The sequence below is a fragment of the Lolium perenne genome, chromosome 4 (assembly GCF_019359855.2).
Source record: "Lolium perenne isolate Kyuss_39 chromosome 4, Kyuss_2.0, whole genome shotgun sequence".
Lineage (NCBI taxonomy): Eukaryota > Viridiplantae > Streptophyta > Magnoliopsida > Poales > Poaceae > Lolium > Lolium perenne.
This window is the reverse complement of record NC_067247.2, coordinates 168,360,064-168,422,422: the sequence shown is the minus strand read 5'-3', so window position 1 is coordinate 168,422,422 and position 62,359 is coordinate 168,360,064. Positions and strand designations below refer to the sequence as shown.

Genomic DNA, 62,359 nt, shown 5'->3' with positions numbered 1-62,359 from the left:
CCTGGATAGGTAGGTTTCCTCTTCCCTCTCTCTCGTTCTTGTTTGTACATAAGACTTTTTTCTTTGGAATAAAATTTTGTTGTGGGGTTGTTGCCTCATAGTGGTTGGTAAAAAAAAAGCAGTACACGATGGTGCACTGCAGACACTGTGCAGTGCAAAAGCGACCCAAGGCAGTGCAACCGAGGCATGAAAGGCAATTTAAAAAAAAATTGTCTAAACCTATCAAGATGGGATCTAGTTTTGTAGATCTCGACACGACTAGCATAGCCATGAAAACGAAACTGTATTTGGATACTCGGTTTGCAAGATATTTTAGTTTTCGTATTTGAATCTACAGAAAAAAGAGAAATGCCAACTAGCAGCATACTCCACGCCCGCCACGTGTCGAGCTAGGATGATCCGCGGGAGACTTAAAACGCACCAGGCTGCGCCACTTGTCAGCGCGCGAAGCGAAGCTAAGCGCCCTCCCACGAAGCGTGCCCTTTTTCTAGTAAATTCGATAAAATAATGATGATTAGGAACATCTCTTGTGTCTAAAGATACATATACTAGCAAAAATCGGCGCGGCGGCACACCGCGCTAGTAAAGTGGTTGACTAATGAAAATTTTGGTAGAAAACATGGATACATTACATAAACTATAATACATGTTTAGACTAATCTTAAACTAAAAATGGGATAATTTTTTAGTTATTTTTACCTTAATGTTTTGAACTGGCAATAGAGGAAAACAGCCATGAAGGCAGAACAGATAATATAGGGAGCTGAAAACATAAACCATGTGAATAGGTAGAGGCATTACCTTCTTTACTTTCAAAACATTGCGAACACAAAAATAATAATATGTGATTTCTAAATAAGATGTTTTCAGGTGATCTTATTTAGAAATCATTAAACTTTGATTTGTATGTCAGTTTCTGAACCTGATACATGTGACGTTGTAACCATGTAAATCTAAAAGCGGAAAAAAATCACTAGCTTAGATATACACACAATTTTAGCTTTTTTTTGTTTTTGAAATGGCAATCTTAAATAGACATACGGAAGAACATAATATGCTTGAATCCAAAATGCATGTACATTATTGGAACACACACACTGTATTATGAAGTACTCCCTTCTTAGAGATCGCACCTTTTAAGTAGCTTGTGCTCATATTCCGTAACTGTGCTACCATATCGGCTACGGATCATTGCAGGTCATCAGAGGGAAGTGCATGGGAGCAACGGCTTCCAGTGGGCGAAAACCATTGTAGCCGACACACTGTATGGGTTATGGGAAAAGTCACTGGGTGGATTTTAAGTTGAAGCATTTTCTCTGAAGCAGTCAACACAGTATCAATTTGGTGAAACAATAACCACTAATTTCAGAGGACAAATGATGGTAGAGAGAGGGATGAATAGTAGCTTAAATAGGGTCGCTAGACTCTTAGAAAAAAGGTTTGTCTCGGTTCCTGAGGTCAAATTCATCTTTTTGCTGTTATTTTTATCTTTTTTTCCCACTCTCATAGTACTCTTTACCGGTCTCCTTTACTCTTGAAAATGTCCACGGCGTGAGGGGCCGGCAGGGAGAACACGGTGGAGGCACGAATCAGCCATCGGGTAACGGTAGAAGAGATAATGAGAATGGATAGCGCGAGTGTTAAAAGGAAATCGAGGGGATTCCAAGCCAGTAGAAAGGCACTAAAGCAAAGCAGCAGCAAGACAATTCCGGACTTCCGGAGTAGCCGGTGCTGATATCTAGACAACCACAATCGTGAATGGAAGGGTGCCCTGTCGGTGGTCAACTGGTGCTTCTTCGCCAACAATTTCCATCGTTATGTAGAGGGTAAACTTACCTTGCAATGACAGGTAGTACACACCATAACATTTATGCACACAAAATACAAAGTTACACATATCTGCAATATAGACTACCAATTATACGGACGTGTCATATTTATCTACCAAGATGAATCATAGGTCGGCTATCACCATAGCCTTGGTATCAGAAGATAAAACTTCAGTATGTGGACACTGTGTAAGGATGAGTTGGGCCCGTATGATCCCGACTGCACAGGATAAGACCCCTGAAGATGGAAGAAGGGCAAACATCACTTAACAACTGGGTGCGCAGTTTACACATAGTGGAAATGCAGAGAATATGAATAATCATAGTACATAGAATCGTAGGTTGCAGCCATCATAATTTTTAAGCAGTGAATGACCAAACACGACTGATTACACAGCACATCATTTATACAGACAAAATGTATACATACCACTGACTTATATGCATTTCAGAGCTAGCTATCAAGATGAAGGACTGATCATCCTAGAAAGAACTTCAGACACTGGGGAAGCTATGTTGCATTACATACTCTCCAAACATACTAAATGGAAACTATGCTGCATACAGTTAGATATTCGTGTACTAACTTATTTTGTATATCAAACTGAAACTACAATACATAATTTATACACCACCAGCGTCTATTGATGAGAAAACTTCTTTGATTTTACTCTTTTCGTGCCTTTGGCTGAACAACAGTGTCAACAATGTTGCTTAATGCAAAAGGTAGTATGTCGGTCCTATGTAGGCAGCATCTTGCTTGTACTATACAAAGTAGTATGCTTCTGCTCTCAGTATGTCTCTGGAGACAAAGAATTATGTTCATGCACATCCTCTCAGATCATCAGTTGAACCCCAAAATATCCGCCTAAGACCTTGATATGTGAAATGATGCAAATCAGTCAAGAAAGTAAATATACTATATTCTGATAAAACGTAGGCACTCCATTGATCTAGAAACAATGTGAAACCCCTTTCATGGTATACCTTCTCATGCCTGCATCAATTGAAGAGACAGCAACCTCTTGACAAAACTCAATTCATGCCCGTAAAAGCGGAAGTTAATCACAATACCAATAAAAAGGAAACCTCACATTCTTAATAAATTATATTTTGCCCCAATCCCCTCTGATCAGCAACTATCTCTTCAGAACTAAAAGCGGATGATTGAATCAGCATAAGCTTGATTAGCCCTAAACCACCACTATTAATTGTTTTCAAATGCTAGGTATTAACCTTGAGATAGAAAGTTTACACAAAGATATATCGAACACATAATACCGCCAATTTCTTGCGAGCAAGAAAACTGAATTATAATATGTAGACCTGAACAGAAATCTGAAGCATGAAGTTGCTTGCAACATTTAAACAATCTCTAAATAACAGTAAGAGCTTGTAAATTCATCCAGGTCCAGGTATAACACCGACACTTTCCCCTTTCACCTGTAACTTCAATAATACCTCTGATTTCCTCAGGAGTAACATTGGTAATCCTGTTGGTACCCCTAGAATGGAGTACATATGGAAATGCTCAGAATCAATAAAACCTGTTTCACCTATAACTTCAACAATGCCTCTCATTTCCTCAGGAGTAACATTGGTAATCCCGTTCGTACCCTTAGAATGGAGTAGATATGCAAATGTTCAGAATCAATAAAACAGAGCCTGAAATTAATGAACTATCTTACAAATAAAAGACTTCCTATATTGTGCAAGTCTAAGATATGTTGCAACTCTATTTCATTGGAAATTTTAAGTTAAAGTGTTCATAAGAGTATGCAAGCGTCGCATGAAAGTATTTCCATCTTACAGCATAGCAAGAATGTTAAAGGCTAAATATAAAAGAGTAAAAGTACAAATCTTTGGATAACCATAGACAACTGGATAGAGCAAAGGAAAAGAAAATAGTGGAGTCCACACATAAAGATTGTGTGCATCGCTCCCCTCTTCGAAAAAAAAACAACGACCGATGAAAAATCATGCAGAACACACAAGCCGGTTGTACTAAAGACTTAAATTTTCATTGGGGAGCACATGTGCTAGTATGGAAACTCAAGCAGTGGTTCTCCTTTACCAAAGTAACATGACTCGATTTATATTGAATCACTGGCACTGAATCTTGATTGCACATACTATGCTTTTCCAATTTGCTTGAAGCTATAACTAACTAACCAAGTAACAATGAAGACAAAGAACAATCAGTCATCAGGCAGGTGCAAACATGAAAGATCAGTGAAATCAATTAAAAGGAGGAGCACACATTAATTAATTACTTTTCGATACTACAAATATGTAGATATGTTGGTCATAACTCAAAAGCATGAATTGGCAGGACTTCCAAAATTGCAAACTGAATCTGACATCAAGCGGAATATTGGTAGCAGATTCTAGTTTCTTCCCTACTTGATTACATCGTGCTTCTCTAATGTTGTTAATATTTAATTTAAAAGGGTGCGGTATTTAATTCAACAATCATGAGTAATGCACCAGTAGCTAGGAAAACAAAATTTATAAAATATTTAGACCTCTCCTCGGCTGCTTTTCAACGACCGAATTGCATCCTAGATACATATCATTTAGTCATAAGACATGCAGTGTTACTTTTATGCCCCATGTCTGAATCAAAAAACAACCAGTAGAAACTTCCTAAACCCTTACTAAAGCACAATACTCTAGATGGACATGATAATACAATTTCTCTATGAACATGAATGTAGGGACAAATCAAAACTTAACTGAAGCTACAAAATAGTTCAGTTGAGGAAAAATAACGCCCAGGCATTCCTTCAAAACGAATGCCATGCATAAAAACAATACTCCACCCACAGGAAAGAGAACCAATGTAGTCCTCAATTCACATATTTTTACTGAATGAAATAAGTTCAGTAAAGGTCGAATGTTTTCATTATCCAAGCTCACCGAAACCATGCAGGAGGGGCCCCTGTTCTTATTTACTAGAATGAAAACTATACACAACTGTAAAAATGAAGAGAATAACAGAATCAAAAGTTCAAGATGAATTCAGATTGGCCATGGACCTATAAAATTTTCCAAACATGTCTTTTTATGCAACTCATATCAGGATCAAAAGTTATACATTATGTTTTTGGATCTGTTCTCGTAATTATCGTTGGATCTGGAAGCAAATCATCATACAAATTTAACGTGCGGTGAACAAATTAGGAAAAAGCAAGAATGCAATGGAGAACGCAGTGAAAAACTGAACCACACAAATTCACCAGGAAAGCTTCGTCGTCAGAGAGATATAAAGTTCAGGTTTCAGATTAGTCATGCAACGCCTGAGAGCAAGAAGCTATTTTATTTTTCTTTTGTGCTTCAATGAGATGGTGAAAAGGCAAAGGCAGAAGTGCAGAACTGATCGTTTCATTCTAGTCTGGACAAATAGTTGGGCTTTTTCATTGCTAATGCTTTGACCATTCACGTCTAATCTACCAATTCTTAGCATTACTACTCCATGTATGCTGCTTAAGAAAATCGTTCGGTTCAGAATCTGTACACGCTATTGCCTGTATGACTGAACTGAAAAGGTCAAATAAAAGACAGAAGATATGAGCAGATCAAGGGAGGGAAGGAAGGAAGGCGGGGAAAGGATGGTTCACCTGCACGCCGGAGTTCCCGCGCCGGTAGTCGCCAGATTAACCGTTGCGCTCGCGCACACCGTGCTCGTCGTCATGGAGTCACCAGGAAGATGTTGTGCCTGGCGTCGACCGTGTTAGAGCACAACAACTTGGCTCCTCCAGGTGCGACTTTGTGACGCATCGACAGTACACCCGACCCAGGCGACGACGATTGCGGTTCACGGAGGAGCAACGCGGTGCTGCTACATGTGCCACCCCCACCGGAGGACGGCCGGCGTGGCTCCTCACGCCCCCATGGCTGCCAGCTCCGCGCCGCGCCCGCCCCTCCTCCATGGCGGCCACGTCTTCCAGCGACCACGACCCTACTGAGGCGTCGCGCCTGAGGTCGGCCCGGCCCGGCCCCTCCTCCACGGCGGCGGCATCGTCTTCCAGCAGCCACGACCCCAGCCGCGGCGTGGCGTTCGTGGCCGACGGGAAATCTTTTCGCCGTGGAGGTCGCCCAAGGCACAGGGGCGACGTCCGGCGACGCGCACTTGAGGTTTCCCCGCGGACGCTGCTCGACCCCGGCGGCGGGCGCATACCAGCATGTCCAAGGAGAGCGGAAGCGCGATCGCAGGCGGTGCGGCCGTGCGGGCGATGCAGTGGCCGGTAAGGTGTCTTCTGACGCTGGAAATCTCCTCTTGGCAATATTAGCGTGTCGATGTGCCACCGCCGAGGCCGACCTGCCGGCGGCGGCACTACTGGTTTCGGCGCCCGATGTCTTGTCGAGGGACTAGAACGCGGAGGGATGGAGGAACCCCGCCGTCGCGGCAGAGATGTAGGAGGAGGAGCGGACCCGGGCCGCGACCGCCGGCTCCTCGGACAGTCAGCCGCCGCTGAGCGAGAGGCGGCCACATCGGGGGGATCAGGGCGGGGAACAGGCCAAGGCAGGGGGCTAGGGTAGGGAGAGCGGTGGAGGTGGAGATCGGCCAGGGTTAGAAGGTAAGAGAGAAAATTCCATGGCGGGCACGGACGAAAGAAGCAGCACTAATCCGCCCACGGGCGCGAGCCGAAGCAGCGACACGCGGAGGAACAGCGGCCGGCGGTCTTGGCGGCGGACAGCAGAACGGCGAGAGTACGGCGAGCATGCCGATCTCCTCTCCACTGGAGGCAGATCGAACCAGAGAAAGGACGGGGGCACCCGGCGGCAGAACTGAGAAACAAAGAAAAGAGGAGCGAAAGGGGAAAAAAAAGAGAAGGGAAGAGAAGCACCGGCCAGAGAAAGCACGGGCCCACCCGACGTCAGCAGCACAGTAACAAAGAAACGCTACACCCACCCAGAACATACATGGAAGGAAGAATCGAGAGGACATAAAATACTGAGAAATAGCATCCTGTCCCCCGAAATACACACAGACGCGAATAACACGTGGCAGCATGCGAAGTAGGGTAAAAACAATCCCAAAAACTGTGAAAAAACGTTGATGCTAAGGTTTAATATAGTACTAATAATTCCCAAGTAAATGTAACCACTAAATTATTCTATAACAAATAGACCTTTACAGTATAGTTGTGTTAACTAATAATGAAATTACCCTGGTAATTTTTTTTGTCACAATCTCCTCCCAATTGCAACATACTTCAACGGGAATCGTTCAGAATGTCCCATTGCAGCTCTAATGGAACCCCAGGTTGATTCTGAATTTCCTCTAGCGAACTCAATGCCGTTCAAAGCATCCTAGCAAGGCAAGAACAAACAAACTTAAAATCATGAGAAATGCATATAACTAATTTATAGATATGATAGAAACTACTATGAGGTAAATAACAGAAGGGCTAACAATATTTAAGCATATTGACCGCAACTTAGGTGACACACTAGGCACTACCTAATTCCCGTGTGGATGTCCTTTTGGCATCAAAGGACCATGTTCAATTAGCATACACAAAATATGTGGTTGTCATTCAGATCCCATACCCATAAACTAGTTTGTAAAGGTTTTATTTTCACAAGACCACCTAACTTACCTGAATCTGATATGCCCCTAAACGTACTCTGGAAAATAGGCAATATGTTTTTTTCTTTCAGGCATGAAAAAAACATTGAACTTACTGTACTAAGGACGACCCATACAGTGAAATATATCAGGCATTGAACACATACCTTTACAAAAGGTGCAAGTGCAGTGGTATCAACTTCATCATGGTGGCTGATCTCTAAATTTTGAAAGAAATTTTTCAAGAAATTAATGGGTACATAAGTGATGATTAAGATATGCTAAAATACAATTAATGGAAAAACAGCAAGAGTATCGTACCCGCATTGAAAATCCATATTGGCTCAGCACCTAGGTCTTCGGCAAGCTGTCAATAGAAATTTGAAAATAAATGTATGAGATATATAACTACACAGTTTTAGGAGATTAACCAATACATACCTGGAGAAACTCAAAATACCCCAGGCCAGCATCTGTCTAGTAGTTCCAAACGTCTCCATAATGCCCAGGCCTCTCTTCTCATGGACCAATAGTTTCCTTCCATCTGACATCATTTTTTAAGACTAGTCACAATGCATAGTATCATATAGAAGTATCATGCGTATGATACTACTACATATTACTATCTCCACAATGCATGATATCATATACTAGTATCATAGTCTCCATATATTAATTGTTTTGTAGAATCTCAATGCAAATATGTGTACAAGATTTACTTGACATTATTTTTTCTAGTAGTATGTGCTATGATACGGTATCTACCTATGATACTAGTACACTCTCTCTCATCCTTAATTGCACTGCCACATCAGCATTTTGCATGCATGGAATGCATGATACTACCTATGATACTTCCATTGTGAGTAGTCTAACCAATCTCCTTCAACAAAGCAACCACCTAAATGGTGTAACACATCAGCAATTTGTCTTTGTGACACTCCATGACGCGTCCGTGAACTTTGCTGCCGCGATGGTGTGTGCTATATATGCGCTCGTGGGAATGAAGATTGTGAGAAAAAGAATTATCAGGGTAATTTAATTATTATTTATTGGCCCATTCCCAAGGAGTCCATAGATTTTGGCGACCCTAGGGCGAAAGACACCTTGGGCCCCTTGTTCATAGTGGCTAAGTTTCCTAGGGCATGGGCCGGGGGCGATGGCCCCCCTACTCTAGAAAATTATTTAAAGATATTTATTTATGCTAAATTTATATATTTCACTTAAAGTTAAGCATGATTGGTGTTCTGGGCCCCTTAACAATCTCGGTCAAGCTTCACCACTTGATCACACATAAAAAAACTTAAAAAATATTATTATTCAGCAAGATAAATATCAGAGTAATGCAATAACAAACTAAATAATATTTACATTTGAAAGATCTATGCTCTTCAAAATCTTGGTGAAGTCGTTTGAAACTATTTATTTCCATTGATCGCACGAACTATATACCATGATTTTTATTTATACCAATAGCTACTTGTGTACATGTGTGCATGTGAATTGACTACGAGAAGTAGAAATAATCGGAGAAAAAATTATGAGGGTTGGCGTTGTTCTGCACATTTGAGAAGGAGTCGGAGTATAGGCATGTCAAGCTGCAACTTCAACCTTCTATATTTTCTAGAATTATTTCAAACTCTACCACCTAAAGAGTATGAATATAAGTGTACTCTACTAAATGTGCGAACAAATCTTGTTCTGGGGCCCTAAATGTTGAGGGCCCAGAGCGAGCGCCCTTCTGCCTCACCCTAGGGGCCAGCCCTGCACTCGTGAACCACGGTGTGTGCGTAGCGAGCTCGGGGAGGTTGTATATATCCCATGTGTCAGCCTGTGCCGCTGGCCGGCTCGTCATTACATGCATGGAGGGCAACGCGGGCTTAGCCCAGTGGTTGGGATCGCAGTGGCGCACCTCAACGACCGGAGTTCGATTCCTGTCAGGGATGAATTTCAGAATTATCACGCCAAATCCGGCTTCTACTATATCAAAAAAGTGCCTAGTTCCTCCTAGACACGATTTCATTACATGCATGAATCGGGTATAGATCGAGACACGCTAGACATCCAAATGCTCACGTATCCATATGAAGCATATACACTGAACGTAGAGAATTTCATTAATAGAAAGTTAACGGGCTGTCATGTGCACCCTGCATACATATTCCATAGTGTAGGCAAGAGGTGTATTTCCATAGAGCCCGATTTGTATCGAAAGATCTACAAAGGATAATTACCATAGGTTGTTTTTAAAAGTGTATAGAACAGTGTTGTTTGTAGGTATGGAACCATGTACAATACCGCTGTCCTAGCCGGAAATTCATTTCGGCTCTCGGTGCATATGCTCCCTCTACTAAAAAATTATATTTCAAAGTGCTAAAAAGATTTGACAAAATATTTTACATGTACATCTCTTCAATATATGCGAATTCGTCAAGTTTCACAGAAAAAATAATAAATTTTGTGATCTATGTAAAAGAGAGAAAATTTATCTTGTAAAAAGCATTATTTTTAGCACTAAATTTGTGTTTTCTACACATGCCACATGACAAGTTAATTTTGCATGAAACGACTTTGTGAGAGATAGCACGTGAAGATATACATGCATATATTTATTTCTATTTCTTTAAAAAAAAATAATGTGTGTAAGATGTATTTAAAATAGAGGGGGCATACACAAGCATATTTTCTCTTTCTTAATAGATGGCTCCATTTTACTGATCTCACACTGAGCCACGTCATCGTTTATTCTCTCGCGTTGTGTTCTCGCCCGTCGCTAGGTGGCTGGTCGCTGGTCGCTCCCTCCGGCATATTCTCCGCATGGGCTGGGCGTAGCCTGGGCGCCCCTGCATGGGCTGGAGTAGAAGCCCGATTTATTCGCTCAACCATCATCCCGTGAAAAGAAATGTTGCCGCAGTTTAGCTGGAGGCCCGCTTTACTTGCTCGCACTTTACTCCGGTGGAAAAAAAACATGGAGGATGTTCCTCCCGTAATGACGCTTTCCACCGCTGCTGTGCCGATGGCCCTCCCACTGCCACCGACCTCTGCACCACAAATGAAACCGTCCCATGATGCTCCACGTTCATCAATACACAATAAACTGCATGGTTTAACAATCTATTTGGTTCCACCTCCAGCTATAAAAGACCCCGTGTTGCTATGGATTTCCAACGCGTTCGCCTGTTCGCGTCTATTTCTCTTGCCGTTCTCCACTCTGGTACCTGTCCGCTTCAGATTCTCCTCCTTCTTTTCTTTTTTATCCCCTCATGGTCTCACTCATGTTTGTCAATCTATTAGGTTGCTCTGACGCTCGATAGCTGCTGATGTTTTGCCTACCCCGATTCAATTGGGTTTTCCTTTGCGAGCTGCTAAAAGTCCCCACTGATTTTGATTGAATCCAGTTGTGATAGGAGTCAACCTGATTTGATTCTGTTTTCCTTGGCGTGCTGCTCAAATTCCACACTGATTTTGATTGGATCCAATTATGATAGGAGTTTTTAGGATTGAATGAACCTAACAGTCTACTTCCATATTTCCCCTCAGATTTCGTTTCATGGGAGACAAGAAAGCCGGGGAATCGTTGCTGGGAGTCAAGGCGAGGACCAGCTGGTGGGATGGGGGAAAGACGACGAAGACGAGCAAAATTTGCAATTATCATGGCCGGCGGCCACTTGCGGCAATGCCTCACAAACGATTAATTATGTCCGATAAATGTACGACTCCACGTGGCTTCATACCATTCTCTTAATCTCTATTCTGTTGGGGCAACCGTGTGCATCGATGCATGTGTGATACATGTCCTTATCCGATGTGATTACCAAAACACCAATCATTTTTCCCTTTGTTTGTTCAAGGTTGTAAGTGTAGAAAGTAGAATTCCCAGTTTCACATTGACAACACGGTAAATTGTGCATGTCCCACAACAACGCGCGGGGTTTCATCTAGTTCCAAAACAACACTCCCCGTCGTAGTGATCATTGGTACTTGGCCTTTCCTTCTTTTTTAATATAAGATTTTTTTTCCTTAGCAGGTTTTTTCAGTGGCAGGATCCAAGATTTTTTTTGATAAAGTGAATATATTAATATCGCGAAGATTCCAATTATATCCGGCCTTTGTACTAACGAAATGTTCTAAAAACATTACGATGCACACAACCCAACTTCTAAAATGAAGAAGAAAAACAAAAGATCTCGCTACGGTGATTAAAATCGTGTGGCCGCAACACAAACACTGCCAAGACACTACCCAGAGTCCATACTCTCAAAACAATACCTTTAATAGCCATTTCCACACACAACCAATTAAGACCAAATCTTAGATTTTCACCATGAAGCAAGTCCGCCCTCTCAAAACAATGTATTCAACAAGGCCATTACCAGGCAGAACGAATTAACGCCTGATCTTGAATTTTCACCTAGAAAGATAAGACTATGTACTCGTTTTGTGCTACCGTCCCCGCTTGTTGATGTCGCTGCTGCAAATCAAAAAACACCAAGCAAAGTCTTCATTGCCTCGAATTACGGGGACCTCAGACCTCAGCCGCCATTGTCTTCTCCATGGAAATAAAAAACCGACATGTCCCATGATGGCAACAGACGGCGAAATTTCGCGTCACTCCCTCCTGAAGCCGCACGACTAGAAATATGGGTGCACACGAATGAATCTCATCCCATCCACCAATCTACATGCATCAGGTGCGGCCAGATCAATGAGGGCAGGTATCAAGCAGAACATCGTCTTGGCATGAGAACAACCCAATGGAAGCATCCACGCAGATCGGCAAGCTCCCACACCGCTGTCCGCGGGCTCCCAACAACAGACTGATATTTAGATTATTATCATATTGATATGGATTCCTCCTGAAATTATTGGTCTATATGTAACAGCAATGAACGCCTTACTCTAATTCAACATCATTCTTGTGTGCACCATTCATTACATAGTATGTAGATACATATGGGAGTTTGAGAGCAAAAGAGTCGTATGCATATCTAGATACTACAATGATTGAGCATGTGCTTAGTGCACCACGCTTTTTTTTTCATTTTTGTATCTTACAATTTATAACTTATGGACTTAAAATTTTGCATGTCACTGAAGTATTACAACTACAATCTGTCAAAAAAAAGTTCAGATCTTTTTTGTCAATTTAAATTTAAAAAAAATCAAAAAAATCTTTAAATAAATAATATTTATTTCGGAAAAAACTGGAACTATTTATCACACATCCTATCACAACTATTTCAGTGAACTGCTATTAAGTAACAGTAAAATGAAAACACTAGGACTCTCTCACAGCGATTTGACGCTCTGAGCCGTTCGACCGTGCTGGTGAACGTCCCAGATCATCACTCCTCGTACCGACCATATGGTCCATTTTCACAGTATCCAAGCTCGTATGACAGCCTGCCAACATAACAGAGCCGCTTCTCCCGAAATTCATATGGGCGCCTCACCATGAACCGGGCCAAAACCACCACAACTGCTCCGCCATTTTTTGATTGGCCTATGCAATTGGTTCAGCCAGTTCCTCATTATAATATGTGTCCCTAAAAAGCCTATTTGCGTCCTCTTTTCGGGAAGGTAGAGGTGTAGGGATTCGTTGCATAGAAAACAAAAAATTTCCTACCGCGAGAACGCAATCCAAGTCAAGATGCAATCTAGAAGACGGTAGCAACGAGGGGATGAACGAGACTAACCCTTGAAGATTTCCAAAGCCTACGAGAGGAGGCTCTCGTTGTTGCAGAAGATGATCACTTGCCGCTTTCAAAAGCGCGTAGAAGATCTTGACGGTGCCACAATCGGGCAGCACCTCCATACTCGGTCACACGTTCGGTGTTGATGAAGACGACGTCCTTCTCCCCGTTCCAGCGGGCAGCGGAAGTAGTAGCTCCTCCTTGAATCCCGGCAGCACGACGGCGTGGTGGCGGTGTCGATGGAGATCTCCGGCGGAGCTTCGCTAAGCGTTTGCGGGAGAGGTGGAGGAGGTGGGGCGGCTAGGGTTTGGGAGAGGGGTGGTCGGCCACTTAGGGGGTGCGGCCAAGCTATGGCTTGAGGTGGCCGGCCCCCTCCCCTTGTCCCTCATTATATAGGTGGAACACCCAAGATTTGGTCTACAAGTCTTCGAATAAGACCCCAAACAAAAACCTTCCATATGACATGAAACCTACCCAAGGTGGGATTCCCACTTGAGGTGGGATTCCCACCTTTCCTTGGGAGGGGGTGGCCGGCCACCTTGGTGGAGTCCACCTGGGACTCCACCCCTCTAGGGTTGGCCGGCCAAGCTTGGTAGAGTCCCACCTTCCATAGTGATTTATTCCGGATTTTTCTAGAACCTTCTAGAACCTTCCATAAATGCACCGGATCATTTTCAAACTTATAAAATGACTTCCTATATATGAATCTTATTCTCCGGACCATTCCGGAACTCCTCGTGATGTCCTGGATCCCATCCGAGACTCCGAACAAAAATTCGAACTCCATTCCATATATTTAATATCTACTAATACGACATCAAACCTTAAGTGTGTCACCCTACGGTTTGCGAACTATGTAGACATGGTTGAGAACTCTCTCCGACCAATAACCAATAGCGGGATCTGGAGATCCATAATGGCTCCCACATATTCAACGATGACTTAGTAATCGAATGAACCATTCACATACGATACCGATTCTCTTTGTCACGCGATATTTTACTTGTTCGAGGTTTGATCATCGGTATCTCTATACCTTGTTCAACCTTGTCTCCTGACAAGTACTCTTTACTCGTACTATGGTATGTGGTCTCTTATGAACCATTCATATGCTTGCAAGCTATTTAGACGACATTCCACCGAGAGGGCCCAGAATATATCTATCCGTCATCGGGATGGACAAATCCCACTGTTGATCCATATGCCTCAACTCATACTTTCCGGATACTTAATCCCACCTTTATAACCACCCATTTACGCAGTGGCGTTTGATGTAATCAAAGTACCTTTTCGGTATAAGTGATTTACATGATCTCATGGTCGAAAGGACTAGGTAACTATGTATCGAAAGCTTATAGCAAATAACTTAATGACGTGATCTTATGCTACGCTTAATTGGGTGTGTCCATTACATCATTCATATAATGATATAACCTTGTTATTAATAACATCCAATGTTCATGATCATGAAACTATGATCATCTATTAATCAACAAGCTAGTTATACAAGAGGCTTACTAGGGACTCATTGTTGTTTACATAACACACATGTATCAATGTTTCGGTTAATACAATTATAGCATGGTATATAAACATTTATCATAAACACAAAGATATATAATAACCACTTTTATTATTGCCTCTTGGGCATATCTCCAACAAGAGGGCGGCAGGGGAATTCATGGCTTCCTTCCTCTCCCTTTACTTTCAGTGGTGGTGGACAAACGTTTCATGTCTCGCCACCTTCTCTCTGGGGTGTGGCTCCTCTGCAGTTGTTGGGCAAATCCAACGTCCAATTTAATCCAACGAGTCTCCTACCAGTCAACCATCAGCAGCGTTTCCTAGAAAAAAACGCGGAAGGGACTCGTGTGAGAACTCAAAACTCAAAGGAAGAGCAGCCGTGAGATAAAATGGCGGACTACTGGCAGGGCTTCTTCAGCGACGCACCATCGACGCCTCCATCTGGGTCACCGTCGCCGATACCCCCGACGCCCTCTGCACGTCCAGGCCGCCAGGGCGGTATCGCGCACCGCCTCTTCACCATGCTCCTGCCGGCTGAGGAGCCTACGGCTGCATGGTGGCAGTCGACTGGGCGCGAGGCCGCCGCTCACGCTGCCCGAGGGAGCTAAGAGCATCTTCAGTCGCGTCCCCCAAAGGGACTTGGAGCGCTTCGGATGACATCGAGATGAACAACACCGCCGGCCGAGGCTGGCGGAACAGCTGGAACAAGGACGGGCGTGTCCTCTTCTGGGCGTTCCAAGGTGCACCCTGGAAAACGTTATCGACGACATCCACAATGGCGCTTCAAGGTTGGAGACGCCGTCCTCGCCGCCACCGTCTCCCACAGCGCGCTGACATCCGAGGAGGACGTTCTCGTCCTCCTCCAACTCTTCCTCGTCAGGGCCGGCGCGATCGACGCCGTCCTCGTCGCACCGCGCCATACACCGTCTCCAAGCGCGAGGTGAAGGAGGAGCCGGAGTTCGACGACGCCCGTCAATTCGAGGCGCAGCGGCAACTGCAGCCGGCAGCAGCAAAGGCGCGGCGGCAACGCCCTCCTCATCCCGAAACCGAAGGTGAAGGAGGAGGAGCAGGACGACGAGGCAGCAGGGAAGGTGGCGCTGCTGGCGGAGTACGAGCGCAACATCGACTCATTGCGAGCAGCGACGACCTCGAGGACTGTCCAGGGCTTCATGCGCCGTTCGCGGCGTCGCTAAACGACAAGGACGCCTGGAGGGGCAACCTCGACAGGGCGATCACCATGTCCATCAGCGACACCGGCAAGCCGCTCGTGGACCTCACTGAGGACGGCGAGGCTGGGCCAAGCGGCCTGGTGAAGGACGAGCCCGACGAGCGCGTCAAGCAGGAGGTCATCACCGACGATATGTACAACTTCCACCAGTACTACGACGCCTCTGGCCACCGCAAGTACTTGTAGATTAGGGTTAGTTTAAATTTCATCGAATTTTGTTCAAATCTATGTAATATATAGCAAGTTTAAATGAATTTGCTTAAGTTTTAAATTTCTGAAATTTTATTTTGGGGGAGCCATGACCCCCAAACGCGCAACAAACAAAACACATGCTAACAGTGTTCCCCAGTCTCTGCAGCTCCGATGGCTCCGCCGACGCGCATGGCCGCGATAGCAACAACCCCGTCGCCGCAGAGGTCTTCCACGTCAGAACCGTCCTCGACGGCAGCCAACAAATGGTCTCCCGCCAGAGGCGTGGTGGAGGGGAAATTTTTCCTAGTAGGAGGCTTGTTAGATTAAATTGGACGTTGGATCTGCCCGGTTTCTCATATAAGGTAAACTTCAATTAGGGTAATCAAGCATTTATCAACTGCCCTTATCCTTGTAATTTCATCGACGACCCCCTTATACATCCAGTTGATTAGTTGTTTGTTTCAGGAGATACTTCTAGAAGCCATGAATTCGATTCGACGGCGAACGTCCGGAGGCTGAACAGCCTAATTCCCGCGTATACAGATCGCAATGGTGAGCGGATACAGATGGGACAGCTTCTCTTTGATCTCAATGGCCGCCTTGATAGCTCGGTCACCTATTGTTCAGCGCCCCGACCATGAATGGCAGTTGCGACACTGCGGATCTACTCCCCTACGGCTCCTTCTTTCTGTGCTGCTAGATATGTCTCGTAATATCAGTTATTATATGATATGTTCGATTTTGGATATAACAGAATATTTGCTGGGCAATTCCAGTTCTAGAATCCCCCATGCCTGTTTCCAGTGAACTTATCTTCAGAAACAGCTTTCTTATTAACCTGTTGTATTTCAAATTTTCTTCAATAAAAATGCTTACCATCGATCTAATTATATGATTATATTACAGGGAAGCTCTTTGTATTTTGATTTATCTATGACTTCCATGTACTTGGTCAGTTGTCACCCCCAAGGCCCCAAGATTTCTGCTCATCCGGATGGTAATTCTGCATCTGTAAGGATCTTATTCTAATAAATTCTCTAAATTCCCAGTCCGATATGTTTCCATGTGGCCTTCTATGCAGGGTGTCTCCATAGAGAGAACCATCCATGTAACCTTGTTGATAGCCACTGGCTCACAAATTATAATCTCACTTTGACAGCCTAGCCAAGGTTTGGTCAGATCTTATTGCGGATCACTGTTTTTGCATTTTCACTGAGTGTTCTGATATAATATTGATTTTACCAGGTTTGTTAAGTGTCTGATACAATTTTAGCAAAATTATTGTATCATGTAGATACCGTAAAGAGGTCAAATATGTTGTATGGGTATATAACATCGCTTAGCATCTTAGCAGATATTATCTTGTTTCTTGCCATGGCATTTGGTTCTCCAGAGTTACATTTTTAAGCCACATGCTTGACATGTTTCTTTCTGGCTTAGCTGATATTTTATACCTAACAGTAGGAAATATTTCAGCTATTTTTTCCCTCTACAGAGCAGGTCTTTTGCGCTCCTTTCCCCAAGAATTCCCAAAGAGAAAGAAGTGATTATTAGATGGTGTGTGAGACAAGCTGGAAGCTGAAGTGCTTTTATTATCTGGTCATTCCTTTTTAGTTAGTTATACTTCTGTTTGGCAGAACAAATGATCCTATTAAGCAGAACAAAAAAAAGCAGATGATTTCCCACAGTAGAAGTCATTAGCTATACAATGCCACACATAATTATTTGACCACTTTCCCAGTGAAGTTTCTTTCCCTGCTTGGCCCACTGAGAGGTAAGCTACAAGGGGTAATTAGTTTTACTATGGAAAATGATCTGATTCCCCCAGGGGATGCATCCTTCGCAACCTCCCCCTTCCCTGTGCGCCGCGTGTCCTCTCGACGTCGTGCAGGGTCCACCAAGACTGCTTACCTTCCACGCTTTCTTCCTCCTCCACTCGTTCTTATGTTTAATCCTTTTTTCCCTCTTTCTCTTTCTCCAACTCTCCCTGCCCACCACCACACGCCATGGCCAACGTGATGGGAGACCGGGCGCTGGCGCCGGAGATCCTGCCGTCGCTGGCCGGCTGCCGCCACGCTTTGCGGTCCACGGCGGCGCTGCGGGCGCTACCAACGTCGGGGCCGGCCACCGCTGCGCGGCGAGGCGGGCGAAACCACACCGGCATGGGCCACCTTGATGGGAGTTCGGGCGCCGGAGATCCTGCCGCCGCGCTTTGCGGCCCACGGCGACACTGCTGCCGGTGCTACCAACATCGGGGACGGCCGCCGTTGCGCGCCGCGACCAGCGTCGCCCTCCTCGTCCTCGCCGCCGCCGGTCAGGCCCACGGCGCGGTCGAGCTCCTCAGTGGCGGCAGCTGCGGCGTCCGGCCGGCGGAGGAGCTCCGTTAGGGCCCACTCCATGGCCACCGCCCGATAGTGTATTTTTCCGCTACAATAGTGTATTTTTCCGCTACAATTGTTATATTGTTTTGCTACTTTTAGTACAAAAATTATGCTGCGATGTCTCCGATGAGGTCGGATTTGCTACAATAGCATAACTTTTTTGCTACTAGGTCTCCGGTGAAGTCTCCGACGAGGTCTACGGTGAGATCTAGGTTGATGTCTCCGGTGAGATTGTTTTTGCTACAATATTATAATTTTTTTGCTAGGGGTCTCCGACGAGGTCTCCGGCTTGTCTCCGGTGAGGTCTCCGGCGAGCTTAACCTGTTTTACTTTATTTTCGTGGGCAAACCCTTTTTTGCTATACTGAAGTAAAAGCGTAATTTTTTTTGCTACCCGATAGCAAAAAGGACACGTGTCAGCATATGGACCAGGAGGCTGGGAAATTTAGATCGTGGGGGCGCCAAGTACTGTCCTTTTACTATTCACTTATTTTGTAGTTCATTTCTTTCTACATTGAAAGATCGAGAATCTGTTAGCTTTGGCTGATTGACGAGTGTTACACTCATTAATTGTGTTATCAAATATTAAATGCTGCTCCACCGATCCCACATATGGTGATAATTACTCAATTTGAACCGGTGAAAGCTTACTAGCTCCTTTTGCTAGCATGGTGCAGCAGCAGCAAAAGTCAGCTGTACTGGTGATGCAATAGAAAAACTGTTTTAAATAGGCAATACTATCTCTATAACGTGGGGTATTTGAATTTCAGAAGGGAATTATTAGTTGAGTACAAGAGAAAAACTATATGATCAGTTCAGAGGTCACTACTTAGTGCTTCTAAGAACTGAAAAGTGTGCCCACTACCACAAGTCAGTGACTCGCTGCCATCACTGTCAAGATGCTTAGCTCTGATTGGAATCCCAATGTCTCATTGTGGACACACTGTTTGTACAACTGGTTTTTTACTAATCTTAATGCGAAATATATGCAGCCAGACGTAATGGCCCTCAACTTGAAGGGAATGTTCTTCTATGAAGGTCGACAATTTCTGATTATCCTTAAATATCCTCCAGATTTGCTCATCTATGTTATTCAGACAGTAAAGTATGCATGAAGAATGATGCTAGAAGTGTGAGTTCCTGAACTTCTCCATTTTTTCTTGTGCTGCCTAGAAATGAAGTAAGTGCAAGGTGCCCAGTGCTCGTTCGTATGTAATTATACTCGTGGCAATACTTAACATGTTTGGAAATAGAAAAGGTTAGATTGGAATGATGGCGCTCTTAGTCTTCATGGCAGTCAATAGGAGATTAGCAGATGGAGCGGCTTGTTGGCTCAAATATAGTTTTGTGTACTTCTCAGTTCAAGGCTGTATGTCCTGAATCTTTGGAATGTTTTAATCTTGATGTTTGCGGTGTTGTTTTGAACAATTAAGCTGGGTTCATTCCTCTAAAAACAAGCGTGCTGTTATGGCGATGGTTGACAAATAATGTGATGTATAGGCACAATTATAGGTTTAATTCGATGTATGATTAACTTCAGTTTCAATGGGTACCTTGTGAAAACACATGCAGTTTGAGGTACCTATATGGCTATATTAGTCACCATAACTTGGAACATTCTATTTTTTCTGTCATGTTATTTGTGATGTTTCTATTACGATTTTCAAGATGGACGGGCGCGACAAAGCACGCATTTATGTTCTAGTAGATCCATATATTGCATGGTGTGAGAGATACGAAAAAGAGAAGTTAGCTGAGAGGTGGAAAATGGGCTAGCACAGGTCTTGATGCACCCGGTGCTCCCTTCAATTTTATTTTCGGCTTCCTAGCCACGGATTTCTAGCTCGCCTCGGTCCCCAGGAGGGGGCCATGGCTCGAGTCCTTCTTTGCCATGGCTCGAGTCCTTCTTTGCCTGCTAGCACTGTCAGTTCTGTCATTGCGTCCTGGCGGGTACTGGAGTTTACCTTGGAGGTCGATACAATCAGGAGATGATCTTATTGCTTTTGGAGGGATCTCTCCTATGTCGGAGGAAGTCCAGACTAGTGAGCGAATTCGTGGTCAGGAAAATGCTGATGTTACTCAAATGGAACGTACTCAACATCTTACCGAAAAAAAGAACAAAGGTTCTTCAGGTACTACATCCAAATCCAAATTTTCTTCATGTTCTAGATGATGCGGTTTTATCTAGAGCGTCCAAACTGGGTATTTCTTTAGTGGCACCTCCAAATCAGATACTATATCAACAATAGCTAATATTAAAGAGAAAGATAATCTGAGAAGTCTAATTGTGCTTTCTGAAAACCTTGAGGAAAAATTAAGACCGACCTACATAAGCATATTGATATTCTCGAACGTGCAAATGACCTTTCGACGGACCTTTCTGAAGAGGGATTAGCTAAAGAAGGTTTAAGTCTCCGCGATGTTGAGAAACTTGCTTGGTGTTCCGGGATTCGCAGCTATGGTACGAAAGTGGGGCAACAGCACATGTGAAGTTCAGAGTTCTAACTTTCAAGGTGAAAACCCAAGGTCTGTCATTAACTGGTTGTGTGTGGCAATGACCTTGTATGAGGCATTGTTTTGAGAACGGGGACTATCTTCAGGGTGAAAACCTAAGATTTTTGATCGGCAGACGACGGTGTTGGTGCACTGTTTCCTTTTTTGGATGCGTCGCTTTTGGAGAGTCTGTATTTTAGGTGTTGTCTAGGGGTGGGTGTATTTTGCTAGGCCTAGGGTACTATAGCGGGACTTTTATTTCTTAGTTTTCTTTTATCTTTTCTAGCTGTATGCATCCGTACTACCATTAACGTGTTGTGTTGTTGCAGAGGTTGGGTATAATTGATATCTTTTGATATTAATATACTCTTTTTATCGAAAAAATCTAGGATCGGAAGATCATGCAGATCCGTGAGACCAAAATAACCAAGGTGTATAAAAGGAAAGAATATGTAGCAAAAGTGGTGTGTAAAAGCGTTCTTTTAAGTATGAAAAAGTGATCCTGAATTTAGTTAAAATAAAAGGAAGTTTTTGAAATGGTTATGGTTTTAGAGATACTATAAGAGATCATCAGCTAGATTTCTTTGCAATTTTAGAAATGAGGAGAGATAATTTTTCTACCCTTTCTTAATCATATTTCGGAGGGCTTGAATTTCCAATGCTATTGTGTACCACCGATAGGAAGGTGTAGGAGACTTTGGTAGGAATTAAGGCTGCCACGTTAACCATTCAGAATGTGGTTACTGGGGATAGGTGCGTGAAGTTTTACATGGCCTCTAAGATTGACAACTTTAAGTGGGTTTTGGTAGTGGTTTATGGGGCTTCTCAAGAGGAGCAAAAACCAGAATTACTAAGGGAGTAACTGAGAATTTACGGAAATGAACCTTTATCTACTCTTGTTCGAGGAGATTTCAACATTATTAGAAGAAAATAATAAAAAAATGATAACTTTAATACCCGCTGACCGTTTATCTTTAATGTCATTACTGAAAGTCTTGACCTTAGAGAATTAGCACTCTCCCGTAGACAATTTAGCTGAGCGAATCGTAGACACTCACCCACCTATGAGAAATTGGATAGAATCCTTGCTAGTGTGGAATGGGAGCACAAATTTTCGTTGGTTTTTGTGAGGGCCCTGACTAGATGTGGGTATGATGATACTCCTCTTCTTTTGGATTCGGCTGACCAGGCGTTCATGGGCAATAAATCTAATTTCTCTTTTGAATTGGCCTGGCTGAAACATGATTGGTTCCCTTAGATGGTAACCAAAGAGTCGAACTACATCTCTTCTGGATGGAATGTGCTTGAAATTTGGCAAAATAAAATACGACATCTTAAGACAATTTCTTGGAGGCTGGGGGCGAAATCTAAGTGATACATATAAGATAGAAAAAGACTGTTTCTTGAGAATTATTGATATTTTAAATCGCAAAGCCAGGATAGCTCTGTTGAATGAGGATGATTGATGGGGATGTGGCCCATGGGTTCCATTACCAGAAGCACTCGCTAGAGCAGCTAGGCCAGTACATGGAAGCCACTCACCATACTGACCGGATCTGGGAGGTCGCCCGTGAATGGATCTGGATGACGCCAAGGTGAGTAGGGCCAAAGCCCATTAGACATGTGTGGTGCTAACCGATTCACCGCTATCCTTGTAAACCCTAACTGGGGATGTTCATGTAAACCCACTGCGTGGAACCCTAGAACGATTTAATCACCACCTTACTAGCTCACAGCCGCCATACTCGAATCTTGAGCCACCCCACTATAATATCTCCAATCAATACAAACAAGCAGGAAGTAGGCCTCCTATTCTCCGGAGGGCTTGAACCTCGGTAAAATCGTGTCTTTGCACAATCTCGGTCTGTAGATGGCTACGTCTCCCTTGCTCCACACTTCTGAAGTGTTGCACCCTATAGCACATGCTATGGTCACATCCACGAGAGTGGCGCCCACCATGGGGTGTGGGACGTCAAACTTCAGGTTCGCTGTGAGAGCCTACTCGTCAATCTACCGGCCAACGGCCACCGATGATGTGGGAATTACCCTTCGGGTAACCAATATTATGTTACCTCCTACGGCCCAACCAGGGGCCCATGAAGATCATCCACCGACCAAGGTGGGCTGTTTTCGTTGCCTATTCGACGGTACTCCAGAGGAGGGATCCTCATGGAGGGGAGAAGAAGTAGGGGCCATAGGGCGGAGAGTCCTCGGGACGGTGGTACGCGATTTACCCAGGTTCGGAACACCTGCTCGAAGACAGGGCCTATTGCTGCTTGTCTGGAATTATCTGGGCGCTTTCGCGTTATTATAATGAGTTGTGGTTGTCTCGTCTCTCCTTCGAGATCTGCCCTAAGGGCTCCCAGGATCCGGCTTATATAGGCGCCCGGATCTAGGGTTTCTATGGAGAGTCCTACCCGGAATACAAGTTGCCTAACTACGGAATATTACATTGCCGTGTACGTCAAGGATCCACCTATGCCTAACTTGTCGTCATGGATCCGGCTACCTCAGTAGGTCGGTTCGGATTCGGCTACCTCAGTAGGTCGGTTCGGATCCGGCTACCTCAGTAGGTCGGTTCGGATCCGGCTACCTCATTAGGTCAGTTCGGTTCCGGCTACCTTCGTAGGCCGATTGGGATCCGGCTCCTTGTTCCTGGGCTGGATATCTTCCATCTTGATCAACATCAACTGGGCCGCCCGGTGGGCCATATGCCATCACCAACATCTGTGTGCCACCCGGCTTGCCGGAATCGGACCATGTCGATGGTATACCTATGAAGTATATCCACAACAGTAGCCCCCGGAGTTCTCCAAGATTCACTGTTCTTCCGTCCAGCTCAGCTTGCGCATGTATCTTCATCCTTTGGCTGGAGCGAATAATAGAGAATCTTGAAGGACTCCAAACTTCATATCTCCAACCAAGTATTGGTCGGAAACTTCATGATCCATTGGTCAAATTCTTCGGAGATACAATCCAACGTAATCTACGGTATGGATCCAACTAGCCAAATGTAGGTTCGGATCTGACTAGCCAAAATATAGGTCTGGATCCAACTACCAAAATATAGTTGCGGATCCGACTACCAAAATGTAGGTGCGGATCCGGCTACCAAAATATAGGTGTGGATCCGGCTACCAAAACTTGAGGTGCGGATCCGGCTACCAAAATTGAGGTGCGGATCCGGCTACCAAAATTCAGGTGTGGATCTGGCTACCAAAATTGAGGTGCGGATCCGGCTACCAAAAATTGAGGTGCGGATCCGGCTACCAAAAATTGAGGTGCGGATCCGGTTACCAAAATTCAGGTGCGGATCCGGCTAGTTAGCCGGATTTTCGCCATCTTCTAAATTTTCTTGACATAACCATATGTAGCCTCCGAGCGTTGAGTCGGCTTGCTCCAAGGAGACTCGATGCTCAAAAACTTAGCCCCCAAGCGTCAAGGTGGAAATTTTTCGGCTTGTTGCTCCAAAAAGAACTTCATCGATGTAGCCCCCGAGCACCAAGGTGAATTTACTTGAAAATCCGGCTTGGAGCTCTTAGAGTAGCTTTATCTTTATATGTGACTTAGAAATAGCGTAAATCCCAAGCATCTAGGCGAAAATTTCCAGCACTGATACTCGAATGGAAGCACACTTTTCACGTAAGATCAAATCGCAGCCCCCGAGGTTGGTTCCGGCTAAGCATAGCGAAATCAAGACTCAAGTTGCTTTTCCAGCTATGCATGCTACGGATCCGCCTAACCTTCTCTCATATGGATCCGGCTAGCTTCCCCTGGGCTTCGTGCAAGTGCTAGGCCTACTTGAAAACACCTTAGTTCAAGGATTGTTGAAGGTCCAAGCGTCATGTGTACCTGATACATAAACATAAACATAAAAACACATTTGTATTAAATGTTTCTTTGATCATGTTCAACGAACAAATGTAAGGCGGAACAAAAACGGCCTTTGAACTAATGTTTTAAATCTGAAACTATGCAGCAGTTGAACAACATAAAACTGTCAAGGCGGAAACAACTCGACTATCTTAAACAGTTAATGTAATTTATATGTTTTAAGCAAGTGCTGGTTTATCCGTTCTTCTGGTTTTATCTCCATCACCAACTCCTCATTGTATTCAGTGGTCCATCCTCTCACAAACCTCTGTACCGCCCTATGTAAACATGGTGTTTGATGCTATAAGTTATAATCCTATGATCTATGTCATGTTGCCATAGTTTATTTGTTCATTGATTGATTGGTTGTTTCTCTTTGGTTCATTAGAGTTGTATGTTGATATGTTACCGTCCTTGGTGCACATTATATTTGTGCGCGCATGGATCAAGCACCATAGGGTTGGTAGTACTTGTATACTAGAAGGGGGAAGTTCTTCCGGAGTGACAGAAACCTGAGGACGCGAACCAGATAGTTGCATGTATGGGAGTAAGAGGACCATTTACTTAAGGCTATGGTTGGGGAAACCTTAATGCTTGCTAGTATTTACGGATGTTTGCTAGCAAGCCAATCATATAGTACTTGTAATCCCGGAGGGAGAGCATGTATATTTAGCCTCTCCTACATAGAAAGCTGCATCAAAGACATTGAACCCAAGATCCTCACTAATTGATCTTGGACAAAGCCACCACTATTACCACCGCCTTTCCACACTCATGGTACTGTTAGTTTAGTTTGTTTTATTGCTTCAGCATTAACATTTATTCCGTGTATTTTATTGTTCTGCAAAGTCACCTCTCATACCCGTTATCGCTCTAGTTTTATTTCCTAGATATTGCAAACACTTAGTGTGCGTAGAGTTGTATCAGTGGTTGATAGAACTTGAGAGAATGTTTATCCTACCTTTAGCTCCTCGTTGGGTTCGACACTCTTACTTATCGAAAAGGCTACAAACGATCCCCTATACTTGTGGGATATCAAGACCTTTTCTGGCGCCGTTGCCGGGGAGCCATAGCGTAGGTGAATATTTTCGTGTGCACTTGTTTTCTTTATCTCTAAGTAGTTTTAGTTCCTGTACCTAGTTGTTCTCTATCTATTGTATGGATAGGGAATGCGAAGAATAGTGATTGGAAAGATGAGTAATGGTGAAGTGGGGGTCGACCTTAAACACTTGTGTTCATGCCTGCGAAACCAAAATAATTCTTTCCATGGAAGTTTTTCATTAAAAACTTGTAAATAGTGTATATAGTGTATATAGTGTACATATCCCGCTGTAAATAGAATGTATAGATAACCCCTAGTTTGTTATGCAAGTTTGTCACTATGCTGCCTAGAAAAACAGATTTCTTGTGCTCCACTGTAGAAAATTTTAAAAATCACCAGAACGTGATCTTGATCTGAAATTTCATGAGTGCATAGTAGTGCTTGCTATCTAACTTTCGTTAGTTCTGACTTTTCTGATTTGAGGTACGTAGACAGATCTAATAATTCAATCTTTACGGACAGATTCTGTTGAGACAGATTTCCTGTGCTGTGCTGCAAAAATTCGTGAAAAATCTCAGTATGGCATTTTGATCTGAAATTATTTTGTGCATAGACCTGAGGTTATGATCTGTCTTTCATTAATCATGAGTTTTTCGATTTGAGCTACGTAACTATCTCATTGAGTGACATCTTTATAGAGTGTTCAGTTTTGACAGATTTCTATTCTCTTTGTTTAAATATTGTACTTAGGATTCAAAAGTTTCCTTCGTTTTCGACGTACGATTGAAATAATAAGAAACCTCAGTATTACAGTGGCTAAATATTTGGTAGATTTTATTAAAATTAGGGATACTTGAACACTTGTGGATTTTATTTAATGAGTTTTGAGAAGCTTTATGTGGATGCAGTTTTTAAGTTCCAATCAATATGGTGATATGAGATGAGAAAGATGATGCAAGAGCTCAAGCTTGGGGATGTGTAGATGGATCCCAAGAGAATATTCAAGAAGATGCAAATATCTAAGCTTGGGGATGCCTAAGGCAATCCCCGTATTCATCAACCAACATGAGGTTGTCTCCTTCAAACTCAATATTACCCATCCACATGTAAGCATTGTATATAGTTGCTTTTATTATCTTTGGTTTTATCCTATTTAGTTTTATTAGGTTCTTTATTTGGTTCTTGTTTCTTTGTCAGTTTCACTTATAATTGGAAAACAACAAAAAAAGGGGGTTTGAGAGCTCCATCAAATAATCATGCCCATCTTAAATGGCTATAAAGAAAGAGCTTTATGGGAGACAACCAAATATGTTTATATTTCTGTTATTTACTGCTTTGTTGAGTCTTGGAAGTCATTACTACTGTAATGACCTCTCCTTATCATGTTTGTTTTGTTTTTGTGCCAAAAATTGCCTCTAATGGTAAGAAAGTGGTATTTGGGGGATTTGCAATCTTGTTTACTGTTTCTGGTTCGTCACGAGAAAAATCTCCAAAAATCACCAGAACGTAAGTTTGAGCTGCCAATTTACGAGCATCTTCCCCAGGTATTTATATAACTTTCATTAGTTCAGAGTTTTTCGAGTTACGCAGCGTAACTATTTTTCAAAAATCAATTTTTACGAACTGTTCTGTTTTGACAGATTCTTGCACTGTTTTGCATTTGCATCTTTTTGCCCACCTTTTTGAGTTCTCTTGGTCAAAGAACCTTATTGAAGTTGTGCTACAGTAGCTAATGCTTATTAAAATGATTTTCATATGTCATATTGAACTTTATAGATTTGATTAACATTATCATTGCACTAACGCTGCTAATGAGATTTGGGATGAGTTTTGTATGAAGAAAGTTTTTCAAGTGTAGGAAAGAAGAATGATGAGATGAGATGAAGAATGGATAAAATCTCAAGCTTGGGGATGCCCATGTCACCCAAGATATATTCAAGAAGTACAAGCGTCAAACTGTTTCTGTTCACTATATTTTTATTACTTCATATACTATGTGTTATTCTTGGAGCGTCTTTATTTTCTGTTGTGTATTTTATTTTCAATAAAGTGGGCACCATCATACCATGTTTGTTTGGGAGAGAAACACGCTCCGTTTTAATTGTATGAACGCTCTAGTTTTCACTCTTATTGTTCAACGAGCGTTTTATTTTTGCTAGTACTGTGTTTAGCTCTGGTTTTTCACTCCTATTTTGTTCAGAGCTTGTTAGTATGCTTCAGTTATATATGATTATCTCTCTGATCTTTAATAAATATTATAAATGGGAGTTGTTTCAAATAAGTTGATTGGTGTTGGATACGAGTAAAAAGGTTTCATATTAATAGTGATGCAAATGAAAGATCTCCTCTGATGTTTCAATTGGGTTGAATTGATCATTTAGTTTAGAATTTGAATATCACCATATGCTTTAATTAATAAGTTTTGTCGCTATGCATGATTATGACCATTATTGCTCTCTTAGTTGGTCGCTATCTTTCTTTTTGCTAGCCTTCATTCTGTACTGAGTATGATCTCTACTCGTGCATCCAACCACCAAAAACCAAAATATGCCAAAAGTGTCCACCATACCTACCTATATGTGGTATTTCACCGCCACTCCAAGTAAATTTACATGTGCTACCTTTAAACCTTCAAAATAATTCCTTGTTTTTGCAATACATAGCTCATGGGAAAGTAGCCTAAAAAATATTGTGGTGAGGAATATGTCACTTATGTATCTTAGTTCTTATAAGTTGCTTGTTGTGTGGCAACCATGCTGACATGGGGACACGATCATCATATTTTTGATAAATATCATGTGAGTTACTATGCATGTCCGTCTTGTATGAAGTAAAGGAGATAACCATAATAAAAGATTAGAGTATGCATATTTTAGAGAAGAACATTGGGCCGCTAACCAAAGCCATGTTTACATGGTGGAAGTTTCAGCATGAACATTAAAATCTCAAAAATCTCTTATGAGAAATTTATGTTGCCAAAAGCTTTAAGCTTAAAGAGGAGTCCATTTGTCTGTTGTCCGTGTTGTCCCGGTATGGATGTCTAAGTTGAGAATAATCAAAAGCGAGAAATCCAATGCGAACTTTCTCCTTAGACCTTTATACAGGTGGCATGGAGGTACCCCTTTGTGAAACTTGGTTGAAACATATGTAATGCGATGATAATCCATGGAAATCCGAGCTAATTAGGACAAGGTGCGGGCACTATTAGTATTCGATGTATGAGGCTTGCAACTTATAGGAAGTTTTATACATAACCTATATTACTTATTGCTACCGTTGACATAATTGCCTCTCTTAAAATTTTATATCTCTATGTTTTCAAAATAAAAAGCTCTAGCACATGTTTAATCTCTGCTTCCCTCTGCGAAGGGCCATTCTTTTACTTTTATGTTGAGTCTTCATCTTCTAAGTTATATGCACCGTCTTATGAGAGCATAGTTGTCATTCTTAGTTCTATGTGCATTGTCCCAAAATTATTATTGATTGAATCATGAATGTGTTATTACTTGTTCTTAAATTATTTGTATCTAGTCATCCTTTGAACTTTGTAGGTGCATGTCACCTCAAAAATTATTCTTTTTATCACTTACCTACTCGAGGACGAGCAGGAGTTAAGCTTGGGGATGTTGATACGTCGCAAACGTATCTATAATTTTTGATGTTCCATGCTTGTTTTACACCAATTAGTATAAGTTTTAAGGGACTAACCTATTAATAGTTGCAAAAGTGCACAAGTTCTTGGTTTCAACTTTGTTGTGCAGGAAATAGGCAAATATGGAAGGAAATAACTCATTATGGTGAAATTTCGAATTTCCCGGAATCTATCCCTGCTGAACACTTTTCAAAGATCGCTTCGAAACACTATCAAAACGACGTCCAATGGAAAAGTGGTAAACTACAAAGTTGTAGAGAATTTCAAACCGAACAATTTGGACATATTATTAGTCCAGAACGGACAACGGATGCATCCGTCAGAACAGAATTACTGCGGAGGTTCGTGCAGTCTCGGGACTCCGAAAGTTGGTGACGTATTTGACACAAACTCTTTCCATACCTGGATATTTCGGCCCAGCGACGAGTTGTGAGGCTCATGAAGGACAGAGGGGAGTCCTAGGAAGGTTCTAGAGGTGCCCAAGAGCCCTTGGATCAAAGGGTCATCCATCCCATGGCCTAGATTGCATCTCCAACACTATATATTGATGGGAAACCCTATTTTTGGAGGCCCCCAAGCATTGTCACGAAAATCCTTCTCCTTGGCAGCAGCCAATGAGGGGGAAACGCTCATCTACACCAGAACCAACTCAATGAAGAAGAAGGCTAAGGGGCGGCGCTCCCCCATGATGCCGGCGGTGGGGAAGGAGTCCCCCGCGCCGCCGCCGCCGCCGCCCACGCCTCCGCCTCCCGGAGCTCCTCGCGGAGCCCCTCTCCGACGTCTTCACCGCCATCTCCATCACCAACTCCTCATTGTATTCAGTGGTCCATCCTCTCACAAACCTCTGTACCGCCCTATGTAAACATGGTGTTTGATGCTATAAGTTATAATCCTATGATCTATGTCATGTTGCCATAGTTTATTTGTTCATTGATTGATTAGTTGTTTCTCTTTGGTTCATTAGAGTTGTATGTTGATATGTTACCGTCTTTGGTGTCCATTATATTTGTGCGCGCATGGATCAAGCACCATAGGGTTGGTAGTACTTGTATACTAGAAGGGGGAAGTTCTGCCGGAGTGACAGAAACCTGAGGACGCGAACCAGATAGTTGCATGTATGGGGGTGTAAGAGGACCATTTACTTAAGGCTATGGTTGGGGAAACCTCAATGCTTGCTAGTATTTACGGATGTTTGCTAGCAAGCCAATCATATAGTACTTGTAATCCCGGAGGGAGAGCATGTATATTTAGCCTCTCCTACATAGAAAGCTGCATCGAAGACATTGAACCCAAGATCCTCACTAATTGATCTTGGACAAAGCCACCACTATTACCACCGCCTTTCCACACTCATGGTACTGTTAGTTTAGTTTGTTTTACTGCTGCAACATTAACATTTATTCTGTGTATTTTATTGTTCTGCAAAGTCACCTCTCATACCCGTTATCGCTCTAGTTTTATTTCCTAGATATTGCAAATGCTTAGTGTGCGTAGAGTTGTATCAGTGGTTGATAGAACTTGAGAGAATGTTTATCCTACCTTTAGCTCCTCATTGGGTTCGACACTCTTACTTATCGAAAAGGCTACAAACGATCCCTATACTTGTGGGATATCAGAGCGCCAAAGCTGTGAATAATCTCTGAATGCCGCAAAACTCTGTGAAGGTAAGACCCCAGATCCGTTCTGAGCGGCGTGGCACCGTCTCTGACGTCGGTTTGCTACTTTTTTCCGTATCAATAGATACGAAGAAAAATCCTAACGGATGCGTTAGGTACCCGATAAAATATGACAAGGACTCGACAAATGGTAAGACCTTAAGCGGCGCATGTCGAGTTAACACCAGTATCCCGAGATCATGTCCAGGGACGTGATCTTGAAGTAGGTTTTTGCGGATTGCCATTAGAGCAGTTAACTAGTACCTGATCCGTCAAATGAACTAGCCCCAATTACCATTATCCCTGTACAATATATAAACGTCTATCTAAAGATATATGATGGGTTGAAAGGTTCTTTAATGATTATAAAGTTGGAGATTTTCCCTGATTCTTCGATTCAAGCAAAATCTCGGGGGCTTCTGACATAGGCATCCCCAATGGGCCTGCCGAAGATGGTACCCGAGGTTTACTGGAGGTCCGTGAGTTAAAGAATATGAAGCCTGGAAGCCCAATTAGTATTAAGGAAAGATAGAATTGTATTAGGAATATCGACTTGTAATTATTACGGGACGGGTCAGAAACCCTCCCGGACTCTGTAACTTGTGTACTACGAATCCCTCGGCTCCGCCTCCTATATAAGGCGGAGTTGAGGGACAAAGAAAGGATCGACTCATTCTTTCACGCAACCCTAGATTCATAATCGTCGAGCACTTTTCGGCTGAAACCCTCGAGATCTACTTGCCCTCTACTTCCAACTAAACCCTAGTCTGCAACTTGTAGGCATTGATAAGTTAATCCCTTGTCATCCGGTGATGAAATCCATTCCTATCTCTTCCCACTTCCATTCTGGGATTGGTAAAGGTTGCAATTGTCCTGCCGGACTTTGATGTTCAGCCTTCACCCTTTGACATGTATGGCATTCTGCCACGTATTGTGCGATCTCTCTTTTCATGTTATTCCACCAGAACAATTCTTTAAGATCCATGTACATCTTTGTACTTCATGGATGTATTGAGTACGGTGTTTGATGTGCTTCCCTGAGTATAACTTCCTTGATCTCATCAATATCTGGAACGCAAATCCTTTTCTGAAACCAAAGTGATCCCGACTCTTCTCGGTGAAATTCGGATGGTCTTCCCTCATCAATCCTTCTCATCTCCTCCACGATGAATGGATCGTCTAATTGACCCATGATAATCTCATTCTTTAGATTTTTACTTAGTTCATCAGCTACTTGTAAAGCTGATAGTCCCTCATGAGCTTCCTTCTCCCAAAGTTGTATCTGGGCTTGGATTATTTCCTTCTTCAACTCTGGTGCTATTTCTTGTTCAACTCCTCCAGTGCTCTTCCCACTAAAGGCATCTGCTACAACGTTAGCCTTTCCTGGAGTGTAATTGATGGTCAAATCATAATCCTTGATCAATTCAAGCCATCTTTTCTGTCTCATGTTGAGTTCCTTTTGAGTGAAGAAGTACTTGAGACTCTTATGATCTGTATAGATCTCACACTTGGCTCCATAAAGAAAATGTCTCCAAGTTTTTAGTGCAAATACGACCGCTGCTAACTCTAAATCATGTGTTGGATAGTTTACTTCATGAGGTCTGAGTTGCCTTGATCCATAAGATATGACTTTTCGATCTTGCATGAGTACGCAACCCAATCCATGTTTGGATGCGTCACAATACACGGTGTAATCCTTGCCAACTTCTGGAACTGCTAACACCGGTGCTGTGGTGAGTTTCTCCTTCAGAGTCTGAAAACTCTTCTCACATTCATCAGACCACACGAACGGTGTGTTCTTCCTTAACAGCTTAGTCATTGGTCCTGCTATCTTAGAGAATCCTTCAATGAATGTCCGATAGTATCCTGCCATTCCTAAGAATCCTCGTATTTCCTTGACAGTCTTTGGTGCTTCCCATTCTAACACTGCTGCTACCTTGCTTGGGTTTACTACTATTCCATCCTTAATGATAACATGACCAAGAAATTCTACTTGATCTAGCCAAAACTCACACTTTCTGAATTTGGCATAGAGTTGATGTTCTCTTAGTGTTTGCAACACTATTCTAAGATGTTCAGCATGTTCGGCTTTATCCTTGGAATATATCAGGATATCATCGATTTATACGATGACAAACTTGTCTAGACATGGCATGAAAATCTTTTTCATGAGATTCATGAATATTGCCGGGGCATTGGTTAATCCGAAAGGTACTACTAGGTACTCATGATGTCTGTACCTTGAGACAAAGGCAGTTTTCCGAACATCCTCCTTCTTGATCTTTATCTGGTGGTATCCTGATCTTAGATCTATCTTGGAGAAGACTCCTGCTCCTCTAACTTGATCAAATATATCTTGTATTCTAGGAAGTGGATACTTGTTCTTGATAGTAACATTATTCAGATTCCTGTAGTCTCCGCACATCCTTCGGCCTCCATCCTTTTTATCCACTAATATCACTGGTGATCCCCACGGTGAAATACTTTCTTGAATGAATCCTTTCTGTTCTAGGTCATCCAATTGTTCCTTGAGTTCCTTCAACTCTTTAGACCCCATCTTGTACGGTGCCTTAGCAATCAGAGCTGTTCCCGGAATTAGGTCGATAGTAAACTCTATCTCCCTATCTAGTGGCATTCCAGGTAATTCCTTTGGAAAGACATCATGGAACTCATTAACTACGGGTATGTCCTCAAGTTTTACTTCCTTCATACTATTCAACTATAACTCTACCTCAATCTGGGTATGCTTATCTCTTTGTAGATCATCCGGCCTCCATCTGGGCTTTTCAAAGACACTGTCTTGTTGGCACAGTCTATCAAGGCTCCATTTGCCTCTAACCAATTCATACCAAGAATGACATCTATGTCCTTCATAGGTAGAATAAACAGGTCTGCGTCAAACGCACACTTATTGATCATAATGACCTGTCCTTGTTTAATGTGGGTTACTACTATCGTTCCCCCCACAGATAGTATGGTGATAGGTGTATCTAACTTAGTGCAACTAATCCCATGTTTGATGATGAATTGCTGAGAAATGAATGATGTAGTTGCACCAGTATCAAAAAGTACTTTGCCAGGATGAGTGAGTATCTGAAGCGTACATATCACTGCTTGATCGGAATTCACCACCTCCTCCAGACTGGTGTAGTTCAGCTTTCCGAAGGGTTTCTTGTTTTTCCAGTTCCCTCCAGAACTTCCGCTTCGATTTCCTCCTCCTCCTGACTGTCCTCCCCCGTTGTTTTTCTTGGGGCAATCCTTCAACATGTGCCCCTCCTCACGACACCCAAAACATATGATTTTGGGCTTACGGCAATCCTTCGAAACATGTCCTCTAACTCCACAACTGCGGCAAACGATCTGGTTTGCAGCCTGAAATCCTTGGTTCCTCTTGTTGTAGTAGTAGTAGTAGTAGTTGTTGTTGTTGTACCTCGGCTTGAAACTCAAGCTGGTATTGGACTTGTTGCTGACAAATTTCTTAGACTCAATTTTGGCCTTCTTCCGTTTCTCTTCTTGCAATTGTTTGAAATCATCCTCAAGAGTGATGGATGCATCCACCAACTCCTGGAACTCCGTAGCTCTCAACATCCTGAGTTGTACCATGAACTGAGGATTTAATCCTCTCATGAACCTATTCTTCTTCTTGTCCTCGGTGTTGACCTCTTCAACTGCATACTGGGACAATCCTGAAAACTCCCTGACGTAAGTCAGGATAGCCTTATCCTTCTGCTCGAGACTCTCAAACTCTCGACGCTTCAGTTCCACAATACTCTCATGGACATTGGATTCCCTGAACTTCCGTTTGAACTCCTCCCAAGTGAACACCTTCTCAGCCGGATAAACGGTTACGATGTTATCCCACCAAGATGCGGCGGGTCCACACAACAGATGTGTTGCGTATCTGACCTTCTCCAGGTCGTTGCATCCAACAGTATTGAGCTTTCGTTCAGTATCCATCAACCAATCCCCCGCGTCCATGGGTTCTGGCGCGTATGCGAAGGATATTGGCTTCGTATTTTGGAAGTCCGACAAAGTAACTCCCTGATTTTCTGGCCTCTCCACCTTGTTCTGTTGCAGCAACTCCTGAAAGAACCTGTTCTGCTGCTCCATGTTCACACGTTGTCTTTCCTCCAACATTTGCATGTATTGGAGGAAACTCTGCTGCGTCATGGGTGGTGGTGGTGGAAACTGATTCTGGCAGCTTCGTCCGCCTCCTCCTTCTGTTTTGCCTCACGCTCGAGGCGCTGTTTGATGTCTACGCACGCTTCTATTCCTGTAGACAGTGTTGGGCCTCCAAGAGCAGAGGTTTGTAGAACAGCAGCAAGTTTCCCTTAAGTGAATCACCCAAGGTTTATCGAACTCAGGGAGGTAGAGGTCAAAGATATCCCTCTCAAGCAACCCTGCAATTAAGATACAAGAAGTCTCTTGTGTCCCCAACACACCTAATACACTTGTCAGATGTATAGGTGCACTAGTTCGGCGAAGAGATAGTGAAATACAAGTATTATGGATGATTATAAGTAGTAATTGCAATTTGAAATAAAAATGGCAGCAAGCGAACATGTATAAAAGTATCATTACTCTCCACATAAGCATAATCATATTTATTAGTAATAGTGGGAGTAAAACTATCACAACCATCATTGTAATCATCATAAATTGTAGGCATGGTATAATCATAATAAACTTTATCCTCCATAGTAGGTGGCACCAAAATACCACTATCATTATAATCATCATAAATGGGATCCAAAGTATCATCAAAGAAAATTTTCTCCTCAAAACTTGGGGGACTAAAAATATCACAACCAGCTTCCCCAAGCTTAGACTTTTCCATAGCATTAAAAATAATAGTGTTCAAAGAATTCATGCTAAAAACATTGCTACAACTATTTTGCAAACAAAGTTCCATTGGTTTTTTAATTCTCTCTTCAAACACATCATGTCCTAATTCAATATAAATTTCATAAAGATCTCTAATTTTTTTGTTGTTTTCCATTAAGCCTAACTAGTGAAATAAAAACAAGAAACAAAAAGATATAATTGCAGAATCTAAAGGAAATAGCTTCGAGCACTCACACACCGGCAACAGTGCTAGGAAATAGCTTAGTAGTCGGAGGATGTGAATACCTTTTACCTTACCTCCCGACAATGGCGCCAGAAAATAGCTTGATGTCTACGCACGCTTCTATTCCTGTATACAGTGTTGGGCCTCCAAGAGTAGAGGTTTGTAGAACAGCAGCAAGTTTCCCTTAAGTGAATCACCCAAGGTTTATCAAACTCAGGGAGGTAGAGGTCAAAGATATCCCTCTCAAACAACCCTGCAATTAAGATACAAGAAGTCTCTTGTGTCCCCAACACACCTAATACACTTGTTAGATGTATAGGTGCACTAGTTCGGCGAAGAGATAGTGAAAAAATACAAGTAATATGGATGATTATAAGTAGTAATTGCAATCTGAAATAAAAATGGCAGCAAGCGAACATGTAGCAGAACTTGTTGGAAACGGTATTTCAATGCTTAGAAACAAGGCCTAGGGATCATACTTTCACTAGTGGACACTCTCAACAATGATCACATAATTGAATAAATAAATGCTACTCTCAAACACTCTCTTGTTGGATAACAAACACCATTCATTGTGTAGGGCTGCAAAAGCACACCTCAAGCCGGAGTAAACAAGCTCCACAACGTCATAAAGGAATCACACACGATGCGCACACTGTCACCATCACACCGTGGAGAGTGACTCCGGAGTTCATATTAAAGTAACCTCTAGATTGCATAATAGACAAGAGTAACATCTACATATTCAACTAGATTACAAAGCTCATGATCACATAAAGATCACACCATGGGAGAGAGAGATGAACCACATAGCTACCGGTAGAGCCCTCAGCCTCGGGGGAGAACTACTCCCTCCTCATCATGGGAGACAGCAACGGCGATGAAGATGGCGATGGAGTCGATGGAGATGACTCCGGGGGAAATTCCCCGTCCCGGCGGCGTGCCGGAACAGAGATTCTGTCCCCCGAAACTTGTCGTCGATGGCGGCGGCGCTTCGGAACCCTTGGTGGAATATGACTGGCTTCCCTAGGGTTTTTACTTCTGGGAGAATATATAGGCGGAAGGGCAGCGTCGGGGGAGCCAGGGGGTGGCCTCCCCACACCTGGGCGTGACAGTGGGCCCAGCCACGCCGCCCTATGGGGTGGCCCCCTGCTGGCCTTCTACGACTGTTCTTCGATCTTCTGGAACACTCCGTGGAAAATAGGGCCGTGGGCTTTTGTTTCGTCCAATTCCGAGAATATTTCCTGTGTAGAATTTCTGAAACAAAAAACAGCAGAAAACAGGAACTGGCGCTTCGACATCTTGTTAATAGGTTAGTCCCGGAAAATGCATAAAAATGATATAAAGTATGAATAAAACATGTAGGTATTGTCATAAAACTAGCATGGAACATAAGAAATTATAGATACGTTGGAGACGTATCAAGCATCCCCAAGCTTAGTTCCTACTCGCCCTCGAGTAGGTCAACGATAAAAAGGATAATTTCTGAAGTGACATGCTACCAACATAAGCTTGATCAATACTATTGTAAAGCATATGAGATGAATGAAGTGACTCAAAGCAATGGTCTATAGTTTGCTAACAAAAAGATAATGACTAAACAACTGAATCATATAGCAAAGACTTTTCATGAATAGTACTTTCAAGACAAGCATCAAAAAGTCTTGCATAAGAGTTAACTCATAAAGCAAAAGATTCTTAATAGAAGGTTTTGAAACAACACAAAGGAAGATTTAAGTTTCAGCAATTGCTTTCAACTTTCAACATGTATATCTCATGGATAATTGTCAACACAAAGTAATATGATGAGTGCAATAAGTAAGCATGTAAGAATCAATGCACACAGTTGACACAAGTGTTTGCCTCTAAGATAGAAGGAAGTAGGTAAACTGACTCAACATAAAATAAAAGAAAGGCCCTTCGCAGAGGGAAGCAGGGATTAAATCATGTGCTAGAGCTTCTCAAGTTTTGAAATCATATAGAGAGCATAAAAATAAAGTTTTGAGAGGTGTTTGTTGTTGTCAACGGATGGTAGTGGGCACTCTAACCCCCTTGTCAAACAGACTTTCAAATAGCGGCTCCCATGAAGGACGTTATCTCTACCAGCAAGGTAGATCATCCCTCTTCTCTTTTGTTTACACATGTATTTTAGTTTTATTTATAGATGACACTCCTCCCAACCTTTTGCTTTCACAAGCCATGGCTAACCGAATCCTCGGGTGCCTTCCAACATTTCACATACCATGGAGGAGTGTCTATTGCAAAATTAAGTTGCTTACTGATAAATCAGGGCAAAACATGTAAAGATAATTGTTAATGAAAGTTAATTAATTGGGGCTGGGCACCCCGTTGCCAGCTCTTTTTGCAAAATTATTGGATAAGCGGATGTATATGCCACTACTCCATTGGTGAAAGTCTGCCTAACAAGATTGAAAGATAAAACACCACATACTTCCTCATGAGCTATAAAACATTGACACAAATAAGGAGTAATAAAGTTTTGAATTGTTTAAAGGTAGCACATGAAGTATTTACTTGGAATGGCAGAAAAATACCACATAGTAGGTAGTTATGGTGGACACAAATGGCATAGGTTTTGGCTCAAGATTTTGGATGCACGAGAAGAATTCCCTCTCAGTACAAGGCTTTGGCTAGCAAGGTTGTTTGAAGCAAACACAAGTATAAACCGGTACAGCAAAACTTACATAAGAACATATTGCAAGCATTATAAGACTCTACACTGTCTTCCTTGTTGCTCAAACACTTTTACCAGAAAATATCTAGACCTTAGAGAGACCAATCATGCAAACCAAATTTCAACAAGCTCTACGGTAGTTCTCCACTAATAGGTTTAAACTACATGATGCAAGAGCTTAAACATGATCTACTTGAGAGCTCAAAACAATTGCCAAGTATCAAATTATTCAAGACAGTATACCAACTACCACATGAAGCATTTTCTGTTTCCAACCAAATAGCAATAAGTGCAGCGACTTTCAGCTTTTGCCATGAACATGAAAAATAAAACGAAGAACACAAGTGTTCAAATGAAAAAGCAAAGCGTGTCTCTCTCCCACACAAGCATGCTAGGATCCAATTTATTCAGAGAATGAAAATAACAAAACGAAAATAAAAGCACACAGATGCTCCAAGTAAAGCACATAAGATGTGACGGAATTAAAATATAGTTTCACTAGAGGTGACCTGATAAGTTGTTGATGAAGAAGGGGATGCCTTGGGCATCCCCAAGCTTAGACGCTTGAGTCTTCTCGAAATATGCAGGGATGAACCACGGGGGCATCCCCAAGCTTAGACTTTTCACTCTTCTTGATCATATTATACCATCCTCCTCTCTTGATCCTTGAAAACTTCCTTCACACCAAACTTAAAGCAATCTCATTAGAGGGTTAGTGCATAATCAAAAATTCACATGTTCAGCAAGGACACAATCATTCCCAACACTTCTGGACATTACCCAAGGTTACTGAAATTTAATGGAGCAAAGAAATCCACTCAAACACAGTAAAAGAGGCAATGCGAAATAAAATGCAGAATCTGTCAAAAACAGAACAGTCCGTAAAGACGAATTTTTTCGAGGCACTTAGCATGCTCAGATGGAAAATCTCCAGCTGAATGAAAGTTGCGTACATATCTGAGGATTACTCATGATGTTTTTCAGGATTTTTAGATTTTTCTAAAAAGAGAAAAACTCAAAACCGTGACAGCTAAAAATCTGTTTCTGCACAGAAATCCAAATCTAGTATCAACTTTCTATCAAAGACTTTACTTGGCACAACAATGCAATAAAATAAAGATACAAAGGTATTGCTACAGTAGTAACAAGCACCTTGACTCAAAACAAAAAGAAAAGAAAAAATAACAGAAAATAAAAACGATGGGTTGTTTCCCATAAGCGCTTTTCTTTAACGCCTTTTAGCTAGGCATAGTGATTTTTATGATGCTCACATAAAGATGAGAGTTGAAAGAGAGCAACAAGAAGCATATATAAAACATGTTTAAATCTAACACTCTTCCTATGCATAGGAGCCTTGTAAGAAAACAAGTCAATGAAGAACAAAGTGAGTAGCATAGGAAGACAAAACAAGTGTAACTTCAAAAATTTCAACACAAGGAGAGGAGACTTAATATTATTGTGATATATGAAATCGTGTCTCCCTCTCTCATAAGGACCAGTAGGTCTTAAAGTACACATCAAATAAAAGAAAATCAAGAGAAAGCTCAAAACATTCATCAATAAGAGAAGAAATTTAGTAACATGAAGATTTCTATACCCATACTTTCCTCTCTCAAAATAATTTTAAGTGGTATCATGAATAAACTCAACAATATAGCTATCACATAAAGCATTCTTATCATCATCCACATGCATAAAAGTATCATTACTCTCTAAATGGATCGTAGCGAACAAGAGGGGGGGTGAATGGCGCTACGGCAAGTTTTAACCTTTTTCAATTTTAGTGCAACGGAAGGTAAAGGTGAGAACTTTAGCAATAGCGGTGTTCCTACAATGATGCTAGGACATGTGCAACAAGTAAAGGAAACAACAAGATAGTAAGAGTAAGGAGCAAGACAACCGGAGGGTGCGGAGGCGAGGCGAGGTTTGTTTACCGTAGTTCCTTCCACAACAAGAAGTACGTCTGCATTGAGGAGGTGCTAGCCTCACACAAGAGACTAGACGGCCACACCACGAAGGAAGGCCTCACCTTATTCCTCGAGAGAGCTCCACGGAGGTGCTCTCCCTCTTCCACTAAGGCACCGGTCGAGGCGGTGATTCCTTCACAAGGTTGGGGCGAGCTCCACACACAAGGATGCTCCCAACACCCTATGGAGCTAGTACATCACAAAGCTAGACTCCATAGCTGCACATCTCCAATGCTCCACCATAGGAACCCATCTCCAATGCCCCACCAAGGAACTCTTCCAATGCTCCACCAAGAAGCTCTTCCAGTGCTCCACCAAGAAGCTCTTCCAGTGCTCCACCAAGAAGCTCTTCCAGTGCTCCACCAAGAAGCTCTTCCACCAAAGGAACCCTAACACCAAGATCCACTAAGGAGTACCACGAATTGGTGAACTTTCTCTCAGTAGAATGATAGATCGGGGTCTCCTCCACCACCTCTCAAAGTATGAGCAAGATTGGTTGGGTGGATGAGGAGATCCCCTCAATTTTGAGCTCAGCAACAATGGAGGAGAGAGAGAGAGAAGAGCTAGGGCGAGCTGGAGAAGAAGGGCCCTTTATATAGGTCCCTCCAAATCCAACCGTTACCTGCTATTTTTGCCTAAGCGGTACTACCGCTTCTGGGAAACGGTACTACCGCTCTGAGTTCGAATCTCCACTGAACTTGTCCACGTGGACACATTGCGGTACTACCGCTCGCGGTACCGCTTGAGGTACTGCAAGAGGGTCCAGACCTTACTGGATCCAAAGCGGTACCAGACCGGTACCAGAGCGGTACTGCCGTAACGCGTTACGGTACTTCAAGCGGTACCGTGGGCGGTACTACCGCTCTCAAGCGGTACTACCGCTCAAGGTACTGTAAAGGTACCGTAACGTGTTCTGTGGGACATTTTCGCGTGCAGACCTCAGAGCGGTATCTCGGGCGGTACCAGTAGGGGTAGCGGTACTACCGCTCCTGGTACCGGTAGTACCGCTATGGCTGAAACAGCTTTTTCCTCTTTTTCTCTCCTACCATGTTACCTCGCGACACACACACAAAACCAGAAAGCCTAAGAACTACGCTTCGGTCTTCTGATCATAATGTGTTCGGCGAGGGTACCGTGCAACCTGCAAACCTATCAATGACATACTTTGTGCACGGTTAGAATTGTTCGAGTGTTGTTATCAAACACATAAAACACGGGATATGGATCTTGCTCTTACAATCTCCCCCTTTTTGGTGTTTGATGACAACACACGAATTTGCAATAATTCATAGGATATTATGATAAGGTATTTGGTTTGCAAGTATAGGCGAAGCTCCCCTTAGATGTGTGCATATTTAAAATATGCATTTGTATACAAATGCACACATCCTAGAGAGAAACTCCCCCTAAATTCTACAAACCAAGCACAAGTGCTAAGAAGAACATATGACAAGATTATGTAGCACAAGTACACTATATAGGGGAGTTTGGGTGAACCTTTTCATACCTTTGCCTTGAGAAAACCCAAACTCATCAATAAAAAGTGCCTCCATAGAAATGATGTAGACAATGAAAGAATAAATAATGGAGACCATTGACCATTAAGCTACGCACGATTAAGTCTTAATACAAACGGGGGGAATCGAGAGATCCACGAAGAGTAGCAATCACACATACGAATAAAGTTCCGAATAACTAGGGGAAAGGTTTGATGCCAAGGCCGAAAGAACCAAAACGAAGCCACCAAGCCCTTGGCATCCCCATGCAAATTCCCGTCCTAATAGATCAACTTCTCCCCCTTTGGCATCGAGACACCAAAAAGGGAGAAGGAGCATACTAACGTCCCAAGGGACTCACTCATCGTCGTCATCCTCCTCGTCATCATCATCCTCGTTCTCATCACCCTCATCCTCGACATCTTCCTCCTCTTCATCATCTTCATCATCGTCCTCTTCATCTTGGGCAAGGCCCTTGCCATGAGGTGGCTCGGGGATGGATTCCTCGGAGCTTGACCAAACGAGCTTTGACTTCCACTCACCGGGAGGAGTGATGTTGTCCTCGGAGCCCTCAGAGACCGGGAGTTGCATGTGCCTCATCACCGCCTTTTGGCGTTGGCGGATCTTCTTGTTGTCGTGATGAGCTTGATACATCCTATCCTCGAGATCCCTCTTGAAGCAAAAGGACTTCTTGAGGCGAGCGGTGAGCTTGGCGAAGAGGCCCTTGGTCTTGATGGAGTTGGGCACATAGTCGGAGTCTTAGCTATCGGCCTCGTCTTCATCCTTGTCCTTGGGAGCTCCCTTGCCAAACCTTGGAAGGTCATGGTCCTTGACAAGCGGGCTCTTCTCCTTGTGAATAGTGACGTTGGGACGGCATTGTTGAAGAAGATCTCCACGGCCCTCTTGATCCCACTTGAGACAAATGAGCCTCATGAGATAGGGAGCGTACTGAGGAAGCTTGCGGAGGAAAGCACAATCACGCATCTCATGCCAAATGTAATCCATGACATCCAGTTGCTTGCCACGGCCCCTCAACTCATGTGTGAGCACAAGGAGATTCACAAGGAATCCATGCACCTCATCGTGGTTGGTATGCTTGGGGTTGATGGTGCTGCGGTAGATGCGGTTTATGATGTCGTAGACAGGTAGAAGGCCCTTGGTGCTTCCACACAACATCCTCCCTCGAATGTAGAGATCGGCCATTTTCTCCTTGGCCATGGGCTTGGCTTGGAGATGAATGCGGAAGGTGTTGGAGTCGTCTTCGGGGAGCTCATAACCAATGCTTCGAGCAAAGTCTTGACATGAGGCCTCCATCACATGCTCCTTTGTCATCCACTTCAAGGAGCGATAGCCTCCTTCATCCTCAAGAAAGACAACCGTGGCATAGAACTGGCAAATCACCCCCCGTGAGAAATCGTGAGAAAAGGTCATTATAGGAATAAGTCCTTGTTCATCACATATCTCAAGAGCTTCTCCAAAGTAGTCGAGGTCGGAGTTGAGCTTGTCCATGCTTATGGAGTATTGGGGGCAACACTTGAACTCTTTGGCCCCATAGACCTCAGTGTAGATCCTCTCTTGATTGACATGATTAAAATAAGGATTGGGGCATTGACGAGCATTTCTTGGGAGCAAATAAGGATTGGCCCCCCGCACCTCCAAGAACTGGCCTTTCTTTACATCAAGCATTGAACTTTGAGGTCCCCTTGCCCCTGCTGCTGCTTCTCTCTGTCGCTTGGTGGTCCTTGTTGGCATGATCTCCTCTTGCTCTTCATCTCGATGACGACGAGAGGATGGCTTGACCTTGCCACCACGGGTCTTAGGTGCTCCTGTGAATAGCAAAGGTTTGGGAGGGAATAGGGGATAAGTGCACAAGCCGAGAAATTAAGGATCAAAGTGGACACTAACAAGCAACATTGGTGACTCTAGACAGAGCGGTAGTACCACAATTTCAATCCGGTAGTGCCGCTTTGACCGGTAGTACCGCCCGAGGATGAGCGGTACTACCGCTTAAGCTCCGCACAGCCAAATCGAGATTGGGTTCATGGTAAAAATCGATCTAAAGTCACACATTGTTGCTAGCTAGTATCCCTACACATGAATAGCTTCCAAGAATGCTTCTCCACCACAAAACTCTAACAAACCCTAGCATATGCATCTAGGGAGTTCAACACACCCTAGAGAGAGAAATTAGGGTTCATACCGGAGGACATGGTGGAGAAGGGGTTGGGGAAGCTTCTCCACGGAGGAGATTTGGCCAGCGGCGGCTGGAAAAGGAGACCGGGGCTGATCTCCTCGAGGTCTTGAGCTTGGAGGAGCTTTTGACTTGAGGTGGAAGAGGAGTTGTGGTGATTTGGGGTAAACCCGACCCCAACCGGTACCTCTTGTCAAAAGATGCAAGCGGTAGTACCGCTCCTAAAAGAGGTAGTACCGCTTACCGGTACTGGCCCGGTACTTAGAGCGGTAGTACCGTTCTGGGGATATTTGTTCAGTTTCGTCAGAGAACTGCCCCAGAGCGGTAGTACCGGCCCAAGAAGCGGTAGTACCGTCCTCCAAATTCAAAAAACCTCAGATTTTGGTGTAGACTTGTGCTTTTAGACTGAGTTGGCTCAAGAGATAGATGATGGCTTAGGATTAGATTACGGAACTGTTAAGGTACTACCCACCCAAGCTTGCAAGAATCAAAGCAAGAAAAGCCAAGCTTGGGTGAATCTCCCGTGAATAAACAAAGAGAAAAGAAGAAACGACAAACAAAAACAAGAAGAGAAAAGAAAAGAGAACAAAAGGAACAAACACTCCTCGAGGAGGAGGTTTGGTGGCCGAAGCCACCGTGTAAGAGTTTGGTAGTGTGAGGTCGCGTAGAGACCTAGGACTCACGACTACAACTCAACATGAAGCTCATAGTCACTTGATTGACGGATGGCATATGCTTTTGGGTTTCTTTGTGCATCATGGGGGGAGGGATAGCTCAATAATTTAAACCGCACTCCCCATATGTTCATGCGTGCTTTACATCTAGACATATGGCACAAGAGTGGTATAGGTATCCACTTATGACACAATGTTCGGATGAGAAGCACAAAGGTAGAGAGGCAAACCTTGACGATAATCGATAGAGAGTGAGTCCATTGTCTTGTTGGGCACATTCGGGAAGAATTGATACTTGGGATTGCTATACCGTTGAATCCCATCATATCTTGCTCTTGAGTATGTCTTGTTCTTTGCTTGAATTATGAGAGAGTCTTGACGCTTTAGCACCTTGATACGTCTCCGATGTATCGATAATTTCTTATGTTCCATGCCACATTATTGACGATATCTACATGTTTTATGCATACTTTATGTCATATTTATGCATTTTCCGGAACTAACCTATTGACGAGATGCCGAAGGGCCAGTTCCTGTTTTCTGCTATTTTTGGTTTCAGAAATCCTAGTAAGGAAATATTCTCGAAATCGGACGAAATCAACGCCCAGCATCTTAGAATCATGCGAAGCTTCCAGAACACCCGAGAGAGGCCAGAGGGGGGCCACTGGGCCACCAGACGCCAGGGTGGCGCGGCCCATGCCTTGGCCGCGCCCCCCTAGTGTGTCACCGCCTCGTTGACCCTCCGACGCCGCCTCTTCGCCTATTTAAAGGTCCCTGACCTAAATCTTCGAGACAGAAAAGCCACGGTACGAGAAACCTTCCAGAGCCGCCGCCATCGCGAAGCCAAGATCTGGGGGACAGGAGTCTCTGTTCCGGCACGCCGCCGGGACGGGAAAGTGCCCCCGGAAGGCTCCTCCATCGACACCACCACCATCTTCATCACCGCTGCTGTGTCCCATGAGGAGGGAGTAGTTCTCCATCGAGGCTAAGGGCTGTACCGGTAGCTATGTGGTTAATCTCTCTCCTATGTACTTCAATACAATAATCTCATGAGCTGCCTTACATGATTGAGATTCATATGATGATGCTTGTAATCTAGATGTCATTATGCTAGTCAAGTGGATTTTACTTATGTGATCTCCGGAGACTCCTTGTCCCACGTGTGTAAAGGTGACAGTGTGTGCACCGTGTGGGTCTCTTAGGCTATATTTCACAGAATACTTATTCACTGTTATGAATGGCATAGTGAAGTGCTTATTTATATCTCTTTATGATTGCAATGTGTTTTGTATCACAATTTATCTGTGTGCTACTCTAGTGATGTTATTAAAGTACTCTATTCCTCCTGCACGGTGTAATGGTGACAGTGTGTGCATCGTGTAGTACTTGGCGTAGGTTATGATTGTGATCTCTTGTAGATTATGAAGTTAACTATTGCTATGATAGTAGTGATGTGATCTATTCCTCCTTTCGTAGCGTGAAGGTGACAGTGTGCATGCTATGTTAGTACTTGGTTTGATTGTGTTGATCTGTCGTGCACTCTAAGGTTATTTAAATATGAACATCGAATATTGTGGAGCTTGTTAACTCCGGCATTGAGGGTTCGTGTAATCCTACACAGTTAGTGGTGTTCATCATCCAACAAGAGAGTGTAGAGTCTAGCATCTATTTATTTATTCTGTTATGTGATAAATGTTGAGAGTGTCCACTAGTGAAAGTATGATCCCTAGGCCTTGTTCCTAAATAGTGCTATCGCTGCTTGTTTAGTGTTCTACTGCATCTGTACTGTCTGCAATATTACCACCATTATCCACATGCCAGTCCTGGACAGCAAAGCACTTTTCTGGTGCCGTTGCTACTGCTCATATTTATTCATACCACCTGTATTTCACTATCTCTTCGCCGAACTAGTGCACCTATTAGGTGTGTTGGGGACACAAGAGACTTCTTGCTTTGTGGTTGCAGGGTTGCATGAGAGGGATATCTTTGACCTCTTCCTCCCTGAGTTCGATAAACCTTGGGTGATCCACTTAAGGGAAACTTGCTGTTGTTCTACAAACCTCTGCTCTTGGAGGCCCAACACTGTCTACAAGAATAGAAGCACCCGTAGACATCAAGCACTTTTCTGGCGCCGTTGCCGGGGAGGAAAGGTAAAAGGCACTCATACTCCGGTTCCAGGTAACTAAGTACTTTTCTGGCTCCATTGTGTGTGTGCTCGAAGCTATTTCCTTTAGATCCTGCAATTGCATCTTTTTGTTTCTTGTTTACACTAGTTAGGCATAATGGAAAACAACAAAAATATGAGAGATCTTTATGAACTTTATCTTGAATTAGGACATGATGTGTTTGAAGAGAGAATTAAAAAACCCATGGAACTTTATATGCATGCTAATGGGAATATTATTAATATGAATGCTTTGAACACTATTGTTGCTAATGCTATGGAAAATTCTAAGCTTGGGGAAGCTGGTTTTGATGAGCATGATCTTTTTAGTCCGCCAAGCATTGAGGAGAAAATCTACTTTGATGATACTTTGCCTCCTATTTATGATGATTATAATGATAGTAGTCTTTTGGTGCCGCCTGTTATGGAGGATAAATTTGATTATGATTACAATATGCCTCCTACATTTGATGATGAGAATAATAATAATAGCTACTTTGTTGAATTCGCTCCCACTATTGCTAATAAAATTGATTGTGCTTATGTGAAGAGTAATAATTTTATGCATATAGCTCATGATAAGAATGTTTCATTTGATAGTTATATTGTTGAATTTGCTCATGATGCTACTGGACATTATTATGAGAGAGGAAAATATGGTTGTAGAAATTTTCATGTTACTAAAACACCTCTCTATGTGCTGAAATTTTTGAAGCTACACTTGTTTTATCTTCTTAAGCTTGTCACTTTGCTCTTCATGAACTTGTTTATTTACAAGATTCCTATGCATAGGAAGCATTTTAGACTTAAATGTGTTTTGAATTTGCTCCTTGATGCTCTCTTTTGCCTCAAATACTATTTCTTGCGAGTGCATCATTAAAACTGCTGAGCCCATCTTAATGGCTATAAAGAAAGAACTTCTTGGGAGATAACCCATGTGTTTATTTTGCTACAGTAATTTTGTTTTATATTTGAGTCTTGGAAGTTGTTACTACTGTAGCAACCTCTCCTTATCTTAGTTTTTTTGCATTGTTGTGCCAAGTAAAGTCTTTGATAGTAAGGTTCATACTAGATTTGGATTACTGCACAGAGACAGATTTCTTGCTGTCACGAATCTGGGCCTAATTCTCTGTAGGTAACTCGGAAAATTATGCCAATTTATGTGAGTGATCCTCAGATATGTACGCAACTTTCATTCAATTTGAGCATTTTCATTTGAGCAAGTCTGTTGCCTCAATAAAATTCGTCTTTACGGACTGTTCTGTTTTGACAGATTCTGCCTTTTATTTCGCATTGCCTCTTTTGCTATGTGGAATGGATTTCTTTATTCCGTTAACTTCCAGTAGGTTTGGGCAATTTCCAGAAGTGTTAAGAATGATTGTGTCACCTCTGAACATGTGAATTTTGATTATGCACTAACCCTCTAATGAGTTTGTTTCGAGTTTGGTGTGGAGGAAGTTTTCAAGGGTCAAGAGAGGAGGATGATATACTATGATCAAGAAGAGTGAAAGCTCTAAGCTTGGGGATGCCCCGGTGGTTCACCCCTGCATATTTCAAGAAGACTCAAGCATCTAAGCTTGGGGATGCCCAAGGCATCCCCTTCTTCATCGACAACATTATCAGGTTCCTCTAGTGAAACTATATTTTTATTCCATCACATCTTATGTACTTTGCTTGGAGCGTCGGTTTGTTTTTGTTTTTGTTTGAATAAATGGATCCTAGCATTCATTGTGTGGGAGAGAGACACGCTCCGCTGTTGCATATGGACAAGTATGTCCTTAGGCTTTACTCATAATATTCATGGCGAAAGTTTCTTCTTCGTTAAATTGTTATATGGTTGGAATTGGAAAATGATACATGTAGTAATTGCTAAAATGTCTTGGATAATGTGATACTTGGCAATTGTTGTGCTCATGTTTAAGCTCTTGCATCATATACTTTGCACCTATTAATGAAGAAATACATAGAGCTTGCTAAAATTTGGTTTGCATAATTGGTCTCTCTAAGGTCTAGATAATTTCTAGTATAGAATTTGAACAACAAAGAAGACGGTGTAGAGTCTTATAATGTTTACAATATGTCTTTTATGTGAGTTTTGCTGCACCGGTTCATCCTTGTGTTTGTTTCAAATAAACCTTGCTAGCCTAAACCTTGTATCGAGAGGGAATACTTCTCATGCATCCAAAATCCTTGAGCCAACCACTATGCCATTTGTGTCCACCATACCTACCTACTACATGGTATTTCTCCGCCATTCCAAAGTAAATTGCTTGAGTGTTACCTTTAAAATTTCCATTCTTCACCTTTACAATATATAGCTCATGGGACAAATAGCCTAAAAACTATTGTGGTATTGAATATGTACTTATGCACTTTATCTCTTATTAAGTTGCTTGTTGTGCGATAACCATGTTCCTGGGGACGCCATCAACTACTCTTTGTTGAATATCATGTGAGTTGCTATGCATGTCCGTCTTGTCTGAAGTAAGGGAGATTTACCACTCATTTAATGGTTAGAGCATGCATAATGTTAGAGAAGAACATTGGGCCGCTAACTAAAGCCATGATCCATGGTGGAAGTTTCAGTTTTGGACAAATATCCTCAATCCCATATGAGAAAATCAATTGTTGCTACATGCTTATGCATAAAAGAGGAGTCCATTATCTGTTGTCTATGTTATCCCGGTATGGATGTCTAAGTTCAGAATAATCAATAGCGAGAAATCCGATGCGAGCTTTCTCCTTAGACCTTTGTACAGGCGGCATAGAGGTACCCCTTTGTGACACTTGGTTAAAACATATGCATTGCGATGATAATCCAGGTAATCCGAGCTAATTAGGACAAGGTGCGGGCACTATTAGTATACTATGCATGAGGCTTGCAACTTGTAGGATATAATTTACATAACACATATGCTTTATTACTACCGTTGACAAAATTGTTTCTTCTTTTCAAAATCAAAGCTCTAGCACAAATATAGCAATCAATGCTTCCCTCTGCGAAGGGCCTTTCTTTTATTTTTATGTTGAGTCAGTTCACCTATCTCTCTCCACCTCAAGAAGCAAACACTTGTGTGAACTGTGCATTGATTCCTACATACTTGCATATTGCACTTGTTATATTATTTTACATTGATAACTATCCATGAGATATACATGTTATAAGTTGAAAGCAACCGCTGAAACTTAATCTTCCTTTGTGTTGCTTCAATGTCTTTACTTTGAATTATTGCTTTATGAGTTAACTCTTATGCAAGACTTATTGATGCTTGTCTTGAAGTACTATTCATGAAAAGTCTTTGCTATATGATTCATTTGTTTACTCATGTCATTTACCGTTGTTTGGATCGCTGCATTCATTACATATGCTTACAATAGTATGATCAAGGTTATGATGGCATGTCACTCCAGAAATTATCTTTGTTATCGTTTACCTGCTCGGGACGAGCAGAAACTAAGCTTGGGGATGCTGATACGTCTCCGACGTATCGATAATTTCTTATGTTCCATGCCACATTATTGATGATATCTACATGTTTTATGCATACTTTATGTCATATTTATGCATTTTCCGGAACTAACCTATTGACGAGATGCCGAAGGGCCAGTTCCTGTTTTCTGCTGTTTTTGGTTTCAGAAATCCTAGTAAGGAAATATTCTCGGAATCGGACGAAATCAACGCCCAGCATCTTAGAATCACGCGAAGCTTCCAGAACACCCGAGAGAGGCCAGAGGGGGGCCACTGGGCCACCAGACGCCAGGGTGGCGCGGCCAAGGCCTTGGCCGCGCCCCCCTAGTGTGTCACTGCCTCGTTGACCCTCCGACGCCACCTCTTTGCCTATTTAAAGGTCCCTGACCTAAATCTTCGAGACAGAAAAGCCACGGTACGAGAAACCTTCCAGAGCCACCGCCATCGCGAAGCCAAGATCTGGGGGACATGAGTCTCTGTTCCTGCACGCCGCCGGGACGGGGAAGTGCCCCCGGAAGGCTCCTCCATCAACACCACCGCCATCTTCATCACCGCTGCTGTCTCCCATGAGGAGGGAGTAGTTCTCCATCGAGGCTAAGGGCTGTACCGGTAGCTATGTGGTTAATCTCTCTCCTATGTACTTCAATACAATAATCTCATGAGCTGCCTTACATGATTGAGATTCATATGATGATGCTTGTAATCTAGATGTCATTATGCTAGTCAAGTGGATTTTACTTATGTGATCTCCGGAGACTCCTTGTCCCACGTGTGTAAAGGTGACAGTGTGTGCACCGTGTGGGTCTCTTAGGCTATATTTCACAGAATACTTATTCACTGTTATGAATGGCATAGTGAAGTGCTTATTTATATCTCTTTATGATTGCAATGTGTTTTGTATCACAATTTATCTGTGTGCTACTCTAGTGATGTTATTAAAGTACTCTATTCCTCCTGCACGGTGTAATGGTGACAGTGTGTGCATCGTGTAGTACTTGGCGTAGGTTATGATTGTGATCTCTTGTAGATTATGAAGTTAACTATTGCTATGATAGTATTGATGTGATCTATTCCTCCTTTCGTAGCGTGAAGGTGACAGTGTGCATGCTATGTTAGTACTTGGTTTGGTTGTGTTGATTTGTCGTGCACTCTAAGGTTATTTAAATATGAACATCGAATATTGTGGAGCTTGTTAACTCCGGCATTGAGGGTTCGTGTAATCCTACACAGTTAGTGGTGTTCATCATCCAACAAGAGAGTGTAGAGTCTAACATCTATTTATTTATTCTGTTATGTGATCAATGTTGAGAGTGTCCACTAGTGAAGGTATGATCCCTAGGCCTTGTTCCTAAATACTGCTATCGCTGCTTGTTTACTGTTCTACTGCATCTGTACTGTCCGCAATATTACCACCATTATCCACACGCCAGTCCTGGACAGCAAAGCACTTTTCTGGTGCCGTTGCTACTGCTCATATTTATTCATACCACCTGTATTTCACTATCTCTTCGCCGAACTAGTGCACCTATTAGGTGTGTTGGGGACACAAGAGACTTCTTGCTTTGTGGTTGCAGGGTTGCATGAGAGGGATATCTTTGACCTCTTTCTCCCTGAGTTCGATAAACCTTGGGTGATCCACTTAAGGGAAACTTGCTGCTGTTCTACAAACCTCTGCTCTTGGAGGCCCAACACTGTCTACAAGAATAGAAGCACCCGTAGACATCACACCTCGGCGAGAATCGATCAAAAGAATAGGTTCTTGTGAAGTTCATTGATCTTCATCATAAATTGGGTCCTCGCCTTGTCCTTATTGATGTTGATGCCAAACTTGAGGTTGTGGAAGAGGTGACCTAGCACTTGGTTGTCCAATGGAAAAGACTTGGCCTTGTGGTGTAGATGGCTCCATATAGATGGAACTTCGTCCTTCCCCGGTACTCATAGAAGGTAGCTTTTGAGACCGGCGAGTGCCAACACTCATCCTTCCTATGGTAATCGGGGGAATTGCATCTCCTTTCTCACAAGAAGCACTTCGCCTCCTCCAAAGAACTATCATATCCATCGAAATGTCTCATCACTCAATACCACAAACCTCACAATAGACTCATACTCCACCATTATGCTTGAGTGTCTTCTTAGGTTTGTCTCTCACTTCCGGCAACCCTATGAGGTTAGGGTAAGAGTATGGCTAGGAGCAAAAGGTGGATTCCTTCTTCGCCAATGAAGATATCCAAGATCTTGAGAACAAACTCCGTTCCATTGTTGCTTCTTCTGGCAAGGATTATGTCATGGAACTTGTATTGAAATTGTTTGAGAAGCTTCATCATGGTTCATTTCCTTTCAACAAAATTCCTACAAAACACAATCTCTACACAAGGAAGCAAATTCCATTAGTCCTAGGCCGTGGCCTCTTGAAGAGACTAGCTCCACAAGAGGACCACTACATGTTCATAATAGTAGGTACAAAGACCCAAGAGTGTAGAGCAATGAACAAAGAGTATATATGTAAGAGTCTTGACAAGGTAGGACTTGATCACCACCTTGTCAAGGCTCCAATACCTTTAAGCTTGTTTGTGTCGTCGTCATGAGAGAGATGGATATAGGGACTTGATGACGACAACGAATTCCTTGCTTCCGGACATAAGACTTGTGGCTTCAAGATAACCACCCAATAAGCATCTCCAAAAGCAAGGCCCTTCATGGATCAAGAGTTGGAAATAGGAGCCCATTTTTCAATGGGCCCTATCTTCATATCCTTTGCTTCATTGATCCTTCTTCCTCTCACAATCTTCTTTGGCATAATTGCCACTTCTCCTTCATTGCATAAGTCCTCGTGGGCTTCAATGACTCCATCCAAGAATTGGATTTGAACTTGGAGACTCTCAATCTCGGACCTCAAGTTGTTAGCTTCATCTTCTCGATCCAATAGAGCTTCCTCAAGAAGAGAATTCCTTCTCAAGAGTGAATGCTTGTGTCTCTCCAAAGTGGCAATGTCGTCCTCATGATTACGACAAATTTAATCCTTGCTTGAGTGTTTGTATTCTTCTATGGCTTCATCTTGCATAAGCTTGATCACCATAAGTTTGTCCTTGCTTCTCTTAAGATAAGCAATTTCATCCTCATGGTTACAACAAGTGACCTTTTCTTTGCTCAAACGGATCCACTCCAACAAGGACTCATTTTGCCTCTCATTCACTTCGACTAGCTTGGCCTTGTGTTTCTTTAGAGTGGCAATCTCTTCTTCATGATCACAACATTGCACCTTCTCTTTACTCAAGCGATAGTATTCATCTAAGGTCTCCTCTTGAGTTGAGATGACATCCAAGAGTTTTGCATTGTGTTTTCTCAAGAAGCATACTTCGTCAAGGAGCTTGTCACAACATGAATTAGGACCTTCATCTTCTTTCTTCTTGGTAAAGGTTGCAACATCCTCAATTGACCATTCATGATCTTCTTCAAGATAATCCTTCTTTGTCTTGAGCTTGTCCAACCAACCAACAGCATACTCTCGATCCTTGATGAGTTGGGAGATGAGAGAGTTGTTGTAGTCTTCAAGAATAAGAGCAATAGTTTCAAGAGTCATACGCATGCACACTTCTTCCTCATAAGCCTGGGTGAGAGAGATAAGCTCCAATTCCTTCTTCTTTTCAAGCCCTTCATTTTCCACCATGTGGTCTTCATCTCCAAGCATGTTAGTTCTAGGCTTCTCGATGGAGGAGATCGTGGTGACGTGGTTGTTGGGGAGTAGCTTGGAGAGCCGTTTGGGAAGGGGTGTACATCCACTCTTGAAAATGAGCTTTCCATCATGTTCATCTCTTCTCTCATAGATACATTCCGCAACAAGATGCCTTTTGTCACCACAATTGTAGCAAGATGATCTTGAGCTTCGTCTCTTGATTCCTTCCCAAAAGCTCTTGGTGATAGGAGCCATATGTTCACGATACAATGCAAAGTTGAGCTTGCGGGTATGGTGGGGGTGAGCAACATGGTCTTCCGCATTCTTCTTAGATATGGCCATTGACTTCGTCATGGCCATGTTGTTCACTTCATTTAAGCAAGAGCTTTGGATGTTCTCATGTTCGAGGAAGAGTATGTCGAGTTTGTCCCAAGCTTCCTTGGCGGTCTTGAGCGAGCGGATATGAGCGCGTTCCTTGGGAGTAATGGCCAAGTGGATCATGTTGATGGCGATGGCGTTGAGTTGGTTGTCCACCACTTCCCTTCTTGTCAAGTTCATTGGGTCTCGTGGTGAATATCCCTCTTCAATCATGCGCCAAAGCTCGGTAGAAGCACTGCGCACATGAGAATGCATTAAGAATTTCCAATCACCAAACCTATTATAATCAAGTAGTGTCGGTGAACCATGAGGAAAAATGCATGGCATGGGTATTGGGACATTTAAGGCACGATCACTTGGTGAAAACACCGCATGAATATCAATTAATTGTCCCGCAACCGGAGATTCATCCTTCCCCTTTGATGAGGTGTCAACATCCTCAAGATCCTTTTCCCGATGTAAATTTGTTGATTGCTCAACAATCTCAACACAAGGAAAAGTGTTAACTTGTGATGGGGAAACATTGACACCTCCCTTAGCATCTATGATGGGGTTTGGTTTTGGAGTAATCAACTCCATCATCATAGCCTTCAATTGAGATACATTGGATGACTCCAATTTCTTGAGGTCATCCAAAGTAGCCGGAGTATTATCGGCACTTGATGATGGAGATGATTGCTCACGGGGAAGGACTCCATTCACAACCACCTCTTGTTCGGCCATTTCTTAGGCGGTTAAGCCCGAGCAAGAAAACCTTGCTCTGATACCACTTGAATGGATCGTAGCGAACAAGAGGGGGGTGAATGGCGCTACGACAAGTTTTAACCTTTTTCAATTTTAGTGCAACGGAAGGTAAAGGTGAGAACTTTAGCAATAGCGGTGTTCCTACAATGATGCTAGGACATGTGCAACAAGTAAAGGAAACAACAAGATAGTAATAGTAAGGAGCAAGACAACCGGAGGGCGCGGAGGCGAGGCGAGGTTTGTTTACCGCAGTTCCTTCCACAACAGGAAGTACGTCGGCGTTGAGGAGGTGCTAGCCTCACACAAGAGACTAGACGGCCACACCACGAAGGAAGGCCTCACCTTCTTCCTCGAGAGAGCTCCACGGAGGTGCTCTCCCTCTTCCACTAAGGCACCGGTCGAGGCGGTGATTCCTTCACAAGGTTGGGGCGAGCTCCACACACAAGGATGCTCCCAACACCCTATGGAGCTAGTACATCACCAAGCTAGACTCCATAGCTGCACATCTCCAATGCTCCACCATAGGAACCCATCTCCAATGCCCCATCAAGGAACTCTTCCAATGCTCCACCAAGAAGCTCTTCCAGTGCTCCACCAAGAAGCTCTTCCAGTGCTCCACCAAGAAGCTCTTCCACCAAAGGAACCCTAACACCAATATCCACTAAGGAGTACCACAAATTGGTGAACTTTCTCTCAGTAGAATGATAGATCGGGGTCTCCTCCACCACCTCTCAAAGTATGAGCAAGATTGGTTGGGTGGATGAGGAGATCCCCTCAATTTTGAGCTCAGCAACAATGGAGGAGAGAGAGAGAAGAGCTAGGGCGAGCTGGAGAAGAAGGGCCCTTTATATAGGTCCCTCCAAATCCAACCGTTACCTGCTGTTTTTGCCTAAGCGGTACTACCGCTTCTGGGAAGCGGTACTACCGCTCTGAGTTCGAATCTCCACTGAACTTGTCCACGTGGACACATTGCGGTACTACCGCTCGCGGTACCGCTTGAGGTACCGCAAGAGGGTCCAGACCTTACTGAATCCAAAGCGGTGCCAGAGCGGTACCAGAGCGGTACTGCCGTAACGCGTTACGGTACTTCAAGCGGTACCGTGGGTGGTACTACCGCTCTCAAGCGGTACTACCGCTCAAGGTACCATAAAGGTACCGTAACGTGTTCTGTGGGACATTTTCGCGTGCAGACCTCAGAGCGGTATCTCGGGCGGTACCAGTAGGGGTAGCGGTACTACCGCTCCTGGTACCGGTAGTACCGCTATGGCTGAAACAGCTTTTTCCTCTTTTCCTCTCCTACCATGTTACCTCGCGACACACACACAAAACCAGAAAGCCTAAGAACTACGCTTCGGTCTTCTGATCATAATGTGTTCGGCGAGGGTACCGTGCAACCTGCAAACCTATCAATAACAAACTTTGTGCACGGTTAGAATTGTTCGAGTGTTGTTATCAAACACACAAAACACGGGATATGGATCTTGCTCTTACACTCTCCACATAAGCATAATCAATTTTATTAGTAATAGTGGGAGTAAAACTATCACAACCATCATTGTAATCATCATAAATTGCAGGCATGGTATAATCATAATAAACTTTATCCTCCATAGTAGGTGGCACTAAAATACCACTATCATTATAATCATCATAAATGGGAGCCAAAGTATCATTGATACGTCTCAAACATATCTATAATTTCTTATGTTCCATGCTACTTTTATGATGATACTCACATGTTTTATACACACTTTATGTCATTATTATGCATTTTCCGGCACTAACCTATTGACGAGATGCCGAACAGCCAGTTGCTGTTTTCTGCTGTTTTTGGTTTCAGAAATCCTACAAAGGAAATATTCTCGGAATTGGACGAAATCAACGCCCAGAGTCTTATTTTTCCACGAAGCTTCCAGATGACCGAAGGGGATACGAAGTGGGGCGACGAGGCGCCGACACCACAGGGCCGCGTGGCCTGGGTGGGGCCCGTGCCGCCCTATGGTGTGGGGCCCCTAATCCGCCTCCAACCCTACCCTTCCGCCTACTTATAGCCTCCGTCGCGAAAACCCCTGTACCGAGAGCCACGATACGGAAAACCTTCCAGAGACGCAGCCGCCGCCAATCCCATCTCGGGGGATTCAGGAGATCGCCTCCGGCACCCTGCCGGAGAGGGGAATCATCTCCTGGAGGACTCTTCATCACCATGATCGCCTCCGGATTGATGTGTGAGTAGTTCATCCTTGGACTATGGGTCCATAGCATTAGCTAGATGGTTGTCTTCTCTTCATGTGCTATTATGTTAGATCTTTTGAGCTGCCTATCATGATCAAGATCATCTATTTGTAATGCTACATGTTGTGTTTGTTGGGATCCGATGAATATGGAATACTATGTCAAGTTGATTATCAATCTATCATATATGTGTTGTTTATGTTCTTGCATGCTCTCCGTTGCTAGTAGAGGCTCTGGCCAAGTTGATGCTTGTAACTCCAAGAGGGAGTATTTATGCTCGATAGTGGGTTCATGCCTCCATTGAATCTGGGACAGTGACAGAAAGTTCTAAGGTTGTGGATGTGCTGTTGCCACTAGGGATAAAACATCGATGCTTTGTCTAAGGATATTTGTATTTATTACATTACACACCATACTTAATGCAATTGTCTGTTGTTTGCAACTTAATACTGGAAGGGGTGCGGATGCTAACCCGAAGGTGGACTTTTTAGGCATAGATGCATGCTGGATAGCGGTCTATGTACTTTGTCGTAATGCCCTGATTAAATCTCATAGTAGTCATCGTGATATGTATGTGCATTGTTATGCCCTCTCTATTTGTCAATTGCCCAACTGTAATTTGTTCACCCAACATGCTATTTATCTTATTGGAGAGACACCACTAGTGAACTGTGGACCCCGGTCCATTCTTTACATATGAATACAATCTACTGCAAACATTGTTCTTTACTGTTCTTCGCAAACAAACATCATCTTCCACACTATACATTTAATCATTTGCTTACAGCAAGCCGGTGAGATTGACAACCTCACTATTAAGTTGGGGCAAAGTATTTGGATTGTGTTGTGCAGGTTCCACGTTGGCGCCGGAATCCCTGGTGTTGCGCCGCACTACACTCCTCCGCCAACAACCTTCACGTGTTCCTTGACTCCTACTGGTTCGATAACCCTGGTTTCTTACTGAGGGAAAACTTGCTGATGTAACCTTCCTCTTGGGGTTCCCAACGGACGTGTGCTTCACGCGTATCAAGCTCTTTTTCTGGCGCCGTTGCCGGGGAGATCAAGACACGCTGCAAGGGGAGTCTCCCACTTCCAATCTCTTTAGTTTGTTTTTGTCTTGCTTTACTTTATTTTATTTACTGCTTTGTTTGTTCACTATATCAAAAACACAAAAAAATTAATTACTTGCTTTACTTTATTTACTTCTTTGTTTGTTCTTATATTAAAAAACACAAAAAAATTAATTACTTACATTTACTTTATTTAGTTTGCTTTATTTACTATTGCTAAAATGGGTACTCCTGAGAATACTAAGTTGTGTGACTTCACTAGCACAAATAATAATGATTTCCTATGCACACCTATTGCTCCACCTGCTACTACAGCAGAATTTTTTGAAATTAAACCTGCTTTACTAAATCTTGTTATGAGAGAGCAATTTTCTGGTGTTAGTTCTGATAATGCTACAAAGAAACCTTTGGGGAGGATTGATAATGTTCGCATTATGGTTAACAATAACCTTGTCCCTATTGATTTTGTTGTCTTGGATATTGAATGCAATGCATCTTGTCGCATTATATTGGGAAGACCTTTTCTTCGAACTGTTGGTGCTATTATTGATATGAAGGAAGGTAATATTAAGTATCAATTTCCTCTCAAGAAAGGTATGGAACACTTCCCTAGAAAGAGAATGAAGTTACCCTATGATTCTATTATTAGAACAAATTATGATGTTGATGCTTCATCTTTTGATGTTACTTGATTCACACTTTCTGCGCCTAGCTGAAAGGCTTTAAAGAAAAGCGCTTATGGGAGACAACCCATTATTTTACTTCTGCACTTTTATTTTATATTTGAGTCTTGGAAGTTGTTACTACTGTAGCAACCTCTCCTTATCTTTATTTTATTGCATTGTTGTGCCAAGTAAAGTCTTCTATACTAGGGTTGATACTAGATTTGGCTTACTGCGCAAAAACAGATTTCTTATTGTCACGAAATTGAGCAGCCCCGTCTGTAGGTAATTTAGAAAAATCTGTCAATTTACATGTGTGATCCTCAGATATGTACGCAACTTTCATTCAATTTGAGCTTTTTCATCTGAGCAAGTTAAGTGCCCCAAAAAAACTCGTCTTTACGTACTGTTCTGTTTTGATAGATTCTGCCTTTTATTTCGCATTGCCTGTTTTGCTATGTTTGATGAATTTCTTTGTTCCATTAACTTTCAGTAGCTTTGTGCAATGTCCAGAAGTGTTAAGAATGATTATGTCACCTCTGAATATGTGAATTTTTGATTATGCACTAACCCTCTAATGAGTTTGTTTTGAGTTTGGTGTGGAGGAAGTTTTCAAGGGTCAAGAGAGGAGGATGATACAATATGATCAAGAAGAGTGAAAAGTCTAAGTTTGGGGATGCCCCCGTGGTTCATCCCTGCATATTTTAAGAAGACTCAAGCATCTAAGCTTGGGGATGCCCAAGGCATCCCTTCTTCATCGACAACTTATCAGGTCACCTCTAGTGAAACTATATTTTTATTCCGTCACATCTTATGTGCTTTACTTGGAGCGTCTGTTTGTTTTTGTTTTTGTTTGAATAAAATTGGATCCTAGCATTCTTTGTGTGGGAGAGAGACACGCTCCGCTGTTGCATATGAACACATGTGTTCTTAGCCTTACTTTTAGTGTTCATGGCGAAGGATGAAACTGCTTCATTCATTATTATGGTTGGAAACGGAAAATGCTTCATGTGGTAATTGGTATAATGTCTTGAATAATTTTATACTTGGCAATTGTTGTGCTCATATAGATCATGTTTAAGCTCTTGCATCATGTACCTTGCACCTATTAATGAAGAACTACATAGAGCTTGTTGAAATTTGGTTTGCATGATTGGTCTCTCTAGAGTCTAGATATTTTCTGGTGAGGTGTTTGAACAACAAAGAAGACAATGTAGAGTCTTATAATGCTTATAATATGTTCTTATGTAAGTTTTGCGGTACCGGTTCATACTTGTGTTTGCTTCAAACAACCTTGCTAGCCTAAGCCTTGTATTGAGAGGGAGTCCTTCTCGTGCATCCAAAATCCTTGAGCCAAAAACTATGCCATTTGTGTCCACCATACCTACCTACTACATGGTATTTCTCTGCCATTTCAAAGTAAATTACTTGAGTGCTACCTTTAAAATTCCATTCCTTGTCTTTGCAATATATAGCTCATGGGAAAATAGCCTTAAAAACTATTGTGGTATTGAATATGTAGCTTATGTATCTTATTTTTATAAGTTGCTTGTTGAGCGGTAACCATGTTTCTGGGGACGCCATCAACTATTACACCTTTGTTGAATATCATGTGAGTTGCTATGCATGTTCGTCTTGTCTGAAGTAAGGGTGATTTATCATGATCAAATGGTTTGAGTATGCATATTGTTAGAGAAGAACATTGGGCCGCTAACTAAAGCCATGAATCATGGTGGAAGTTTCAGTTTGGACACTAATCCTCAATCTCTTATGAGAGTATTATCTGTTGTTGAATGCTTATGCATTAAAGAGGAGTCCATTATCTGTTTTCTATGTTGTCCCGGTATGGATGTCTAAGTTGAGAATAATCAAAAGCGAGAAATCCAATGCGAACTTTCTCCTTAGACTTTGTACAGGCGGCATAGAGGTACCCCTTTGTGACACTTGGTTGAAACATATGTTATGCAATGATAATCCATGTAAATCCAAGCTAATTAGGAGAAGGTGTGGGCACTATTGGTAATCTATGCATGAGGCTTGCAACTTATAGGATGTCTTATACATAACACATATGAATTATTACTACCGTTGACAAAATTGTTTCTATGTTTTCAAAATAAAAGCTCTAGCACAAAAATAGTAATCCATGCTTCCCTCTGCGAAGGGCCTTTCTTCTACTTTTATGTTGAGTCAGTTTACCTACTTCTTTCTATCTTAGAAGCAAACACTTGTGTCAACTGTGTGCATTGATTCCTACATATTTGCTTATTTGCATTCATCATATTACTTTGTGTTGACAATTATCCATGAGATATACATGTTGAAGTTGAAATCAACCGCTGAAACTTATATCTTCCTTTGTGTTGCTTCAAAGCTTTCTACTATGAATTTATTGCTTTATGAGTTAACTCTTATGCAAGTCTTATTGATGCTTGTCTTGAAAGTACTATTCATGAAAAGTCTTTGTTATATAATTCAGTTGTTTAATCATTATCTTTACCATTGCTTCGAATCACTGCATTCATCTCATATGCTTTACAATAGTATTGATCAAGATTATGATAGCATGTCACTTCAAAAATTATCTTTGTTATCGTTTACCTACTCGAGGGCGAGTAGGAACTAAGCTTGGGGATGCTTGATACGTCTCAAACGTATCTATAATTTCTTATGTTCCATGCTACTTTTATGATGATACTCACATGTTTTATACACATTTTATGTCATTATTATGCATTTTCCG

The 62,359-nt window shown here is 42.7% G+C and overlaps 2 long non-coding RNA genes across 3 annotated transcripts; one reads left to right on the top strand and one right to left on the bottom strand.

Moving 5' to 3' along the window:
- Positions 1 to 2,288: 2,288 nt before the first annotated feature.
- On the bottom strand, positions 2,289 to 6,656 carry LOC127294764 (uncharacterized). Its single transcript, XR_007847011.2, has 2 exons — positions 2,817 to 6,656; positions 2,289 to 2,704 (listed from the first exon to the last, which is right to left on the bottom strand). It is a non-coding gene; the product is annotated as an uncharacterized lncRNA (long non-coding RNA).
- A 9,515-nt stretch (positions 6,657 to 16,171) lies between these two features.
- LOC127294765 (uncharacterized) lies at positions 16,172 to 19,846 on the top strand. Of its 2 annotated transcripts, XR_007847013.2 has the most exons (3): positions 16,172 to 16,400; positions 16,504 to 17,035; positions 17,120 to 19,846. It is a non-coding gene; the product is annotated as an uncharacterized lncRNA (long non-coding RNA). The 2 variants fall into 2 exon arrangements; XR_007847012.2 differs by having other exon boundaries at positions 16,504 to 19,846.
- The last annotated feature ends 42,513 nt before the right edge of the window (positions 19,847 to 62,359 follow it).